This window comes from Liolophura sinensis, chromosome 13, assembly GCF_032854445.1.
Source record: "Liolophura sinensis isolate JHLJ2023 chromosome 13, CUHK_Ljap_v2, whole genome shotgun sequence".
In the NCBI taxonomy this organism is placed as follows: Eukaryota; Metazoa; Mollusca; class Polyplacophora; order Chitonida; family Chitonidae; genus Liolophura; species Liolophura sinensis.
In genome coordinates, this window is record NC_088307.1 from 26,774,947 (window position 1) to 26,847,035 (window position 72,089).

General features: G+C 40.9%; 2 protein-coding genes across 2 annotated transcripts; both read right to left on the reverse strand.

Moving 5' to 3' along the window:
• Positions 1 to 2,311: 2,311 nt before the first annotated feature.
• On the reverse strand, positions 2,312 to 7,259 carry LOC135481087 (uncharacterized). Its single transcript, XM_064761020.1, has 6 exons — positions 7,162 to 7,259; positions 5,865 to 5,900; positions 5,467 to 5,545; positions 4,970 to 5,110; positions 3,821 to 3,971; positions 2,312 to 2,445 (listed from the first exon to the last, which is right to left on the reverse strand). Exons 1-6 carry the CDS (start codon positions 7,198 to 7,200, stop codon positions 2,373 to 2,375), a joined length of 519 nt encoding a protein of 172 aa, XP_064617090.1. The 5' UTR covers positions 7,201 to 7,259; the 3' UTR covers positions 2,312 to 2,372.
• Positions 7,260 to 34,846: 27,587 nt separating this feature from the next.
• On the reverse strand, positions 34,847 to 42,322 carry LOC135480293 (uncharacterized). The gene is made up of 2 exons (XM_064760094.1): positions 36,560 to 42,322; positions 34,847 to 36,464 (listed from the first exon to the last, which is right to left on the reverse strand). The coding sequence occupies exons 1-2, from the start codon at positions 41,844 to 41,846 to the stop codon at positions 36,451 to 36,453; spliced, it is 5,301 nt and encodes a 1,766-aa protein (XP_064616164.1). The 5' UTR covers positions 41,847 to 42,322; the 3' UTR covers positions 34,847 to 36,450.
• Between the last annotated feature and the right edge of the window lie 29,767 nt (positions 42,323 to 72,089).

Genomic DNA, 72,089 nt, shown 5'->3' on the forward strand with positions numbered 1-72,089 from the left:
GGCGGGTTTTGTTCCCTCTGTCTAATTTCCTCCCTCTGCCATGCTGTTCGCTTATAAGTGAAATATTCCTCACCAATCAAATAAATAAATAAGTACATCTTTTCTGACCATCCTCGTGGTTCTCCATGATTACGCTAAAGACATGTCTTTGCAGAATCTACATTATACTGTTTCTGGTTGTACCTGAAAAGGCCTGCCGACACCGTGCGGATTTTTGTGGGCTCAGTTTGGTTTCCCCCCAACAACCATGTTGGCATTTGTCGTATAAGTGAAATATTCTCGAGTGCGGCGTAAAGCACCTGTCTGTGAAATAAAGTACATCTTCTCTGACTATCCTCTTGGTCATGCATACTTGCCATAAAGGGATATCTTTGGAGAATCTATGCCATGTATGTTCAAAGTTTCTGAAGTCTCTGAGGGGCTATGATAACGGTTAGTTTATTTACATGTAACGGCAGATGTCTGCTTTAATGGGGCATTTTCCCCGCCTAAAGTAATGCGGGCACCAGATATGCAGTCTCTTATTAATTCCTGACTTTGCGACAACTTTTCCTGGGAAACCTGGTTACTTCTTAGTTCCATGCATTCACTGCAAGCGAGCAATGGACCAAGCAGCTCCGGAAAAGGTGTCCCATTATTTACATATTGGCCTTGATTGCCATATTGTTTCCTCGCACCATAATGCCGGCCGCCTTCGTATGAGTGAAATATTCTTGAGTATGGCGTAAAACAGCAATTAAATGAATAAACCAATCAATGGAACCCAATATTCAGTAGTATATTCAGTATTTTAAGATAATGAACGATAATCACTTTCACCATCACCCTATAGTGCCGCATTAGTGTTTGTTCAGGCTTCAAACTTCATTTCGGTGATAATATTTAGGTGTCCTCTAGTACTTTCCTTGTTCCATTTCCAACACCTGTCGCAATTCCACACTGCAGTGTCATGCTGCGGACAAGTTCTCGTATCCAGTGACACTGATACTGCACCAGCCATTGCTAAGAAATACGTGAAGTACTAAGTGCAATGCTCTCGCTTGCCATTTATGGTACATCTCTGGTGTAGACTGACTCGAAACATTGAGTCGTCATCACATTCAAAAAACATTTACCCCAAAAACACGGTAAATGTATCCGGAGTAAGGCCTCTGTACCATTAATGCCTAAGGCATGGGCTTTCTCAAATATGCAGAGCATGGCCCGGTTGTTCAAAACTGTTTGAAAAGTTAATACCAGATTTAACTTTAAACCAAGTCCTCAATTTTGTACTTGTACTACCTAAGAATAATTGCATAACAGTGCATCAAATATGAGCTAAGAGTGCTGCTGTTATACTTTACACTTTGGTCAGCTGTATTCCTTGCTGAATTTGTCTAAAAACCTCAATTGTAAAATTGACTTAATAGCAGTTTTAGCAAATACACTTTTGGACAACTGGGCCCAGAGCTTCCAACAGGTTACTTACCGAAGGCTCAAAACCTGACAATTAATATTTCTGCTTGCTTCCTACATGGTTAATTAGGCGGTTAACGTGGACAAGTGTGCTTATTTTCCGGATCTGATTGTTAATTAATGTCATTCTCAAGATTTCTTCACTCATGCGATATGGACGGGCTTCGTGCGTTCAGTAAAACAGATTGTCCGGGGAAGACCATCAGATTTAACGAACGCATGTCGGTAGTATAAGTGGTTTTTAAAGTACTAAGACTGCATAAGTGGCCCTATTTACATCAAGAACCATTTATTGTCTCACAGGACTTACGAAGAAGGCGAGTTGAAATCAGTCCAAATGGAATCCTTACATATGCTACCTGCTATTGCACATATGTTACGCACATATAATGTGTTTATTATTTCTTTGACCTTTAACGTGGCTCACACGGATGTTTCACTTGGACGACGACAGACAGTTTTGGGGTAGAGGGACCGGAGAATCAGAAATGCTTGAGCAAACTCTTCAGAAATGGCGTGTGGTCTTAGTTTGTGGAAATGTATCTTAGCACGGGAATTGATTGCAAATCATTTACGTGGACGTTATCAATCGAATCAGGTTTGATGAACAAAAAAGAGCGGGCCGTGGTTAGAGTGCTGTCAATGGATAGGACATGCTAGATGCAAAATCAAAACATGTTTTCATTTCTCACATATTCTTCAGTGAAACGATTGCTTTTTGGGTTGTTCTGAAACTGAACCTTGCTACTGTCGACTCGTGATGCCCCTTTCATGGACTACGGATAAGATAAGAATATTAGGCTGGACGCTTAAATAAATAGGTGTTCAAGATAAAGTCATGACCAAAGACAAAGTCTAGCTTTGTACTTTATTGTTAACGGCAATTGCCTCTGTGACGTCGTGAACGTACACTGTCTTTATGCTGGTGTATTAATCGCCCCGTACCGGATGTTGTAAACTCCATCTTCTTTCTTCCACAGTATGAAGTCTCTAAAAGAAGAACTATATACGTCAATGGTTTCCATGTAAGGCAGTTCTCAGATTAATTATTTTGATCGCTTAAAGAGTATCTGTGCACCAGGTCATGCCTTAATCGAGTATGAGTCAATAATCTCAAAAGAGATATGTGGACCAGGTAATGCATAAAACGAGTTTGGACCAATAATCTCAACAGATATATGTGGACCAGGCCATGCATGAAACTATTTTGGTCAATGATCCCAACAGAGATATGTGGACCAGGCCATGCATGAAACGAGTTTGGATCAAAAATCTCAACAGATATATGTGGACCAGGCCATGTATGAAACTAGATTGGTCAATGATCCCAACAGAGATATGTGGACCAGGCCATGCATGAAACGAGTTTGGATCAAAAATCTCAACAGATATATGTGGACAAGGCCATGCATGAAACTAGTTTGGTCAATCATCCCAACAGAGATATGTGGATCAGGGCATGTTTGAAACAAATTTGGGTCAATGATCCCAACAGAGATATGTGCACCAGGGCATGCATCAAGCGAGTTTGAATCAATAATCTCAACAGATATATGTGGACCAGGCCATGCATGAATCCAACTTGCACCAATCGTCCCAACAGAGATGGGCCATGAGTGGGATCCCCTAGAGATACGCCTTCCAGGCCACAAAATGGAAGTATTTAAGTGAATGATCTTAACGCAGTGCTATGTATTTTGGGTACATTACTCCAGTCAGGATATGTACAATAAAAAAAATTAAAACATAAATGAAAATAGTTTCACTGGAATTTCCTCGGAAGTTCCTTCAATTATACTTGGAAAAAGGTATTTCCAGATTTACCCTTTTGAGCTTGTCAGACTTAAGTACTCTGGGCCATTAGATTTTTCTAAGTCACAGCTTACGAATGATAATATTAAGTCCTTTCCACCACTAACGTTTGACTGAACTCGAAAGAATACAGTCGCCGGCACATCGTCTCCAGTGAATGCTTCCGGTCAACCAGTTCCCTTGAACAATGAGATCGGGTGAGGCTAAACATTCTCTGCCTAAGAACAGACGTAAACACAGAAACTATGTATTAAATATAGCTAATGTAAACGGACACAATGAAATATCCTCTCTGATATCTGAGGCTGGCGTCGATCGCCTAGTGGTTAGAGCGTCTGTCTCGGAGCCGCAAAACTTGGGTTCAAACCAAATTCGGATCAAACCAAAGACTTTGACAACGGTATTTGCTGTTGTCTTGCTTGACTCTCAGCACAGAGAGGTTAGAGCAAGGAAACAGAGCTGACTGGCCTAGTGTCAGTATAATAAGGCTGTGTGAGGTGTCATACCTAAGCAGCCATACATTCTGAAATCTGAGGCCTAAATCGACACTTACTTGCCAGTTACAGGGTCCCCATTGGTTTGTATTTCGAAGGTGTCAATTGTGAACACCAGTTCGTCTGTAACATAGATTAGGTCTTTTACCGTCCATTCCATCGATGTCCAACCATTAGTGTCAATCAAGCCTTGAACGAATTCAGCAAAACCTTGCACAAAAACAAAGGAGCATTATACAGCGTAATATAAGGAAAGGGCATCTGAAAGAGGTTTCTGGTTGTAATCTCAAATAACTAACAGAGAAGTCCTTACGAAATGAAAGGTTTTCTAGCCTCAGTAGTGTGCTATTTATACCTGTGATTTGTCTGTACTCAGCTTTGTGGTACACTGGGTTAAGGTTGTTGCTCCCTACGAGTACATTTCTGTTGGGGATGTGAGGGGATACCTATATACCTTGGTTTCCGTTGCGGATAGGAACATCGTGTTATATGCCATGGCTTCCGTTCTGGATATGAATTGAGAAGTATACACCTTGACTTGCGTGGTGGATAAGAACTGGGAATGATATACCTGGGTGTGTGTATCGATTATGAACAGGGAGTTACAAGCAAAGACGTACCGCTTAGAGAGTAAAACCAGAGCAGCGATGACAGTGTGATAGCTGGCAAATGGTCATATGTAACCGGTGAAATACGGCTTCTTTTTCAGTTTACCTCATTCAGGGTTTTATTCTAACTGTTCATGTAAATGCATACATAATAGCAATTTACACGCCCTCTAAATCCATTGCTTCAGTGGAATTTGGTAAAAAAAATGCAGTGATGTTAAATCCAATCTATTTAGCTTGGTTTGTGTACCGAATATGAAGAGGAATTTAAATACCTTTGGTTTTGCACCGAATATGAATACAGAATTACAGACTTTGGCTTTCGTTGTGGATACAAACACGGAGTGACTGTGTTCAGCTTGTGTTATGTCACAAGTCTTGGTGGTTTGTCCGAATAGAGAGTTTTATATCTTGGTTTTCCGTTGTGGGTATGAACATGGGAGTATACATTTGTTCCGTTGCGAATATCAAAAGGAAATTATATACCTTGGCTTCCGTTCTGGATACTGATGAACAAAAATTTATGTACCTTGACCACCTTTGTGGATTTGAGTAATATACCTTGACCTCAGTTGCGGATAGGAACAAAAAGTTATATACCTTGGCTTCCGTTACGGAGAGCTGTCCCAGGAGGTACAAACAAACTGTCTGCCGTATAGAACCCTTCGAGCGCCTGGAAGTCTCGGGCAGCCCAGGCCTCTTCCCATTGGTCAAGACGGTCACTAATAATGTCCCGGATGTCTTACAAACAACAATGGCTGAATTAGATAGGCTAAAGAGACGATTTAAATCGTTTATCCTAATAAACTAAAAAGTTCGAAGTTTGTCACAGAAAATTCCAACATTCGTCCGAAAACTTTGATATTATACATGTAAGCAAATGTGAGCAACATCAGCTGATGATGAAGACAACTACACAGCTGCCGTGGAGTCAGATCCATTCGCTATTAATGGGAACATATTGACTGTACTGTGTGAACATCTGTTGTCTTAAAAAACTGACAGCTGTGAACGTTGCCTTTAGGACTGATGTCTTGAAGCGAAAGACATTCAAAGTATAAATGTGACGTGGAGAATTAACTTAGTTAAGTACTAACTTGGGAGACATCTTGCAGACTTGGCTGATTTGAGAACCTTTTCTCTCCGGCACTCGAATCCTGTCGAACAACCATCAGTCTGAAATACAAGTAGACATTTGATTAAGTTAGGAGGATTAATCTTAGCAAATTAGGTTAGGGGGATTAATCTTAGCAAATCGTTCGTGGCGTACACATGCGACATGCTTTTGCCTCGGAGTATAATTTCTGCTTGATCGTCCACGCTTATACAGATTTTAGGCTCGCATCCGCCAGCTCTGGTTAGCTCAACTGCATATTTTAATCAAGAAATTATCAATCGTCATATGGCGTGGTTTACTGGGAAGATAACTTTGGCTGACCTTGCATCTTGAAAATGGCGTTGCAAACTAATTCAAAGAAAAATAAAACATACTTACTTTGCAAGTTGACATGGCACACGTAAAAGCAAGACTCTGTAAAACAGAAGAAAAACACACCAGTAGGAGTAAGTGTTAAAACCCATTTGAATAATTTGTATTCTTCGTGAGAGACATGCTTTACCCGGTCAGATAAGTGAAATACTCTCGAGCACGATGCAAATATCAATCAAAAAAATTAATAAATTTTATAAGCATACCGATTTCCTACCATCATTATGCTAGCAGGCGTCGGATAAGTAAACTATATGGTGTGACCAGGACGCATATATTTGTCATGTCTTGCGACAATGATGTAAGTATTTCCGACATTCTGAGACAATTCACCCAATTTGGAGTTTAAATGTTTGCAAACGCGCAAGAAAACCCGACTATGTTAGGTACATTTTCCAGAGCAATGATGACTTGAGTCCAACCAGGATTGATCATTGTTATAATAGACGAGTCATCGGTTTTTGCATAAATCGTCATTGCGCGCTATGGAAAATCGCCATGTCTAGTGGATTACTGAGCTTACACGCGATTTACTTTAGGCGGGAATGACAGCCATTAATATTTATTGTTTTATTTGATTGATTTTTTTTTACGCAGTACTGAAGAATATTTTACTTATACGACGGTGTCCAGCATTGTGGTGTGAGGAAACCGGAGGGGAAATCCACGACCATCCGCAGGTTGTTAGCAGATCCATTCATTAATGTATACCTTGCCTGAGTAAATTCCCTTTACACAGAAGTGAAAGACAAATTGTCTGACGTATAACTGAAATTTTATGTAAAATTCACAATTTTTTATGGCGCATAGTTGATCTGAACCTCGATCCAGAGATGGGTGTATTTGATTGGAATTTTTATCGGAGCCCCCTCAGTGGGATGAGTATATGAATATGTCAGAGCTTCACGGTAAAACCTCTGTGTTTTATCCAATGTGTTTCAAGGTTTTCAGAATTTTGCATAGTTAGTGATGTTGTTGCTTTACGCGTTGCCTAAAACGCTTAAAATGACATTTTAGAAACAATTAAATACTTTTGAACTATAGAAAAAGTTTCTTACAAGAACTGGAGTACAAATGGAGTAAAGATGTAAACAATAAACTAGAAATAAACAACGATACTTCTGAACGTTTTAATGATGAAAATCACGTAGATCTGTACATGTCAAGAGTGTATATTGAATAAAGATGTAAACAATAAAATAGCAATGAATAACTATACTTTTGAACGTTTTAACCATGATATTTACGTAGATCTGTGCTTGTGAAAAATGCTATAAAGCAAGACAAAAACAAACATACTCACCGAAGCCAATAAAGCCAATTGGGAAAACCTGTTTGACATTATTGCCGTGGGAGAATTTCTTTGGGATCGGGAGAAAACGTTTGCTCAAAGAGAAAGAAGAACATTCACAACAATATCTGCACTGGAAAATGCACAGTGTTTTATCAGGCTTCCACACGGTCACTTCACTTTGATAACCAACGAGACGACAGAGGGCGTGTCGCAGGTTGGGAACGCACTAAAATCATTGGCTGCGTTTTAGGACTAACATGTAACTATTGTCAATCATGTATCTTTACGCACACGTGCCAGACTGCTGGAGAATCGCGTCATAAAAACTGCCCATACCAACAAGATTATCACCATTACATCTAAAAATGAAGTGATTAAAGCAAGAATTTAGAACATTAACAATCCATTATCAAACGTTTCAGATCAAACGTTTACCACCGAAGGCTCTGGACTAATCTGGCTCCGATCCCCAAATGGGCTTAGTTTCTATTCCAGATCTGAAGGATAAAAGAATGTGATAAAATCTGAGAACGTCAGGCTGATACAGCTTTTATGTTGCCTTATGATGCAGTGCAATGTGTTTTGGTGGATTTTATCATTGTTTAGAATTTGTAGCTTAAGTACAACGAAATAAGTCCGTTGAATTTCAAACTATTTATCTGTATGCGGTGTTGTTTTATGCGATGTAACGATACCAGTACGATGATGGAACGGATTTGAATTCAAGCTTCAAACTGGAAATCCGAATAAATACTGTTCGAGTCATTGTTGCAAGGCTCCAACCTCGAATACAAACTTTGCCGTAAACTGCGGGTTCCAATCTAGACGCCGACAATTTGGATGCAGCCATAAATTAGGAAGGTTATCTCACAGACTATTCATCCTGACCGTATTCTCTTCAGCTTAACATGTTGTCTCGTTATTCACAGGACAAGGACTCGAAAAACATGGACTTAACAGGACTTTGAAGGCGTCATGGTTTCTTTTGACTCTAAAAGCATCATTGTTCATCTTAACAGGACTCTAAAGTCGTCATTGTTCCTTTCAACACAACTCTAAAGGCATCTTTGTTCCTTTTAACAGTAGTTTGGAGGCATAATTGTTCCTTTCAACAGGTTACTAAAGACATCATTGTTTAAAAGCATTCTTAAGGCGTCATCATTGGCTTTCTCCACTCTCTATACAATTATTCCTCACAAAGATTTAACTGATAAAATTCTATAACCTATTGTCTCGGTGTTAAATAAAACTGCTCACCGCTACATCACGGTCAAAGGCAACATAGCCTCCTTCAGTTTCACGACATATAAGGGTTGTCATTCATAGGATGTACCGTCGTTCATCGAGTTGCTTGAATTTCTCATTAATAACATCTATGTGAAATTCGAGGAAACCATATGTAAGGTCTGTACAAGAGTTCCGATGAGTACAAGTTGTGCCCCCATTTTCGCTGACCTATGTTTGTTTTCATACACTCTTAGTATTAATGACGCTAAAAAGGATGTAAATCTACTAAAAACACATTTTTTTGTCCAACAACTCACCGCTTTTAGGTTATTCAGTGTGCTAAGCAGGTGTTAGCCTGATATGGAGACAAAATGGGGAGCAAATCTACCCATTGAACATCTTGTGGGATGTAAATGTTTGAACGGGTGTTAGAAAAGTGTGAAGCAAGCTGTGGTTGCTCATATTATATCCTAAGTTATTTTAATCATACTTGGCTACATCAATGTTTCCTTGTAGAATGTGGGTTGGTGGAATATATCTTTCTTAGTTTCTTATCGCTTTCATCATATCTACAATAATTTAGGAATCACTTCAGCCATGTAATCAAATGTGTGATTTTCATATGGCCATATTTTCCACTACGTGACATGTACACTGATGGAGTGAGATAACATTGCACAATGCTGTAAAGTGAGTTATGTATACTGGACAAATATACTTACCTTTATGTCAAACTTATTTTTATCGCCACAAAAGGGTAGTTTTGTGGCTATAAACACTACACACACAAAAGACAACATATCCTTGGAGTTTAAATACTGTGTACCTGTTGTTACCAGGTCATAAACTGACAGGAAACGCCCCTTTTGGCGCCCTGATAAATTTCAAGAACTATCTGCAGTGACATGGCAAGTGTTAGCATCTTCTTTGCATCTTGGAAACAGCCAGTATACACCTTTACAAAATGATATACACCTGGCTGTTAAACACTGAAACACAATGTTCACAACTTGAATCCACGGTAAAGCGTAGACTTGATGTATGTGCCAAACACGAGGTGTTTGATGCAAGATAAACTTTAATAGTTTTATTACAGTAGCCATTTTATGGCCAGGAGTTGAAGGATGAAAACACGAAAGAGCCTACATATTTGAACACTATTAAACTTGTTAATAATACCACGTTATTTTCGGCACAGGCGTCTTTTTTTTAATCCAGTGCTGGGTAACTCTGTAAGTCAACTTTTAATCAGGAATTGTTACGGCGCCAAGGGGTGTGGCCTGTTAGAGCAAACAGAAATACAATGTCACGTCACATGTATTCGCCATATGGTAAAAAGGAAAAAACGTATTCGTAACATCGGCCTATAGAATTAACTGAAAAAAACATTGGTAACATCTATGCATCAAAACAGGCATTCGTTTACCAGCCGTGAACCAACATGGACATTTTGCGTCAATAATCGCAAGGTCAAGTCCCAATGGGGGAGAATTTGCTCACATCTTCTCACACCATAATGTTTCTAACTGAAATATTCCTGAGTACGACGTAAAACATCAATCAAATAAATAAATAAATCAAAAAGGACGAAGCCTCAGTGACTAGCATTACCAGCGCACGATTATGGCTGTGTATCTCACCACCTTACACGCTCGTGCAAATTATCTTCCGATTAAGGTTATTATTTATTGATTTATTTGATTGGTGTTTTACGCCGGACTCAAGAATATTTCACTTATACGACGGCGGCCAGCATTATGGTGGGAGGAAACCCACGACCAACTGCAAGTTGCTGCCAGACCTTCCAACATACGGCCTGAGACGAAGCCAGCATGAGCTGGACTTTAACTCACAGCGACCGCATTGGTGAGAGACTCCTTGGTCATTACGCTGCGCTAGCACGCTAACCAACTGAGCCACGGAGGCCCAGTTAAGGAGTGAGCGCTTGGGTATTAACGTCGTGCCCGATTAAAGATGTGTAGCCCATTACATCCCCACAACTCATACACACAATCACTTTGACTGTGAAGTCTATTTTATCTATCCTGTTTCTCGTTTAAGATATGGATTTCGTGGAAAAGTCTTTCAAAATGTGTATGTAAATATAATCAGACATATCAAAGCGCCTAACACTAACGCATTATTAAGCACATATTTGGCGTAGAAAGGAGATGATGTTATCTGAAAAGAAATGACCATCTGTTACTGTCATAGCAGGTTTATATCTAAATATCTCGCTTGCATACAGTATGATTGGGCACGATATCCAGTTTATCTGGGCCTGCGTAATACACGGTGCATGTAGAGGAACGAAAATTTCCCAATTTGAATTTTTTTCCTCGAACACAGAATTCACTACCTACTAATTATGTTTTTCAGATCATCTTTCTTTTGTTAGCATAGAGTATAGGCCTAGTGACAACATTGGTACTAGCTTTAAGAGTTATAGGAGGCTTCCTGGCGGATTGGTTAGCGTGCCAGCGCAGAACAATAATCATGGAGCCCCTCACCAACGTGGTAGCTGTGAGTTCAAGTTTAGCTCATGCTGGGTTCCTCTCTGTTCGCACGCTGGAAGGTTCGCGAGTAACCGTGTGTTTCGCCGGGCTCTGCTCGGTCGTATGAGTAAAGTATTCTCGAGTTCGGCGTAAAACAACAATTGAATAAAACTGCGACATGGAGACAGAAATGCTCAATACATGTAAAAAAACAATTTGTCAAATCAGTTACATGTTAGATATTGAATGTTTGCTTCTCTTTTGCTCTGTCTCAGTCGCCTCTCTTCTGGTACTTGTAAATTATGTCACAAGTGTGTTGGGGGGGAGGCATGTTTAGGGAGGGGGGACATGTTTGGGGTAGGGGCATGTTGGAGAGGTCACATGTTTGGGGTGGGGGCGTGCATACATGTTATTTCACCGAGCACTGAATGAATGATTTTCCATACACAGCCTTTGGCTGTATGTTTTTTTCTGATCGTGCTCAAAGTAAAAATGAATGTGAATGAGCAATACTTGTAGACGATCCAGAAGTCTTACCAAACGCTTAGATAATCGGCGGTTGCATTGCCGAAGTATGGCGGAAGCGGAGGGCTGCGAGGCAATGAGTAAAGTTCCAAACCCGCGAGAAGACGATCAGAGCGGCCGGGCCCGTCCCAAGTAACCGGTGAAGAAAGAAGGATAGGACAGACATGCAGAAAGCCATGTGGATGCGGATGACGGAATCGAGCAACTGAAGACCAAGTTGACGGGGCTGCAGTTGGCTAAGAAGAAAGAAATGCGGAAACAAATGGAATCGCACATCTTCAAGAGAGAAGAAATTGCTGTTTGAGAAGAGAGCCGAGGCCACTATAGAGATTGAAGAGATGCAAAAGAAAGGTATCGTTGATGTAGTTTTTCCCGTTAAACGTAAAAGGAAAGTTCCAAAACATACGTGGCACTGATAGGAACACAGAATATTCTTCATCTGATAAACAAGCTGAGATCCATGCCTAATTTACACAAAAAAGCTAACAAGCAGATAAGGCGGCTTAGGGTGTTCAGTGACTCAGGCAGTTTACAGGATGAAATCAGTTCCCCCAGTTCTATTGCCTTTAGCTAGAAGGCAGTACGTCGATCTGACGACGAATTTTCTCCAGACACTGACTCTTATGTCCGTTTTGTATCGCGTAGGGATAGGAAAGTAAGCAACGTTTCAGGAATAGAAGTGAACTCCGCTGACGTGGTGAGATACCAACAAGTGTGGGGCCCACTCCGCCCTCCAGTTAGAGTATATTGGCAAGAGCACTAACTTCAGCGATCAAACGTTTCATTCACTTGTGGCATTCAATTATTTCGGGTCCCATATCTCGAGTAGAGGGTGAAGATCAGTTTTGATAAAAAAATTAGTATACTACAGCAATGTATGCGAGAGGCACACCTTACTAAAAGAAGAAGGCCACCTTATCCCCCCCCCCCCCCTTAAGAGATACGGGTGCCTCCGTGGCTCAGTCGGTTAGCGCGCTAGCGCAGCGTAATGGCCCAGAAGCTTCTCACCAATACGGTCGCAGAGAGTTCAAGTCCAGCTCATGCTTGCCTTCTCTCCCGCCTTAAGTGGGAAAGTCTGCCAGTAACCTGCGAATAGTCGTGGGTTTCCCCCGGGCTCTGCCTGATTTCCTGCTGGCCGCTGGCCGCCGTCGTATAAGTGAAATATTCTTGAGTACGGCGTAAAACACCAATCAAATAAATAAATTAATTAATAGAAGAGATAACGTAAAAACCAGAGTCGTGGAAAAGGAAGAAGTCTGGTTCTGCTTGCAGTTTCAAAGTTTCATTGTCATCTTAGTGCTCCCCATACGACCCAGATTAGGGGGAAGACGAAACTGGTACTTCATATCTGCGCTACAAGCTGGTTAAAGGAAAAGTCTACACAGTTTCACCAAGAATGCGATTCGACCTGCCTTAATATAGACCGTAAAGACTTCGGGTAACTAGACTTTTCGTCAGATATAAACCCCATGACAGATTTATTTATACCTAAATATAAAAAAACGTAGGTTTAAATTAGTTAATAAAGATAATAATATTCCCCAACCAGCTCAGACAGTGAACAGCGGATCCCCGACCCCCAAATGTGTCAAAAACGCTTTGCCAGAGTGTACAGGGTAGCAACCTAACTTTCAATCTGTGAAAGGTGATGGCACAGCCGAAAGCCTTGACATCGTCGATGCACATGACACATGTCCGGTAAACACAATTTCCAGGAATACAGTATACCCATTAGCACACGTCTTAATATCCCGTTTTCAAAATCTGCTCTCAGTGGCTTTGTTGATTGTGTTGCTTCTGAGCTGTTGGGATTCGGTTTCCCTATTGGATATATGGGCGAGTGTTTGATGGAAGTTACAGAAGAGACAGACGCGACGGTTAGCCACAGAGGCGCCAGAGGCTCTCCCGAAACTATTGGCAGATACGTTGCGAACGAGTTAGAACATAGCTCTACCTTAAGTCCATTCCTTGAAAACCCATTTAATTCTTTCATAAACATATCTGGGGGTAGACAGTTAACTTAAAATACCCTTGGTGGGATTTTCCTGGAATAAATTGTGGTACTTTGACAGAGACCTGTCCATGGGATTGTCCTCCGCTCATAAATGTCAACGGCCAACATCGGCAATTACATCGTATGTATACTGTTCAGAAGGACGGGTTTGGTCTCTTGAACTACATTGATGATATCGCCAAGAAATCCAGGTGTACACCCGAAGCGGCTCATTAGGCGTGCGTCGTCCCTGGACAACTCCTACAAACGTCAGGTCTCGAAGAATCTGAGAAAAAAAAATGTTACCCCGACACCGCTATCCCATTCTTGGGAATCGTCTTTAACACAATAACCATCTCCCTGCTGATTAGTCTTGGGGGATATAATCCACCTTGTACCAACTTGGCTGAATCTCGGTCGTGTCACTCTCAAACAGTTATAACTCCTGTTGGGTAAACTGCATTTTGCGTTAATGTGCTTTCGACCTGAGCGCATATTTATGTCGAGGTTGTTGAACTCGCTCAGACGCATAAGCGGACTAAACCGACTGGAATTCATACAATTCCCATGTTAGTTAAAGGAATTGATGGCGGTCAGAGTTTTTACCGACAGGAACGGTGTTTCGATGATGTGCATCTAAGAATGGTGTGAACCAGACGCTTTGATCTCGTTTGACGCTTACTTGCACAGATGTGGTGGAGAGAGTGAAACCCTTTATTTCCACAGTGAATTCCCCGAAAGCGAGTCACAGCAGGAGTTATCCATTTCCGAGTTCCAATTACTCGCCGTTGTGGTGTGCTTGAAATTGGGGGCCGATCGTAGAGTGCTCGTTTATTGTGATAATAGCACGTCTGTAATAGCACAGAATTTGAAGTCCGATCCCGTCATCACCTACCAGTTTTTTTTATCACGGTGGTCGTTAGGTGATCACTTGAAATGACAATTTCAAAGCAGCACTCATTGAAAGACTTTCACCGAGATGACGGTTAAACCGGAACTGTTTTCATCTTCTCACACATGATGCTGTTTCTCATAGCCTGGGAGAAGAAATCGGGATTTCCGTTGGTAACACCATCTGAGATGGCACATGGAGAAATTTTAAAACAACGTGAAGGGCATTCTATTCGTCCTGTCGGTGCATGGATCTTTCTTTGCTCAGTACACTCTTTATGTCTTTATGCCCAGTTTCTCAGTCGCTCCTTCCCGTCAGTGAGTTCCATTCGCAAGTACTTGAGTGCCGAGAGTTCTTTGCATGTTCTCACCGGTCATGCCCCTCCGGACGCCCAGGCCGTTTAGCCTAAACTCATCTTGAAAGGATTGGCCCGTCTTAAACCCCATTTTCCTAGAAAAAGCCTAGCAGATCACATCCCATGTCCTCATTTATTTGGTGAAGTTTATTGACCTGAGTAGCCCGTATCCTGCCATTGTACTGTGCCTTTTTCTAACCTCGTACCGGATAGCGCTCGGAAGGTGGATTATAACAGGTTGCTTACTCGGTGTAATGTTAATGTATCAGGCAATTCTATTCTGGTGTTAATGTCAAGGTCAAAAACCATTCAGTTTGGTCAGCGCGAATTACGCTTTCCTTCGTTCTCCGTCCCAGGGCCGGTGCTTTGCCCCGTAACCGCGTACCTCTACATATGCTCCCTCGTTCCCTGCAATAATCCTGATATACCGGCCTTTTTGTTACCCGGCAAGGGTGGGCGCGGGCGGCCTTTCACGTATCCTATTATAATGGCGCCGTTACGTCAGTTATTGCGTTTAACATGTGCATCCCTTTCATTGTGTTTATCACAACATGACGCCAACGCACACCTAAAGCAATTTTATTGATGAGTACAGAATATACATCCGCTCGAGGGCATGGCTGGCAAGGCTTAACGTTAAACAAGCCCACGTGTATCGCTCATGATTCAATGGTCAAGCTTGTTAGAGTGGTGTGCTGTAGAGCGATTGTAGGAATTGCTAAGTAAAACCAGCAAAATACGCCTGTATACGCTCTGTATTCTTGCGCAGTGAGAGCTGTTGCAATAAAGTGATCGAATGGTTAGTTTTGACTATTTAACTGACTTTCGTATCGATTTCCATTGATCTGGGAATCAGAACACCCATTTTGAACCTTATGGAGTGACAGTGAAAATGTGTCTGCATTGAAACAGACATTCGTATACCAGCTAATCAATAAGGACGTCCCAGGTTGATACTCGAAAAGCCAATTTCCAAATCGACGTATCACACAAACCACCAAACAACTGAAAAAATATATGAAGTAAAATAGGACGGAATCATACAAAGATATGCAGGCGGCAGTTTCAAATGATGTTGGAAAGACGCAAGGCTAATTCTAGGCGAATGAGTGAAATCAATATTGAAATAGTGTAGCATGCAAGTATCAAAGGTATCGATAAAATATGTATCTCAGCTGCGCTTTGATTGCAACTATTCATATATCCAACCTGGCGATCCAATTCGACACCCTGAGTACACTGCTCCCAGCCCTGGGTTAAGCGATATGATATGCACCACCCTTTGATATATTGCTGTCAAAGTAAGGATAATGTACACTGTCAACATCGGCCTTCGTTTAAAATAGATGTGGTCATTCAGACTCATAGCACGGGAGCTGGTACAAACTGCCAGAGCAGCAAAGTGTGGTGATGATGTATTTATCAATATAAGCGTCAAGTCCGACATTCATATACCATTCGTATCACACCTATCCTAAAGTTACCAAAAATACGCAGATCTTCCAAGAACTATGTTGACGCACGCCTGTTGCCATGTGGAGAACGGATACGTCAAATGACTTTGTGTCAATTCGAGCACAGCTGACGCAAAACGCGATTCCCCGCCTCACGCTGGAAAACTTTGACAGTAGCTACACCAATGAACAAAACAGGTTTGGTCAGTCCTTAGTTAATTAAATTTTACTTCTGTTCAAGTGATAACGAGCTATCACATTGTTAAAATTTGCGTGAAACATTTCACAGGTGCCCTAGACGGATTACTAAAACAAGAATGTTTTTCAGAAATCTTCTCCCTTTCCGGTACCAAAATATTTACAAAGCTAACAGCCTTACCTAGAATATTAAAACGAAAACTGGTTTATCCAGATTGCATTTATTTCTTACAAATTACAATAGAGCTACAAGTGAGAAGGTAAAAGGTGGATTTCGAAAATGTATTCCAGTGACTATCTTATATTAGTACTTAAAGCAGAAAGCAGAGTATGCTATAATTCGTCGCTGCTATCCTGCGCAACACCGTAGGACCCTCCCATTTTCCCTATTTATGTTCACAAAAACATATACAGTTCACTGTCTCCATCTCTCCAAGACTACATGCAGTGAGGCATTCAAGGTTTAGAGTTGCAGCACATAGGTTTATAAAAAATGAAAGTTCCGCCCAAAGTAGACCATCAGTATTCCGTTGATGTGCTTTGTTCAGATTGGCGCGAATCACAAGTCGCTGTCGGGGCCTCCGTGGCCGGGGTGGTTTGCAAGCCAGCATGGCTCAATGACCCAGGAGCCTCCAAACAATACAGCCGCTGTGAGTTCAAGTTCACCTCATGCTGATTTGCTCTCGGGTCATACCTGGGATGGTCTGCCAACAACTGTTTATTTGGTTATAAACGAAGAAAACAGGTGAATACTTTTGGGATTTGTCCTGTGGTGGAATGGCGGGTGAAGGTCACAATCAAAAGTAGTTGGGTAAGCAAATAGGTACGGAAAGGGGCGTATGCAGGGGTATGCATAGGGGTATGACGAAACAAGATATCAAAATCATTCAGATTTTAACAACAAGTCATTTTACCCCTGTGAATGGCATTTCACACCCCGGAAATTAAAGCTTTTTACCTCTGTGAATGGCGTATCACACCCTGGTGATTACACTCCGGCGACTAAGGCTTTTTACCCCGTGAATAACGCATTACACCCCGGTGATTAAGGCATTTTACCCCTGTGAATGACGTATTACACCCCTGTGATTAAGGCATTTTGCCCCTGTGAATGACGTATTACAGCCCGGTTATTACGGCATTTTACACCCGTAAATGATGTATTACACTCCGGTGATTACACCCAGGTGATTAGGGCATTTTACTCTTGTGAATGACGTATAATAACCCGGTGATTATGACATTTTACTTCTGTGAATGATGCATTGCACACCGCTGATTAAGGCATTTTATATATATATGCATAGGGGTATGACGAAACGAGATATTAAAATCATTCCGATTTTGACAACAAGTCATTTTACCCCTTTGAATGGCGTTTTACACCCCGGAAATTCTAGCGTTTTACTCCTGTAAATGGCGTATCACACCCTGGTGATTACACCCCGGCGACTAAGGTTTTTTACCCCTGTGAATGACGTGTTACACCCCCATTGATTACACCCAGATGGTGATGGTGTCATTTTACGCCTGTGAATGACGTATTACACCCTGGCGATTAAGGCATTTTACTCCTGTTAATGACGTATTACACTCCGGTGATTACACCCACGTGATGATGGAATTTTACATTTGTGAATGATGCATTGCCGCTGGGTGATTAAGGCATTTTACCACTGTTAATGAGGTATTATACCCTGGTATTTCGTGCATTTTACGCCTGTGAATGATGCCTTACACCCAGGCGATTAAGGCATTTTACTCATGTGAATGACGTATTACAGCCCGGTGATTGAGGCATTTTACCCCTGTGAATGACGCCACGGTGATTAAGGTGTTTTAACCCTGGGAATGACGTATTACACCTTGGTGTTTAAGGCATTTTACTCCTGTAAATGACGTATTACACTCCGGTGATTACACCCACGTGATGATTAACTTTTACTTTTGTGAATGATGCATTGCACCCCGGTGACTACAGCATTTTACCCCTGTGAATGACGTATTACAGGCCGTTGATTAAGGCATTTTACTCCTGTAAATGACGTATTACACCCGCGTGATTACACCCAGGTGTTGATGGTGTCATTTTACGCCTGTGAATGAAGCATTACACCCTGGCGATTAAGGCATTTTAGCCCTGTGAATGACGTATTACACTCCGGTGATTAAGGCATTTTGCTCCTGTGAATGACGTATTACACTCTGGTGATTAAGGTATTTTACCTCTCGGAATGACGTATTACACCCTGGTGATTAAGGCATATTACCTTCGTGAATGGCGTTTTACACCCCGGTGATAAAGGCATTTTACCTACGTGAATATTAGTATGTCTATCATACTGTACCCATTTCAATAAAGTATTTTACCCTTGTGAATACAAAATATGCCTGTATGCAAGAAATAAAGGTATATACATATAAACACCGTCCTGCGCCTTTGTCAGGATTGTGTTCTAACAGCCTGTCAAGAGATATGGTAATCCTGTCGATTACTTATTATCCATGTGCCCCTTTGTGTAACGCATTGATTTACCTATTTATTTATTTACTTATTTATTTATTTATTTATTTATTTATTTGATTGCTGTTTCACGCCGTACTGAGGAATATTTCACTTGTACGACGACGGCCAGCATTGCAGTGGGAGAAAACCAGGCAGAGTCAGTGGGAAACCCACAACCATCCGCGGGTTGCTGTCAGACATGCCCACGTGCGACATGAGCTAGACTTGAACCGACAGCGACCACATTGGTGAGAGGCTTTTGACTCATTGCGCCGCGCTGGTACGCTAACCAAGGAAATAATAAATTGTATGCCTGTGTAATAATCCACAAAAAGCCAAAACAAGAAACGGTAAAAGAAAACCTGAACACTTGCTTGTTTTATTGGAGATTAAGTGGAGACTGTTGTCATCTGCGCCATGGAGGTCGCGTTTAAGCGTGGGGGACACTGGATACTTTCGGCGTAATCGACCCCCCTAAGTAACCGCATGACTTAAATCCGCGACGAACCTAAACTGAGGTAAATTCACAAGATATCGTATATAACAGGTTACGTGTGGCCATTTCCCAGCTCTGGTTTTACTCGCTATTCTGTACGTCTTTAATTATATTGTATTCCTGCATGTACCACGATTATGCAGGTGGGCTAAGTATCCCCGAGGTCTAGTCCGTTTGTATTGTTATTATGCAAAATGTGAAGACAATACAAGATTTTGAGTAATACTGGACTAGTGACATGTAATATATTGCAATTGACACTACTGCAACAACAACACTGCCCTGATGCTAGGGGGTTACCCCATATGGTGGAAAGTAAGATGGACAACCGTTGTCTTACAGTGAACATTTCGAATAGACAGCTCGAAAAAATTCCAAAATAGCCAGTTCATAATTCAGGCATCGAAGAGGAATTGAAACAAGGGAGATAACTCTAAAGGCTTACTGCATCTGTAATATATGGTCCGGTTCAGAGTTTGTTATAGACACCGTCCTGATTTAAACTGCAATTCTACAAAGTGCGTAAAACGATAGTGTTCATAATTACTGTAACGCCTAGCACTGAAGGCGTCATCAGCATAAGGCTGTCATTTCGCCAAAGTGAATTTAAACCATAACCAGTCATTCATTCTCTATTTTCATTCATAAATTCCCACTATGCAGATATGTGACATAAAATATTTATTTGAATGTTGTTTAATGTCATATCAATGAATTTTTGTCACTCATACGGTGGCGGTTTTTTATGGGGGGAGGAAATGAAAATATATGGAGTAAACCACTGAACGTTGGCAAGTTGCTGACGAACTTTCCAGCCTGAGACTTACAAATATGCATACTACACCGGTGGGGAACAAGTGGATTTCGACGAACATTAGATTGTGCAAACGGCCAAATGAGCGCCGTCGATCGCTTATTCTCACCCACAAACAGTGAGAGCAGAGTAATCTACACAGCTGCCCATGGTTTTGGTTTGAACATGTGGTTCCTGTGGCCAGGGGCCGCTCCTCACATAAATATTAACTTGCCCGTATATAAATCACTTATTCCATTTATAATACAGCTGAAGTCATTTTTGTAAAGTCGTTTTGAACACCAGAACCTGCCTTTGCCGTCTCGAGAACACAAACTGTTGCATTCTGTAAACGTGAACATAAGACGCTATTAGACTCCTAATTCGAAAGGCTTAATATTCAAAGTCCAAATCCGGTCAACCTGGATTCGAACTTCTGGTCTATTTGTTCGAAAGACCCAGGTGGTATTGAGCATGACACCCGTTATACGGCGCCCTAAAGATATTCATAAAGACTGTCATGACGATAAAGATCTAAACGTACTTATAAAGAAAATAATTTCCTTGATTTTCTCCATAACTATTCAATAACATTCTATTGATACCATACTTGCCTGTATAATGCTGAGGACCCAGTGTAATGTAGTATAGAGTGCTGGAAAGATTGCAAATTGCTTATGTCTATTAGGCAATGATGACTTCCCAAATCGTTCGCATTGTACATGCATTCTTTCCTTTCCAGTAGAGTGAATACTTTACATGCAGTTTGTGTCACGTGGTAGGTAAGAATTATTTACAGCCGCTATATTTAAGAAGAAAAATAAATACAGATTGGCCTATTATTTTATGACACCACGGGTGCATTTGGGCAAAGCGTCATTTCGGGTGTCTTAGGCTTGATGCAACAATGGAGCTGCACTGCAGTAATGTGTCAGTAGATAAGGCATAAATCTTAACCGGAGGAGACATGAAGCCGGTCTAGTATTAAGGTCGACATATCGCGACTGACAGACCATAACTCACTTTAGGACTTGAGGCATGATTCCGCCCGTGTGGGACAGTATTAACGTCCTAATGACAATATCTTATGTTATACGTATACCAGGCTAGTCATATCATACCCAAATATCCACTTTGTCAAATAAATCTTCTAAACGGGTCAACTGACCATAAATACTGTTCCCGTTGGAATTTATATTGGCCATTGTATTGTTGATATGTTACACTTAACCGGCTATTCTTATATACGTGCTGCCGCATTAATGACACATTAAAATGTATTCGTATCATTATTGGTCAAAAATAAACACGGGTGTTCTAATCTATATTTATTCACAGATTTACCGAAATATTGCGTCTAAGCCTTTCCACTGAGGTCGCGTGTTCCAATCTTGATCTTTTTATCGAGCGTGTTTAGTTGCACCCGCTATACGTTAAGTTGCCAAGGACGTTCAAAGTAATCCATTTATATCTGAGATGTTAGCAATTATGCTTCATCAAATCTAGTTCAACAAACCCTGATTCGTCGGACACATAATCCACGCTTTTCCCCCTGGGCTTTGTCCGGTTCCCTCCCGCCATAATGTTGGTCGCCGTCCTATAAGTGAAATACTCTTAAATATGACCTAAAATACCAATCAAATAATAAATAAATAAATTCTCACTTATTTATACCACAGGGGTGTGTCCAGCATATAAACGCATAACACACGACATATACATAACCACGTGTGCATTCACATACATGATGTCTACAACTTCCTGCTTATCTATAACCATAGTTACAGATCGCCATACTTCTTACGAAATCAAAAGTGGACAAGAAGTCTCAAATGTTTGATCTGCCGTTGTCGAGTCAGAATATTACAAAATCAGGACAATCGATACACTGTGGCATTTCAAGGTGACAGCAGTCATCCTTGCATCAGTTTTCATGATGTAACCGATTGGCAGACGACACACTCGTGCCCCGTGTCAAAGAGTAATGTACAAGTTGTCATAGCTACAAAACTGCAGGTGGCAGATTTAGCGAGCAGATTGGTATCGATCGATCTGAATCCGCTTTATGTTTGTACTTGAGCTAGGAAAATCGCCTTGCTGCTAATTAGGTCGTACAGTCAGAGCATGCCCTATGCATAAATAATACCACAGTTTATCTCACACAATCAATCGCATGCATAAAAAATGTGGAACAAATGTATGATAATATGGCTTGTTGAGAAAAAAAGTTGCATCGATAGCTAACAAATAGGTCTACTCATTTGTTTGTCCTTTACTTTCAATGAAGAGATTGCCATCAATCATTCAGAACATACACAAACCCCTGATACACGAGCAGATGTTTGTTGTTTATTTGTTGGATTGGGACATAAGGCCGCTTTTAACATTATCTTTTGTTCACAGCACAACGTCTCCTTGTTGAAGGCCAGACCCAATGCCGATTGCCTCAGTGGAATGTGACGCCAAACACAACGCCCCACTCAGTCACATCATACTGACACTGGGCCGACCAGTCCTCAACGTATTCGCATTTAGCTTAATGCCAGGCGAGGTATCAAGATAACCAACGATAAAGTTTTTAGCTATGACCCGAGTTGGGAATGAAGGCGGGATCGATCTGCTGTTTACGAGGCAGACTGAGTAGACGACAACTCTCTAGCTGGAAACCACATGAAGCAGACAGCCTCCATTGGGTAGTCCCCGGCTTTTGTGGGGAACCCGGTTTACGTTGAATGTCTAATAGCTGTAGGAAGACCTGAAAATACAGACGTTTCTCAGAGGTATATGGACATATCTGTTTAACTGAAAAGACAGCTCTAAAAATTATTTGAATGGTGTTTTACCTTGTACGCGAGAATATTTCACTCATAATACGTAGGCCAACACGCAGAAACCGGGCATAGCCCGTGGAAAGCCCACGTCCACTCGAAGGCAGTCGCAAGACCTTCCCAAGTTAGCCACTTCAGATACTGAAGTCGCATGACCGGGGCTTTCTTTATATTTACCTGCAGGCAAAGTTTTAGTAAAAACTATTCAAGAAGTGTGGTTTTAAGGGTTATTTTCAAACCTATAATGACGTCAGAGTACCAGAGTAACAGAGGTATGTGGTTCATAATATAAAATGCTGTATAGCACACATGTTGAAAGTAAAAGAGCAGTGACGACAGAGTGATAGTTGGCAGAAGATTAATGCTTAAAAAATAGCATTGTGCACGCGCCAAGTTAAGCCAAATTAAGCACCAAATAGGATGCAGCGAAGTTAGTTGCAATCTATTTTATTTCCTAGAAGTCACTGGTCCAGAATTAAACTATCTAAAGGCCACCATACAATTCAGACATTTGAACGCATTTGACACATTGGAAATATTTTTACGCCTATTTTTAGTTGTCCATGTGATGAACCTTGCATCATATATTTCAATTTAGGCTGCCCCATTATTATTTTATTTTGATACGGTGTCGAGATTTTAGACTATTTTTGAAGGATTAGGTCACCTCTATTTTCACATCTTCAAAATGGCATTTTTCCACAGAGGCTGCAAGACAACAAAAACTCCTACACAAATAAATATATAGTTATATTTATAAGAATACATATATAATGTTAATGGGAGGTTAATACATAACTGCCCTGACTAAGCCAACACAAGCTCTGAAATACACGGTCTCACCAATGCCATCACTGTGAGTTCAAGTCCAGCTCATGGCAGATTTCTCTCCGTACATCGTAAAACACCGATCAAATGAAATAAACATACGAAACAGAAGACATAGACGTACGTGAGTAAGAATTTGACAGCTGAAGGACTTATTACTCTCGTTAGTATTACTTTGTTAAAGAACTTCTGAATCGTACGCTCCAGACTGAGGGGTTAACATTGTGCATGAAATACCACAATCGTACGCTTCAAGGACAGCCCCTAAGTACGTACATGTATAACTGAACGCAAGCGAGATAAAATTCGAAAGATTCCTTCCTTTAGTGACATTTATCGTTCCATCGCTAATCCCATGTATAAATTACTTCTGGGCGTTGTGGTTTTTTATGATTGATGTTTTACGACTACTTAAGAATATTTTAATTATGGGACGGCGGCTAGCAATATGGTGGGAGGAAGCAGGGCAGAGCTCGGAGGAAACCCACGACCAGTCGCAGGTTGTTTCCAGACCTTCCCACGTACGGCCGGAGAGGAAGCCAGCATTGGTTGGACTTGAACTCACAGTAACCGCTTTGTGAGAGGCTTTTGGATCATCATGCTGCGCTATCGCGCTAACCAACTGAGCTTCGGAGGCCTGGGCCTTATGTATTAATACACCTGAAAAGTGTGTGCGCTAACAAAGGCTGCAGACGGGTGTCAGATTTGAAGCGATATCACTGTGTAGGTGCGAAGCGACTGCGTGAGATAACACGATAAGCCAGTACAAAGCAAATCTGATACTACATGAGTCAACGGAGCGTCTGAGTACGGTTTTGCCACAAACAGACGTATTTTGCTATAAGGCGTCCTTGTGTGTTTATATATAGTCGGGTTGGATATATTTATCTTGATACAAGACGACGTTATTGTATGTATATATAGAAACAGTTGTGACAACTGCAGGAGGAAACTATTTTAAGTTTGACGTGACAAGAGCTAAGAATGGTAGCATTGTATAATGTGGGTCGTTCTATTTGTAATGTGGATGGAGCCCATCATTACTTACACTCGGTAAAAACGTACAACGCTTGATATTTACGGAGAGGATGCTGGCTATTTACAAAATTAATGAAAGTGTCGAATTTGGACAATTTAAGGTTAGTTCAATATTTGCGCGATTTCTGTTCTGTAAATGCTGGTTTAGTGCGGTATTATACGGCCAGCGAGATGTCAGCTGTGACAACATGTAGTTGCGCAATAGCATGGACAGTAAATGAATAATACTGTCGCAGTGAGTGGATTGTCTCCCTTGACTACAATATCAAAATAGGTACTCTAAAAAGGGAAAGAAATTCCATCCGTTAACTATCTTAGAACGTGCTGGCACAGTTGTTTGAGTGTACAGACAAGTTGCTGGATCAAGCTGACAGCACGGACAAACGTCTTGGTTAATTGGTTACTTGGATTGGGCTGGTGAGGACAACAATAGACGTGGAAGATGTGCTCAGAGTTTATACTTTACGACTACCAACGATTATTTATAAGCAGCAATGAATATAATCTCTTAGCCTTTTTTTCCCGGACAGCATTTAATATTTTAAAAGTTGACACCTACATAATGCTCCACAATATATACCTTTCAATCAGATTTCCTAGAGGATGGGTCAAGGTAAGTACAAAGGTGCACAGGTACATATGACGGTCGCAAAAGGACGTATCTACAAGTTGTTTCTTTACTGAACGATTTACGAGAGATGCGGTTATGTTGTTGTTGTTGTTGTCTCTTTCTTTCCTTTTCCTTTGATTTATCATTTTATTTATCCTCTCTCACCTCCTGAAAAGAAATGAAAGCGATTTGCTTGACAGTTCGGGTTTAGCATTACAGTATATACGTCATATGACAACGATATCATATAACGATGGCCTCTCTCAACACCAGTAAACACTGGAACGCCATTCCGAGTACACGAAGCACTGTTCTGACACAGAGTTTATCAGTCCTTTGCGCATCACCTATTGCTGAGCATCAAATTCTGAATACAGCCCATTCACTATCAAGACTAACAGGCGCTGTTACATATACGTGTCAACATGACCAGAGGGGACAGATGACGCACCAGTTTACCAGGTCATTTGATCTGTCATCTAATCGGCAAAGGTGAACAGCCCAGCCATACATTAATTAGGACAAAACGGTGTACGAAAGAACTAGAATATTCTTGACGGATATTTCCACCACTTCAAGGCTGTCGCTGGCAAGTCGTGACTGTATCTGTACATGATAACATATTTATGAAGCTGTGAAGCAGTCCGACAGCCTATACTTACACTTCTGTGTACACAACAATAGTGAAACGATCTTAGATGAGCCAAATAGGAATTTCTAATTCCGCCAATGTCAGATGTGTATACACCACTCTCACTCAATTCACTCAGTCATTCCCTCATTATTTAAAAGGTAGTGAGTTCGAATCGTGATACCGTAATTTGGGCTGTTTCTTTTTAATCATAAAACTGTGTAATAATTCCATTCAATGGCAGCACCAGTTTCATTCGCGTGAACTGACATCCTTGAACATGACTCTCTTCACTCTCACACCGCAAAACGAGTGAAAGAAATGAACGACGTGATCAGAATCTGCTGGCATCTTCTGTGCATATTATATAAATTTATCAGTATAGTTTCGCCTAGGTAATATCGCCACGATATAGCTGAGATATTGCCGATGTGTCGTTAAACCATAATCATTCATTCCTTCGCCTAGGTCACATGTATTTGCAAAAGACGAAAAACAACAGAAAAAATGAAAACATGTGCTTCGTCTATTGTCTAAAAGCAATACGAATTCATGTGCACAGGGCGCGCAGAAAAATTAGGTGATGCATATAAAGTCACGCCCTTGTCTATTTGGGCCTATGTATATTGATGTCGATATCAGCAATTCATTTGCGGCAGAATAACTTCACAAAGAACGTGTTAAATCTCTATTGGATGTTTCACAGAAGGGGATTTTAACACAGCCTTTAAGATCAACAGCTTGTCAGCGTGAAATGCAATTAAATTTCTGCAATTCTAAACGTCTGCTCTTGCGTGACCCCACAAGAGAGCCATTTTGCCCGGACGCCTTACTGTAAACAGCCATTGATGATAGTCCCTAAGCCACGGTGGTATGTACATGTATATCAAGATGCGAGGCCTAGGGACTGTCGGTATAAGAAAAGGCAATTACAACCCTCTTAACATTGGCATATTTCGTGCTCACTCAAGCGACACGGATGAATACAAATAAGGGCAAGGGATGTTTGTAGTTTAGTTATCTCAGAAGAAACTTGGTGGAGGTGTAAAGTAAACAAACAGTTCGCAACTGCGCAAAATATTTGGGATGAATTTCACTTTTCTGGTTTTCTTAAAAGTTTAATAGATGACGGTGTTATTCAAGGCATTAGAAAAAAGTTATCTTTTCAAATTATTTTCGTTGTTGTTGTTGTATTCTTTATTCAGAGATTTTTAGATATTGCAATAATGGACAAATGCTGGGAAGTGTGACATAGCATACCTTTTTACTCGAAACAAAAATATTATTTGTGCGAATCCAGGATTCGCCGTTTCATAATAGTGACATTTTGAAATCGGCCTCAGGTTAAACCTCCATCTTGCGTGGTGATCTATTCCCGAAACCATTCCTTAACATCCGACTATCACCCCATGGTGACCAGGCATCACACTGCTAGTGAGAAGTAAAAATTACCTGGAAAGCGATACTGTGAATAGAAAGAAATGGCCTTGTGGTATCAGTTCTCGATAACACAGGGAAATAGGTAACAGTATCTCTGAAAACACGCTAATTAAGCCTCAAGCAAGCTAACATAAAAAAAAACATAACACAGCATGCCTTTGATGGCTTACAGTAAAAACACCAGACTCCTCGCTGATATTGTTATTGTTCATATCTCTTTGTTTTCATGTGTATCTCCTGATACGATATTTTCTGAAGACACTGGGTTTACTCGTGAAAGACTCTCTCACGCTCTTATCGTCCCGCCCACGCTCGAAATAGCCAAAGAGAGTTGACCTGAGGCTAAGCGATTCTGACAAGTGCTTAGACAAAACCGGGTTTGCCAACCTGACAGAGAGCGATTAATTCATCACGAAATGCGTTTTAGCGCTGAGTAAAAATATAGGCATGGTATCACACTTGAATGGCATGCATCATATAAAAACAAAAGTATATTAGGGTATATCAGAGTTCATTGCTTTTTGTGAAAGAAAGCTTAAACACATCAAGATTTTCCAAAGCACTAATGATCGAATCTTGATACAAAGAGGAGAAATAGATCCATTAAGTTCAATCACAAATCAATTAGTTTGTTTAACTGCTGAACTCCCCGGGCAGCCATCGATCTTCTAAGAAAGCTAATGTCGTATGGAATAATTGAAACAGTCCCGTCTTGGAGCCATTGAGAATGTGCTGGTTAAGTTGCCATGACATGAGAGGCAGTGTGATAAATAAATAAATAAATAAATTATAGCGTGTTGCGCAATGACGAAGAATAGTAAGATATGCGAGGAGAGCGCGTCGTACAGTGGGATAAATACATTCTCGTGAATACAGTGACACTAGCAATGTCGGTAAGGGTGACGCAACACTTAGCCTACAGCTAGAGAATAACGATCAGGAATTTTAAAACATGATCGAGAATAGCTCGTTGATCCATGCCTTTATGGAACAATGATTTGATTTTATTACTTCAGTTTGCTTTGTTATTAAAATCATACACAAAACCATTTGGCCATGTAGAACGACTTTAATTTCACCGTGTTGTTCTTTTAGTTGACGTCCTGAGCAGTCATTTTGACTGTGTGTATGTATCCTCGGGGTTTAACGTCGTACGTAACAATTTTTCAGTCATATGTGTGTGTACATATATTGTATCTTCTTCCGGCAGGGCGAGTATTGTAAAAGTAAAATATTCTTGAGTGCGGCGTAAAGCACCCGTCACATAAATAAAACCAAACCATATAAAGCGAAGAAAGCATGGAATGTTTTATACTTGTTAGAGTTCGTCAGTAACTCGCCAAACGTCGGTGGTTCATTTCCCGTGTACTCCGATTTCCTCTTCCTATAATACTAGCAGCTATTGTAAGAATATGTATAGTGGAAAATTCTTCAGTATTGCGTTCAGAAATAAAGAGATAAACAAATCAAAACAAATACTACATGGAGACCATTCCGTTCCAGGCCAGGATTGAACTCTGAACCACGCTTATAACAGAATCTCTGCCTGTAGTTTCCACAGGCCCCGTTGCATCTCAGTCTAACCCATCTGTGACTGTGAGTTGACTGATTAGCCGAACCGCAGAGAAAAATCAATATTTATTCTCTCTCTTTTGTCTTGCACATGTATGTCTGTGTGACTACAGTACTCCAACACAGCGGCTTGCACTATTAAAGGGTGCGCTTTAAATCCCCATGTCTGATCCACACAGACGACCCTTTTAACGCCAATCTAAAATAAGCTCCTATTGTAGGCCTACAGGGAAACGTCAACTTAACACATTAAACACAAAACGTGTGTCTCCAAGGCGGAATATGTTCTCATGAATATCCATGAGGTGCTATTTTGTCGCAAATCAATCATGCACTGACCAAATTTAGTTTTTCTCATTTATTAGCGATATAATAAACTGACATTTAGTGAGATGTACGTTGGTTCATGTCGCATAATTGCGTAGATTATTAAACAACATGGCTTCGAATTGTGCACGAGGCCTGTCTGGCCCGTAGGAGAGTAGAAAACTGGAACTGTGCCCTGACAAACAAATGCTGTCACAGTGAGGAAATAAAGCACGAACAGGGTCCTTTAAAAATCGTCCATTTCAATCTCACAACAAACTGGGAAACTATGTGAGGGTAACATTAGATTCTTTTCAGAGGCCAGCGGGAGAGGGAAAAAAACAAGCATGTACAGGAATGTCGCAAACTGACAATAGAGTCTCTGTGTGTAGGTAACCATGATGTATGTCTGTGTTAGAGCTGTGTACGTGATATGAAGGCAAAGTTATGAGTGACATCTGTTGAGCTGTCAATACCTAACAATCGTTCGATGTTTACATAACACACACAAGCTGTATGTGGATTTGTATGTGTGCGAGATCCCGACACTTGTACGTTGCTGTGGGGTTCGGTTTGAAGATCGCCATTCCAGCTTCGAGACTCGTGCACAGGTGGACAAGATCAATTGCATAGTATCTCTCTGATTGTAATTTTGCTTATACAAGATATGAGATAGGTAACCAGATATTAAGCTCGCTGTTCAGGTCAAACACGAACAATTTCGAGCATTTTTAGGTAATATATCTCCCTCACTACATGTACATATGCTTGTGAACTTTCGGCTTAGTATCAGGTGTAAACAGGATTTAAAGACGATTGCGCAATACGCCATGGCGGCTTCACAATGTCACCCTCCCGCAGTACAAACGGAAAATGGCGTCCCCGCTGAACATCTGAGTTAATTAAATAGCGACTACTTCAAGGCCCACAAAAAAATTCTTGCATACGGCCCTAAACAACTATCGCTCATTAATACATCTTTGCTTGGTGACATTTGAAATAATTATTCGTCTCTCACCATATCATCTCCGGCTTTATGTCAGTGCCTTATGTCAAAGATTTGACCAGATGGGGAAGTGTTCACGGGTTTCCTCCAAGTGTAAAGCTAACAGTCTGCGTGCAGATTTTAGACGAAAGAATTGAGCACATTTAGGTCCGAAAGAATGTCAGACAGCTGACCAAGCGTGGTGTTTTACTCCAGGCACGCCGCAACTCTCTCAACTTATAAACGATGCTTCCCAAATCAAGTAAGCAAACACACAATTATAAAATACAATGGTAATTAGATGTATCTAAAGATAACAAACTGTTTGCTAAGTTTCGGGCTCTTGTAAAAAATAGTGCTTAATTTAACTGTTAAACTTAAATCAATTATCTAAATGCATGGCTGATTAGTGACCCGAACAATTGAATACAGGATCTAATTGGGTAGACAATATTTATAAAATTTTCAGACTACTTCCAAGAACAACCATTTAAGATGTTAGTCAAAAGCGCTATGGCCGTCTATGTGATGGGTGAAAATGCGAAAATGGATCGTAAATCTAGGGTGGGTACGATAAGGCAGGAAACCGAACTTGACCGGCTAATCTGACCAATCCATGTCCACCTTATAGATAACTTAGCGCAGAATGTCCCAGAGTACAACAGCGTGGGGAATAAATCGATGGATCTGATTGGAGGGCTAGGCACACATTGCTCCAGACGGTTTATAACTTCCAACGGATATATGCTTGGCATAATCCCTTTCGATTTTATTGCAATTGCGGTAATTGATAGCAAGTCCTCGACTTTGCTAGCAAGACGTTTCCGTTTGTCGCTAGGAAGACGATCAATTTTTTGTTGTAAAAACCCTTACTTCAGTTGTAAACGGGAAGTCTTCGTTTCCCTGTCCGATAATAGATATCGCAAAAGATTGTGAAATTATCAGATCGTTATTAACTTATACAATTGTAAAAGCTCATATTGTTGTATTTTTAATGTTTGTAGGTACGATAGAGATGATTATAGAGATGGCATCAGATTTCGATTATCTTTTGCAAAAGGAGTATCTAATATGTAGAACATATGAAAATGTATGTCACACAGAACAGTAGCGCGGGCACTCAATGTGGTAATGTAGGTTAACCTTGTCGTGTACAAAGATTTGTCAAATTTGAAACTGAAAGTAAAAACAGCTATTAACTGCAAACTGTTTGTATGCGATTGAGATTAAGCGTCAGGTCATTCGCATACCACTTCTAAACCCCGAAGAAGAGTTCCAAGGCGATAATCGCGCTACCCATTTCAAACACCGGCTTCCATAGAAATATGTAAGAAATATTAGTCCTCATAAATATCAGATAAAGCGGATAACATGGTAACATGATAATAAATATCATTTTTCAATGATACGTTGAGGACAGTCAATTTTCTCAGCATGAAATCGAACTGAAATTTCACACTCGTAGATCGAGAACAACTTATAGGTATATAAGGTATCTCGCTCTTTGACTGGAACCCATAATGAAAGTGTCCTGCTCATGTACTAAGCATGAATGCTTATCCAGCACACATAGTCCCGGGTTTAGCGGAAGTAGGTACATCTATGACACAGATCGTCTGATACCCTGAAAGCTTTGTTCATATTTAACAAGAGTGTTATGCTTACTATAACATTTTAGAACCTTAAAGTGAAGGCGTTTGATGGGAATCCGACGGAGGAGACCAGCTTTCTGACCAACAGACAGATACTATTTGTCATTTTCTTATAGATCGGATTAATTGATTACGCCTTCAGATCAAACAGTAAGCTAGAGTAAGCTATATCGATCCACCAGAGAGACTCAAGGCACAAGAGTCCGTCTGATGCCTAGTCGATTTGGTCTGATTGGCGTTTGATGCTGCACGCAATAGTTTTTCAGACAGTGGAAAGCGGACAGGTTTGTGAGTGAAGGAAACCGAAGTACCAGGCATAAACCACTGACCTTCGGCCTGCTACCTGAAAATCTCGGTGACTGCATGCAAGCCGACGTCGAATAATAGCGACTGTTTGAGTCGAAGATTTGGTTTATAGGGTCGGCATGACACTCCGGTCATCTAGTTATAATACTAGTGCAAGAAACTACTAACTGTAATGTTAGTAACCGAGTTTTTCAACATATCATCTATCATGATTAACAAGGAGCGCCACTTGACCACGGCAAGTGTTTGGCGTCAAAAGGAAAGCTGTTTCATTTTTTACACTCTGAACGAATGGCTGAAAGTGTGTATTAGACTACAGTTACCAATGACTAACACACACAGTTTAACAGGAAGGTGTGTGTTGTTTCTCTCGGTGTCGTATACAGCATGCAACGCTGAAATCATGAAAGACTAGCAGCCTTGGGTGTAAAGCCATAAAAGCAGAGCAGTGATGACAATGTGAAAGTTCGCACAAGGTCACACGTAACCTCGTCGATTTACCTCAGTTAAGGTTCTATTCAAACTGTTCATGCAAATGCTTAAATAGCAGCAAATCACACTCCTCCAGTACCATAGATCAAGTCAAATTAGTTTTTAAAAAAATGATGTGATGTTAATTGCAATTCATTACACGTCATGGATCTAGAATTACTCAAAATGCAAGCTTGCCATCACATTTAACATGTGACATTTAACTAATATTAAAGCAAGAAGTCAAGGTGTTACGTCCATGTTTATATAAGCACCTATCAAAGATTTGTAACATTCAGAAAATCGTTGGCTAATCAGGGAGTTAATTTCTCCGTGTTCTTTCATTAAATTTAGCCCCTTTGGCGTCATACACTGAAACTGTGCACTGAAGCTGTACGCTTTACCAAGTAATCTGAAAAGTTTCACTGCTTTATAGAAAAGTTGATCGTCTGAAATTCCAGACGTTCAAGTGCTGTCCAACCAAATAGTATGTATGAATGTATGCTAGAGATTTAACGTCTCACTTAATAATTTGTCTCTTATATGACGATGTCACATAACATCACCATCATAATCGTCGTCAACATCGTAATCATCATCATCGTCATCGTAACCGTAGTCGTCGTCGTGGCCATCATCGTCATCATCTTCATCATTATTGTCATCGTGGAATCAACATTGGCACAAGTGCCTCTTGATCGAGAAGCTGCCTAAAACCTATGTCAGCCTTCGTCTGAATCGAAAAGTTTTTGATTTTGAGCTAAAGTTTGTTTCAATATATGAACATTAATTTTAATACACACATACAAAAAAGTTAGCCCTTAATTTCAAGTCTAAGTCCATGATTAGTACGATTAGTTATGATTAGTTCTGATTTAATCTAAAACGGCTTTGTTATCTCGGGACGTTGACGCCAGTACACATGCTTCGGGTTGATAAAAGCAGTTATTATTTGTGTACGGTAGTACGGCGTTGATGACTAATCAATCAATCGATACATATGTACAACTGATATACACCGCCCTGTCTACACATTCCATGTCAGTCACATGAAACACATACATTTATATTGCTGTATTGCCGACATATATCCATACTACTTTGATATCAGTGATCTGTATCTGCCACGTATCCACAATCCACTCCATCGACTGTTGGTATCATTGGACTGATATTTTGCACTGATATCAAAAAAATCTCGTGGCGATTTTAATGTCAAATGGCTGTATATCTCTACAGCTCGAACATATTGACGCCTTTCTCAAATAACGTGTAACACACGTGCCACAACCTTACACAAAGTCCAAACATTATCAACACCACTCACTTGAAGTTACAACTTTACCTATGGTTTAACAAACGCTATGAGTGTAAGATTACCTAATGTTAGTTGTGGAAACTAGTATATTATACTTTTACTTGTTTGACATATTTCATTTCTTGGACGGAATATTAAAACTTATTCATGGAGGATATGGCCGCCTGATTCAATGCTGTTTAATCCGTGGTGAAGAATTTTTTGTTACTTGTATGATGTTCACTACGTGTATGGGAGAAAGAAACTGGAGAGGCCGAAACAAATCATATTGGTGGAGAAAGCCGAGCAACTCAAAAGCGGATGTCCTAACCAGACCCTCGCACAATTCTAGAAAGATTCCACAACACCCTTATACGCTTTTGTCGACCATATGCCCCATAAGAAAAAATTACAAACGCACAAAAAAAGAAAATTATCTATGTCTGAAATTCTGAAAGCCTTATATTGAAATTTTGATTATTACTAGTAAAAAATTGCTCTGCGGGATCACCATCAGCTCGCATCAGACAAATATTTAATAACGTGCTCAACAATTTCTCTCTAACGCAGCGGTGGTCAGATTTATGGGTTGAGAAAACCTTAGTGCAAGCAGTAAACAGCCATCACTGGGAAAGTACCTGACACGAAGTCGTAGCTGCACTGGAGAGAGCTGGATTCGAACCTGGCACCTCACTGGCCATATGCATGAGTAGACCGATAGTTTAGACATGGGTACATGGATAAATCATCGTGAGTGACAACAAACAGCTTTATCTTTAATAACTTGATACCGGTATACTCGACAACGTAATATTTATTTGAACACAAAGGAATTATGACAACGGGGAGTTTACCCATTATACACATAGTAAACGGACAAATTGTGCAATATATTACTTTTAAACCAAATAACAATCAATCGTTTGTGTGTTTGGATAGAATTCCGTAAACATGCCATAAATCTACACGAAAATATAAACACAACATACTGGTGATATCATGATATTGTCTTGCATCTCTAGCCCCGTTATGATGTAAATGTATAAATGAAACATAAGAAACGATCTATTGCGAATATCACATGGTTCCGGCTTCCAGAAAAGGGGGGTAATAAGTGATCAGACAGTTCATGTTCAAAACGAAGTTCTGCTTGAGAATATTGACAAATAAATGTCCCAATTCTTGAGTAAACACACGTGACTGGGTATAAAGGAAAAATGATATATTTTCATTTTCCTCATAACAAAACGGGGGAAACAATGTCAGAAACAAAGATCTACACCAAATTAACACCATGGCCATAATTAACATTTGTATAAGCACAATTTGATATCGTGTATTCACACACAAGGTAAATAATTTTTAACTTTGTTCTTTCTTCGAGCTCAGCTCACAAAAAAACGAACATTTTCGTCCGGTCAAAAATCCAAGAATAAACCTCTTGTAACCACTATATGGAAAAATAGACAGCATGTGTTCTGACACTTAAAACTTCATTTGTGTCCGGGTAATTCGAATTGTCAACAACCAGGCTTTTGTCCAACACTGTGAAGTATATAGCCCAGGATCTGTTCATGCAATACAAATCACATGACGAAACACCCCCGTAAGGACAAAAAACATGGCATCACACTGGCGTCATCTTTTACGCATTAAGCATACTAAGCTGGAAAACGTGGAAGCACAAGTAGATGTCAGGATCACCAGTTTTGTTGGCAAGCAACGACAAACTACACCTAAACTCGTCTTCCATGCGACCACTCGCAAACATGTCACACTAGAACATTGCATATTACAACGCTGATGTATCAACGACAACAACAACAACATCATGTGGCGTAACATCCTGGAATATTTTGTTTGTCCAAGGCTTGCATAGATAAACATTCACACAGCTTTGATATGAATGTTCACGTTCATGCTTGAATGGTTAACACTGCCATGCACACAGTCATGGACAGATCTAGCGGTGAACATATACATAGATATCATCCGATCAGCTCTATCACAAAACATGCAGACTGTCCTGTAGAAAGATTTATCATGCAAGCTTAGTCAGACTCTACTGAACTGTTTAAAGCTGAAACAGAGTTCCCTTCACCATGCGTTGATGCTACTTTAGGCGAGCCCAGTGCAAGCAAACTACCCAACACTTCATCAAGGCTAACATTAGAGCAGTGGTTAGTCTGAGATAATGTTGTTGTCGTTGACAATGGTTTAGAAGGTAAGACCGTGTTAGTTGGACTTGCATGCAACGTTTCGAAGCAATGGATATTGTCTGAGGACGAAATCTTTTCGAAATTATCCATTGGTTGGGTGGGAAGGAGAAGAGGACCGGAAATGGCGTCACCCCCCTTCTTCACGTGCTGCCGATCACTGTCACCAACGGATGCGGGGTACTCAGACCGTAGTTTCTGGAAGAATTCAAATAAAGGATGTCCTTCAGAATCGTCATCATTGGTAATAGTCTCCCCCAACCCCGATAAGTCAATGGAAGTTTCATCCTTACCTTTGAAGCGCCTGATGAGGTTTGCAATTCTGCTAGACTTCTCGCTCGCTGATGGTTTCGATGTGGGTTTCTCTGGTTTCTCCGGCTTTTGCGGTTTCTCCGGTTTCTCCGGCTTCTCCGGTTTCGTTACAACTTTCTCCGATTTCAGTTGCACTTCGTCATTACCAGGTGAAGAGGGTTTCCACTTCAGTAGTTTTTTGGCTGGTTTCGGCGGAAGAATTGGCTTTTTGCCAGCTGCTCCTCCATTAGCAGGGTAATAGTCCTCTTCTGGTGACGGTGGTAGCACGTCGGGACCTGACGACAAGTCCATTCTGTTCAATATGGGAGAAAACCTAACACTTTTTTCGAACGCACTAGGGCTAGTCTTGTCCTTAGGTGAAATATTTTTCTCAGATGTGATGGTAATTTTGGGAGGTAGGGGTCGAGCTTGAACATTTGGGGGACTCTGGTTGACCTTATTTCTATCTATTACCGCAGGTTCCATATCCAAAGAATTGACGACTACAGGACCTGGCTGAGATTGCTTAAGAATACCGGGAGGGGGATTTTTCATAGGTTCAACTATAATTTTTGTTTCTGGCTCTTTCCGCTCTTGGGCTACAGAATAGTTATTACCGTTTTTCTCAAATTTAGCTCTAAGTTGTTCAAAAGGCACAATGGGTATTGGCATGAGACCACTTGGTTTCTCTCGCTCTCTGAATTTGGCGCTAGGTAACTTTACTTGTCTAGTTTCGTAGTTAGATTTTGAGGAGCTACCTATTGACGGAGAACCTATTAACCTTCCTGGGCTAGATGGCTGCACCCTTGTTCTGATCACAACAGGTGATGGTTGACTTAGTGTCACACAAGAACTAGCCCTAGAAGAGTCTCTCGTAGTCGCCAAGGGCCCGTAACTCTTGGACGACCATTGTGAAATTGTTGAAGCATTGGAGTCCCTCCGCAAAATAAAATGGCTGCCTGTTCTAAACACAGTAGAACGCCTGAGCCAGTCGGGCACGTTGAGTTTTGACAGAGACTTAGTTACTCTTAGTTCGTGTTCAGATGGTATTCTCGTCACACCAGACCCGTCAGGGAAGGGAGCGTCTATATCAGTCTCTAAAGAACCTATGTTAGTCCCAAGTTGTTGTAAGCTTTTGGACTTCTTTTTCTCCTCGGCTGCCTTCTTTCTGGCAGCAAATCGGGATCGACCCGAGCGTAAATCCATCATGCTAACCGTCTTCTCAACCGGCGTCTGTAATCGAAAAGGAACATCTAAATCAGTCTCAGTAAATTGTGGTGTTTCTGATGTTTCACCAGTGTCAATATCAGTTTCAACCAAGGACGACACAGACGGTTGTCGCGAGACACGACGCGGGCCAATGCTTTCGGTGGAAAACGCTCTACTTCGCAATAATGCCAATCGTTCGGGAGATAATATACAGTTCTCGTGTAACTGATCTATGCATGGTCTGGGCTTTCGAGGACTTGACATGGTCGAGGCATACAGTCGACTGATATCGGCTACGCTATATGACTGTCGGTTTGTCGGTGATGTCGGCGAAATGGAGCGACGTGCTTGAGGGTGGAACCGCTCGGCTGAGCTGTAGTCGGAAAACGCGTCTTCAAAGCTGTCGTTGGGAGAGCACAGATTGTCCTCACTCAAAAACCGCTGTCTAGAAGCCAGAATTTTCTTTCTAATTTTCGGAACGGGCCTGTCCGGCAGGCTGTAGTTCATCTGAAGTTTTTCGGTAGAAATAGGCCTTTGTAGCACTGAGGTGTAGCGTCTAGGCGTAGTCGGCTTCAACAATTTCCTGTAGTCAGCTGACGGAGTGTAACGGCGGGGCAGCGTAACGCGGGTCCCACGATCCAACGTCGTTCTAGAATCAAGACTACTCGGGGAGCCGGGACTGGCAGGAGATTCGGGGTTGTAGCGTCGCGGTAGAGTAAATCTACTTCCACGATCTAACATCGCTGGATTCTCAACGTCATTTCTCGAATGCGGGCTATTCGGTGACGTTGGCGACTGATTAGTAGGCAATGTCTCTTTCGAGCCAGTTTCTAATACAACTGTACTCTGCGAGTTACTGGTAGTCGACAGACCTGAATCTGGTGTATGGCTTGACGGTAAAGTTACATTTATGCCGCTTTCGAGAATAGTTGCATTGTCCCAGTCACTAGTAGACCTTTGATTTTGGGTGGTGTTTTCGAAGACATTTTCATCACCCGTTTTTGGAGTCATGCATATCACTGGAGACTCCTCTAGGATAATACTGTCCCTGTTATTTCGTTCGCTTGGCTCCAGTACTTCTATCTCGCTTTCCTGACCACTGTCCTTGATAGTATCACAGGTTGAGTCACCTGGTTCCATAACGCTGTCGACACCTGCCTGAGCAGTGATGGATTTGGGCGTTGTCTTTCCATCTAATGCGATCCCATACCCATTAACACTTCTGTCGCTAAGTACTTCTACACGATTATCTGCGGCCTCGTCCGTCGATACAGAAATGCAGTCGATATCTGTCTGTTTTCTTCCAAATCTAGGCGATGTGTTTTCCGTATTAGGAAAATGCTCCCATGGCAACGGATCAACGCCGGATTCTCGCTCAATACGGGTATAATACGGACGCACGGCTGCCGGGTTAGCATGCTGACACGATGTATTTATGTACTTATGATCACTAGAGAGTTCACTGTCAGGGGCGATAACCTGGTCCAGCAATACAGCTTCATCATGAATTCGACGTTGTCTTTCGTTATAATAAGCCTGGGAGGACACGGGAGATTTTGATCGCACTATCTCCTTGTACTCGAGTTTTATCTGTGAGGATCTGTCCACGGGAACACTTTCCGCGTCTACACCTTTACCACTGTAACCACGGTCTGATTCTACGTCTACACAGCTCTGGGGTAACAGCTCGGTATGTGACGACCAGCACGTTATCTCCGTTTGCTCAAGGCTACGGAGTTGACAAGAGTTTGGCAATGTTTGCTGACTGTCTTCTGGCCTCGCGATATCATCGACACACGATTCTTGCTGGAATGAAAACGCCGCATCAATAACGTTATCTGGACCAGGCGCAGTGCTCTCGAGTTCATCCGTAAGATCTGATGGCGTATCGGACACAGTTCTGGGCAAAGACTCGCCGTATATTTTTGCACTGGTAATTTCGTCATCATTTTTGCAAGTTAAGAGCGTTTCCGCCTCTAGAGTGACAATGTCATATTTACTTGTCATGTCAAGTGATGGGTATTCAACTTCATTATCTGTCACCGAGGGCGATTTGTCGACAACATATTTTGCCTCCTCAAACTTATATTGATCCCCACTGGGTTTAGATAAATCAATATCGAGGGCAGAATCATTCAAAGCATGCCCACAGTCTGTATCATTAACTCGCTGACGATCCGTGCTGCTTGTGGCGGCACGAACAGGACGATTTAATTCATCCCCTTTCTCAGTTTGACTCTCATTTTCTGTGGATTTCCCTACACTATTGGTCACGGTAAACTCCTCACTGTCAGTAAATATTCCTGAATCGGATTTAGGATCAAAATGTTCTTTGTCACGAACGTAATTCCTTAAAGAAAATTCGGTAAAAGAATCCTTCACCTCCACAAAGGTAAAGCCTACAGGTGATTCCTCCGCGGCGTTCGAAAATGGAGCGTCGTCGTATCCTTTTGGAGTGTTTTGGTTAAAATCGAAATCATCGTAGGGTTTAAACGCATTTCGGTCGTTTTTAGGGAAAGATTTCCACGTGAATGAATCATCGTGATAGGAAAACAGTTCGTCGCTGTCGCTTTGTTTTTCAAAGTTTTCCATGCCGAATCCACCATATCCGTTCCATCTTGGAATAGAGCAACGGAAGTTATCGTCCGGATCACTCCAGCTTCCTCTCTCGTAGTCATCGTAATCTCTCCTGAGATTTTCACCGTCGTCATCACCGATTAAGGTCAAATTATTTCTGATTTGATCGTAATGTTTACTTGGCGGAATGATCACATCATCATCACTGTCCACTTCTTCGAACTTCTCTGTCATAAACATATCTCTGTAGCGTTCTTGGTTCAAATAAACAATTTCATTCTGAGACTGCTTATTGCCGTCCTCTTCACCGTTTCGGATATTTGAGAATACCATGATGACAGTGTCGTCACTTTCTTCAGAGACACTGTCGTCGGTGATTTCCGTATCGTCTGCGGATGATTCCGGCAGTTTGCGATCCGGTGACGTTTGGTAAGCATCAAACACACGAGATTCACTGAAACCAACGTCAGAAGCCGACACTGCCTTGACGTCATTAGTTAGCATTTTAAATGAATTATCACACAGAACTTGGACTTCCTGTTCCACGCCTACATCACAGCTTGCCTCGCCAAATAGATCAGATTGTTTTGGAGCACTTTGAGTGGAACCCTGCGACGTGGGCGTGTCACACCATAACTCCTGTCCGTCCCCAGGGGACACGGTCTCTCCGCACTCCTCCCACTCCTCGCTGCTAGAGCCCCGGTCTTCCCCGGACAACTCCTCCTGAATTGGCTCCAGAAATGTACGGTAATAAGTCTCCTCATCAGAATCGAGCACTCGCGGATTAATATTCTCGTCAAAATAGTCCTGGAAATCATCTTCCTCGTCACTGTCCTCTGGTGTTGTTGTTGTTGCGATGCCTACAGAGTCCGTCACGGTGTCTGAGCTGGCCTGCAGTGGTAAGTCACTCATGCGGAGACATGGGGAAGACTGTGTATCGTTCACCTGTGAAACACATTCATTACCTGAGGGATACCGGTCAGGTAATTCGTTACCTGCGCTAACGCCTTCAGCCGGTGAATTAGACCTTTGTGTTTGAGCGCTGTCCCCGGAACTGCCAGCGTCAAGACTGGATTTTAGCAAATCCTCAAGAAACAGTTTGTCCTCAGCGCTAAGTTCTTGTGACAGTTCATTCGGGGGTCTACCGGTGGCCCCAACAGGATCTTCAGGGTCGACCTTATGTACATTTGTATCCACACAACTGCCATCGCCGGCGCTCTGCGAGTCAGCCTTTAATTTCTCAACGCGATCTTTGGCGAAGGCTTCGGCAACCTCCCTTAATTTTTCGTCGGAGATGCCTAGCTGACTGGAGGTGTATTGACCGCTGGCCCGGGCCGCGGCGTGCCGTCGTACTGCTGCTTCTCGATCGGACTCGCTGACTTCGCCGAGTAGTCTCCAGGAAAATACCAGTGTGATAATGGCAGCCAGGGCCGCTGTCAGAAAGCGTTCAAACGCCCCGTCCCCTGGTACAGCACCGGCTGTGTTTGTTAACCAGTCGTCCATACTGGCTGGCCGTGCCGTTCCCTGTGTGTTTATACAGGCAGGCTTTCAACAGAGAGCCTGAAAGCCCTGCTACTGTCACTGATCAGTCTATAACACGAGCGGCCACCTTAGGCTGTTTTCTGAGCCAGCCATTGCGATAACGTTTCTGTGCTGTCCCATTCCTTACAGATTAGCAGATTGTAACGGTCTCTTACAGACTTACGTCAAGCCCATGTCCTTCCCTATCGCACCGGAGCGGACAGCCCGTCCCGCGGTCACAATTAGGTGTACACGTCTCTGGCAGTATTTGTCAACTGTGGCCTGATCGCAGTGAGTGTTTTCACTCCCAGCTACCTGTATCTATACGCGTAGTTCGGCTTGGCCTATATTTAACAGCATGTAGAGCTGAGCCAATCGTGTGTCTTGTCTTACAGGTTCTGCGGAGCCGAGCTATTCAAACCATATCAATAATTCAAGCCGTCGATGAAATGGGTCACATTCTTGCCAGTGTTAGAGCGTGTTGTTATATAGTACTGTTAGCGCAGACCAAGTTATGTCTGTCTCTTTAACACACAGGGCTAAACCGTTAAACTGTTCCCTCTCAGACAGGGGGATGGACACGGTTTGTACACTTCTGCTCAGGTAAATTAAAGTCGTGCCCTAAGGGCAGATGTCCTGCATATACATGGCCCAGGTAATTGCTATGCTAATCTGGTATGAAGCAAGTTCTGTGTTGACGGTATAGACAACAGCTGTTTTGTGTGTCCTTCAGGTAGATACTGCCTTAATAGGACGTCACCCTGCCGGTGGTCACAGACCGTCGCTATTGGCTAATCCACTCTAAGCCGATATGTTTGTGACTTAAGCCTCCATCGGTTTACTCTCTTTCGCTCCAGCTTTTCAACAATGACTGTATGTTAACCCTTGAATTCCTCTTAGCAGCGAGACAATGGGAAAGTCATTCCGGATGAAATATTTCGACAATATTACGTCGTTTGTCTTCCTTTGAGACGGCTGTCGCGTGCACGAAGCATTAAGAAGCCAGGATTCATGGAGCGAATACCGACGCTATATCGCAAGATTTACCGGCTATGCAATGACAAGAATCGTCATTTTGTTAATGTAGGGCTACCTTTAAGATTAGACTGAGGATCGACGCGGTTCTTAATGCGCGTTATGTAACCCCTCTATCATCGGGTGTAGCATGTAAAAACGTCACGCTCCACTACTCCTAGTCACATGAAACGCCACAATTATTGTGGCGTTTTATGACCAGCCTTCCATCGACCCATTTAAGCTCGATAATACTGTAAAAGCTCTCCCGTTGACTAAAACCGCGTACAAAATTTAGAATTGATTACGTTCAATACAAACATCAACTTCCTGATCGGTTTGACGAAGACCTCAGCATCGTATTGACGCCTTTGGCCATGAATTTAATTCAAAGTCAGATTTGGACAAAAGTTTCAAAAAGCAGAAAAAATTTGATCATAATTTGATGAAGACTGATAGAAAAGCCTAATACTGTGTTTAAAAAATCAGTTACCTCAAAGGCACCAATAATGGAAAACGCGACCTCGTCTTTTTCACAAAAACCGAACATTAGTAAGGCCGTAGCAACACCAAATGATGCAAAAATAATGCACAAATAATGAGCACTCCATCAAAGATCAAAAGAGCGTTTTCTGGAACAATCTACTCTCATGGTAACGATTTCTTAAATTTCATTACGACTCTGTGATCGTAAGGTTGACGTTTAAGGAGAAAAAATGTAATAAAATCAGCCTATCGGAAAACGAAATACATGTATAATCGAGAAAGCTTCATCCGCAAACGAAACTTTTTTCCAACATCACAAAAGAATTTTTTTTTGCACAAAACAATCTTAAGAGAGTATTTGCCTTATATTTTTATGGACGCTCAAGCCTGCAAAACCGCTGCAGCGAGGTGCAGACGTTGTTGCATGTGTGTGCCCTCTAGTTTGCAGCTGGTCCAATTATACGATCGGTATCGATTTCTGCGCGGAGAGTAAGATAACGCCTGCGATCCGGTCGTTCTGAGGGTTGCGTCGCCCTGAGTTGAAACCTGCAACATGTGTTGCTATGTATACCGCGCTGGTGCTAGCGCAGTCGGCATATATACATATTCATTAGAAGAAACTTGAAATTATTTTGCATATGCAACGTAGATACAAGTCATACAGTCGTTTGAGGGTGGCTACCGTATTATGCATCATAACACTGATATAACATTTCTCGTTCACTGGATTGGTTTACAGCCCTGGTAATAAATACTACACGAAAACAAACATCTATTTGATCCCACTGCTGCTAACACTGCTTGCAAAATGAATAAAAATACTTATTGAAATCAGCATTTATGATTAATACAACTTTTTTTTTATTGGTCTTTTACGCCGCACTCAAAAATATTTCACTTATACGACGGCGGCCAGCATTATGGTGGGTGGAAACCGGGCACAGCCCGGGGGAAACCCACGACCATCCGCAGGTTGATGTCGGACCTTCCGACTTACGGCCGGAAAGGAAGCCAGCATGAGCTGGACTTGAACTCACAGCGACCGCATTGGTGAGAGGCTCCTGGGTCATTACGCTGCGCTAGCTCGCTAACCGACTGAACCACGGAGGCCCCTGATTAATACATAATTTGTATTTGAATAAAATATAAATAAATACTATATATAAACATTTGAAATGAATGCTTTAAAGAAAATCACACAGACCACGATAGCGCTGTTTTCTCGGAAATCATGAAACATGAGCCTTTCAGCGATATACGTATATCGATGACATATAATACAGTATATGTACTTTCAATGCAGGAAGATAAAAATCATAAGATATATTTATTTAATTGATGGATGGTTAGAGCCGTCCTCAAATGATTTGACACTCGTCAGGTTTATTTGTGGAGGACACTATAGTGCTAGGGTAAAACAGCTGATCTTCGCCATGTACATGACTAACATATTGATTTTTAGCCCAAAGCTGAATTCGAAGACGCGACGTCATGGGCTGAAGGGTCTGACAGTCGCAGTAAGCCAGCGCCCGCGTCAAATGAGCCAGCAAGAGTCCTGTATATAACTGCTTTGTCTATTGTAAACAGACTAGTTTCCTCATCGTCATTTCACACTGTAACAGAATCTGGTCACGGCACCCGCGATCTAACCACGTATCACCTGGGTCGCAGCGGTTTAATACATGTACATCAAGCACAAAAGCGAGATTTATCTGATGTCGAAAAGATCGTTTCTCTCTCTGGCTGTGCATTGGGGTTGTTCAGCAAGCAACCAAGACACAGCAAGGCAGGCTTTCCTTTCTATCAATTAATTCAACTCTTTTTTTTTATCATAATTTTCAATTATCCGTGGTTATTGTGGGAAGTGAGGGTAAACATCGTCCATTCAGTGTAAATCATTAATTATTATTAATTGTACTTAGTTGCCCCCCACCTCCAAGTCAACAGAAGCTGAATATCATCTCTCTACAAGCAAATGCTCTGACTTGACGCCACAACACTGGATACTGGTCTTATAGTATGGCGTGCACAAACAACAATATTCAAATCGTTTTGTCATCTGACAGGAATCACAAATTACATTGATAGTCTTACTGCAAAATTAACCTGTCACATTCCACTCATCTATTTTCCATTTCTTACTTTCGTAATTGTACCTTAATTGGAACGACCAGTCAGGCGACCAACTGATTTGGAATGCATCCAATGTTCGTGTAAGATATATAGCCAGTTTATTACGGACGGTGTAGTCAGTACAGATATTCATACGATTTGTCTATATTCTCATTCAAGTCTATTTCAAGCCATTAAGACGTGACTATTTATCGGGCAAGCCAGCAGGGTCTGCATATATGTATTTTTTTCACACACCGAGCCTCTTACGGCAAACTAGGGACGTCACCGACTCGGACGGTTAAAGCGGTGTGACATTGGGCCTTCGACCAATGAGGTCGCATGTTCGAACCAAGCTGGTTTTCGGCTCTCCTCCACTTTGTATCACACTCAGTGAGGTCTTGTCTTAAAACAAAATTCTGGATTTATAATGACGTCCAGGCATCCCTATTATCAATAAACTCACATGCAAGTACGACAATGAAGTTCAGAATTGTTCGGATTAAACTATAAGTGGAGTGACTTTGTCGAGACACGCTAGTTTTTGAAACGGCTCAATTTTATATATAAGGCAAAAATGAAACTTGCCTGAGAAATGAGAAATGGCATATAGTAAGTAATTTTACACACAGGTTGTCTCTTAAACACAAGCTCCATTAATGAAGGTAATTAAAAAAAACATTTAATAACAACGTAAACGACAGGCATTCGTGACCAAGGTGATCAGGCTGCCAGTGAGGCGCCTCACACCAATGCGGTCGCTGTGAGTTCAAATCCAGCTTATGCTGGTTTCCTCTCCGGTCGTACGCGAGAATGTCTGGTAGCAAACTGCGGATGATCGTGGCTTTCCCCCGCGCTCTGCCCGGTTTCCTCCCACAATAATGCTGGCTGCCGTAGTACAAGTGAGATATTCGTGGGTACGGCGTAGAATTCCAATCAAATAAATAAATATTGTTGATGCCCAAAATTGCGCATTTTTGCCAGAACACTGTGTACCACTCGTACAGAGTATTGATACAGAGTACTGAAGATGTGTAAATTTAATCTATACCTATGCCATTCATCTGCAAAGAAATCATTATTTGTATACAGCAAATACATTACATCATAAAAACAGTGTGAATAAAACAAAAACAGATACCAGATACGATTTCATTAATGTATACATATGTGCCATCGCATAGAGTATGATCCTTGAATGTGTTATTTTTCATGGCGCAATACTTTTCAAAACAGGTACCAATTTAACTATTAATGTTTTTTGCTATTATACTGTTCAATTTAAATTAACACAGATTATTGGTCGTTAAGGAGTAAATAAGTTGGCAGATGTTAAGAATTAATTTACTCAACGTATTTAAATATTATAGCAGCTGTTGAAATATTGTCAATTTCAAAAGACTACAGCAATCATAATAAGGTGAAAACTCTTACCTGCTAGTAAAATACGTTACTTGCAAACCCTGCTAACATGAACGTCAATGGCATGGTACAATCTGTAAATACACAGACAAGAATTTTCTTTTTATTTATATTCATATTTAAAAAATATATATATATTCGCAAATCCTACATTTTTCTCTGTTTTGACTGTGCTGTGGTTTACACAACCATTAGAATGAATTAAGAGCACAAAAGTTGGCCTTTCACAGAAATCAGTTCAGTCAATGAATCTATTGCAAGTTACAAAATAAATAAATAAATAAAATCTTAGTTTTATTTTCACGTCTTGGGTCCGTGACGCATCATGTGATGACAGTGCATTCACAAAAAGTCATATTGACTATAACCTTAACTCATTTTCCGTGTGAAATGGCAGTGGTTTTGTTTGAGGCATGATGGCGATTTACCATCATTTTAGAGTTTTGAATAAGTCACCTATTTTGCATAACGTGACCTTTCTGCAAAACAACAAACTGAACGAGTCATAATTAACCCCTTGAATTGCAGGCAACCGTCGACATTTTCATTGCTATATAAAGAGCCTGTAATTGGAAAACCTTAAAATATGTTTTATTTCACGGTGTTTTAAGCACAGGAAATTTACAAGATCGTGTATGCACCTGCAGAAAACACGTATGAATGCATATACATGTTTATGGATTGCAATATCGGACATTAGCACCGCGATGGAAATATACATACATCATTGCCGGTTTACCATCACACGGTCGACGCTGCTCTGGTTTTACCCACAATGTTTTACTCCTTTCATATTACATGAACGTTGTTCCGCAAAAAGTTGAAGTGATTTATTGTAAGTTGGTAGTCGTAAATACATTCACTCCACCTTTCATGGCGGCGACTTTACCGGCATATACACTATTATATTTATTCATCTGTTTGTTGCTAAACGTCATTTTTGCACTTACACGATGATGGCCATGTATCATAAGAGAATGAAACCGGAAAGGCCAGTGTAAACCACTGATCTTGGGCAAGTTACTGACAGGCTTTATTATGACATTTTTCCAAACCAAACTGACAGAAAACACTTCGTCTTAAACTAACGTTAGTAGAGCAAACATCTACATGAGCGTCGTCACCTTAAAACCACGGAGATGGAGCGAGGAGGAATCCAGTAAGAAATTCCATGTTCAAGGCAGGAAGTAAGTAGTGTGTCCTAGCAGTTGAAAAGATATGCATCTTAACCATACAATGGGTTACAACCCGCTCGGTAACAGATAAAAAGTCAGTCGAAAAAAAAATAATCACAAATGTTACATCAAAATACACAACTTAGAAATATATTTGGAATTTTGAAGTCCACACTTTACAGATTAAAATCTACGGAGTCTTTCAGATACTCAGGTAGTTGCCGCCTGTTCGTGTCTGCGCTTTCTCCGTGCCAAAATAAAAACTCTAACAGTATCAAAAAAACTCCTCTGCGGCAGATATTTCTAGAAATCTACAAAAATACTGCTTTTCATACTACCAAATTTGGTCCAGGGAAAATACGGCTTTTTCTGGGAATTTCAACCTGTCAGCTATACCATACATGCTGAAAACGTCCATATCTGGAAACAAAAACCGCAAACGCCAATAAAATAGGTATGCCCTCATTTGACACTGTCTATATACCATTGTTTTCCTTCCTCAACTCCATGACTAGATTACTATTGAAAGGCACGGCCTCATAGAAAGACAGATTTAGCGACAAATATAATAGATGGAAAACAATTCCAGGGCGTGTAATGACAAAATACCACAAATCTCATTGTCATGGATGTTTTATTTTAACCCACTTAACTAAACGTTTTTGTACGGTACAATAACACATAACTCATCGCTATACAGTGTACAGGGTACATTACTAATGAATGAGTAATGCAATGATGTGGGATGGGTATAGGGAAGGAATATGAAGGCACGAGACCCATATATCACGACAGTTAACACCCTCTCCTTTATCGAACCTCTAGAGCATCTGGTTTCTTTATTTCGCTTTTTTCAATCCATACATATGAAACTTATTAGGTAGCTTGCCTATCCTTATTGCATACATTCCAATATTTATTAAAGCAATGGAATTAAGTCTGAGCGATATTGTCTTTCATGGTTACCCATGGCCATACATTCGTCTAGATAATATATGCATTTTAAATCCGTACACATGCGCATCAGAAAGTTGATGAATAGACACCATAACTGTGGAGACTATTTTGCTGGCCATTGAAATGTCCTACTGATTACAATAGTAGCTGATCTACAAGAAGTTTCAGGTCAAAAGCTTTTCAAAATAGTCTCATGTTTCACAAACCTGTAAAACAGGAGTATAGAAGGTCTATTCATGCTTACGATACGCACCAAATTAACTTTCACTTTCTATTTAAAAGCACATGTATACATGTACTCGCACATGGATTCGTTAAAACAGTCTACAGTCTGTTCGACAAATACCTTCACCTCACAGTATGTTTACACATTAAAGGTCTTATCTTTTACACATAGAGGAAAGATACCATGAAACTGTGCACTAAGCCAATAGTGTACCTTTACACATATAGGATAAGCTTCTTCAGCTATCCTATCATATGACCCAGATCACTCCCAAAGAATGCGTCGTTTATGAATATGATAATAAGTACAACGCCGTATGTAGCCATCGTATAATAAGACCACAACAATGCGAGCAAAAACAGAACTGTGACGACAATATACATGTTGTTTGCCTGAATGGCCACACACAATCGGTGAAATCCTCCAGTGTACTTTGAACAAATATCTTAAGATTGTATGTATTTGAATACATAAAGCTATTTATTTCCTCTACCGTACAAAGGTCCAAAAAGGATCAAATTTAGAAACAGACAACAGGTCATAAAATATTACCTGTGGTACTGAAGCTTACATTTGTTCAGTAGGACCTTCCAAATATGCATTCCTTAAAAATGTTTTTCTAAGATGAATAAAACATTGAGAAAAAGGCAAAATGGGTAATGTAGTTATGGACGAAATTTTAGGTCATATACGGTAGTTAGAGGTATTTGCATGCATACCTAACACCTGACAACAGTCTTATTACACTGTGTGGTACACGGTTTGCAGGATAGCCTACAGCACCAGAACTAATGCACCTATTTTCTCACGAAAATATCACATTTTTCTATAGGATACACTAAGGCGTAAAAACCAAACCGTCACATATTAATATGGTCCCGCTGCCATTTAATATATCACTTTATACAGTTGAATCTACCATCGTTGTTCAGCGCATTCAAGCGTGTTATGTACTGATAGACCCACACTCCTTCTAGCCTGTAGATGTTATATTCAGTATTATAGTCAATGCATGTCTAAGCAGTGTCAGAGTAAAAATGAATACGTTAGATGTGAGATCTGTTTCATACTTCTCAGCTTAGCTTTCATACATACAATGTTAACGTGGAAGTCAAACCGCGAGCATGGCCAACCGAGCTCAGGGCTAATGTTTATGCGTACCATTTGGCTTAATGTACACACCGTAACATTATACACAGAGGTAATATCATAACCTGAGTTGCCAACGTGGGCGATATGAACACGTCTTATGATAAATACGTCATGGTTTAGTACAGGACACTGATGTGTTATGTAAGGTTACATCATACGGGATAAAACCCGAACTGCTTAAACAGTAGAAATTATATACGTCCTTAGCAAGACCATATAAACGCTGTGAAATCATGTAATTAAAGACGCATAGCATAGAGAGTAAAGCCAGACCAGCAACGACAGTGTGATAGAAGTACGGCGTACAGAGTAAGACCAGAACAGTCACGACAGTGTGATAGACGTACAGCATAGAGAGTAAAACCAGAGCAGCGACGACAGTGTCATAGACGTACAGCATACATAGTAAGACCAGAGCAATGACGACAGTGTGATAGACGTACAGCATAGAGAGTAAAACCAGAGCAGCGACGACAGTGTCATAGACGTACAGCATAGAGAGTAAAACAAGAGTAGTGACGACAGTATTATAGATTTACAGGACAGAGAGTACAAAACCAGAGCAGCGACGACAGTGTGATAGACGTACAACATAGAGAGTAAAACCAGAGCAGTGACGACAGTGTGATAGACGTACAACATAGAGAGTAAAACCAGAGCAGTGACGACAGTGTGATAGACGTACGGCATACAGAGTAAGACCAGAGCAATGACGACAGTGTGATAGACGTACAGCATAGAGAGTAAAACCAGAGCAGCGACGACAGTGTCATAGACGTACAGCATACATAGTAAGATTAGAACAGTGACGACAGTGTGATAGACGTACAGTATAGAGAGTAAAACCAGAGCAGCGACGACAGTGTCATAGACGTACAACATAGAGAGTAAAACCAGAGCAGTGACGACAGTGTCATAGACGTCCAGCATACATAGTAAGACCAGAACAGTGACGACAGTGTGATAGACGTACAGCATAGAGAGTAAAACAAGAGTAGTGACAACAGTATTATAGAAATACAGGATAGAGAGTACAAAACCAGAGCAGCGACGACAGTGTGACAGACGTACAACATAGAGAGTAAAACCAGAGCAGTGACGACAGTGTGGTAGACGTACGGCATACAGAGTAAGACCAGAGCAGTCACGACAGTGTGATAGACGTACAGCATAGACAGTAAAACCGGAGCAGCGACGACAGTGTGATAGACGTACAGCATACATAGTAAGACCAGAACAGTGACGACAGTGTGATAGACGTACAGCATAGAGAGTAAAACAAGAGTAGTGACGACAGTGTCATAGACGTACAGCATACATAGTAAGACCAGAACAGTGACGACAGTATGATAGACATACAGGATAGAGAGCAAAAAGCCAGAGCAGCGACGACAGTGTGATAGACGTACAACATAGAGAGTAAAACCAGAGCTGTGACGACAGTGTCATAGACGTACAGCATACATAGTAAGACCAGAACAGTGACGACAGTGTGATAGACGTACAGCATAGAGAGTAATACCAGAGCAGTGACGACAGTGTGATAGACGTACAGCATAGACAGTAAAACAAGAGTAGTGACGACAGTGTCATCGACGTACAGCAGAGAGAGTAAAACCAGAGTAGCGACGACAGTGTGATAGACGTGCAGCTTAGAGAGTAAAACCAGATTAGTGACGACAGTGTGATAACTGGCAAAGGGTCACAGGTAACCGGTGAAATACGGGCTCTTGTGAGTTTACCTTAGTCAGGGTTTATTTTACAGTTCATGTAAATGCATAAATAGTATGCATTGAAGTATACTGTAAGCCATATTAGGTTATAGGCGTTAACATACATATACATCGATAAGGATACGTTACGTGAATTCTTCAGTATGAAGATCTACCGCTTCAAATACAATAGAGAACCCGTCATTGTGAATCTCGGTATCCAGTTTTAGGGTTGTATTTTCGGCATTTCAACAGTGCAATATTTATGATAATCAAGGTTTAATGGCAAACATTATGTTTACTATGTCATAATAAAAGTTTCACCGAGCAATACGAAAGCGTGAGCTACACGTATTGAACAGTCAGTAGACTAACACGAGCGGAAATAAAAAGTGTTGTGAAAAAAGTCTGATTTATCAATGTCAAACATCACCTCTAACTGACATGTGAATAGGGTACTGACAAACCAACACTGTGTACTACTAAATATATATTGTAACGCTTTACAATGTATTGAATAATCTGACAATACACGCGGGTCCACGCCACTAGAGCATCCACTTCCTCCGTCAGTCATGACACGTTTTCTTTATTTCTAAGGTATGGCGTTGGGGTTATCTCGTAAATTTTGCTGGAAAACCATCAAAGCTCGAAGGCCATCAAAAAAAAAATAAAACAAATGTACAGTCTAATTAGAAAGAAATGGATTCGAACACGCAACCTTACTGCTAATGTGCAAGCAATTTGTGGTAAATGTCCCTCATTAGGCGCCATGTCCCAAGTCGTCAGAAGTGATCTAGTAACAAGTCTGCATGCTACACACTACATCACTGTAAATAAACGAATCACCGACCACCGGTGACGATTAACGAGCAAGCGCTTAACCAAATGTGATTTGCTCATCTTCTTTAATCACGTTAGACTTGCCTTGCCCACAATAAAAGAAAAAAAATACAATTCAAGTCGATTTTTCGAACAAGAAGCAAGGTAGTTTTGTCAGAAAAAGTGTAATGCGTGCACAAAGTGATTTAGCAAGACGTCACGTGGTGGGCTTGTTCTACAGGCTTAAGCCAAGTGAGGAGGCGAAAATATCCTATCAGATAATGAAAGAAGAATGTTCAAGTACATGTAATTAATTTTAATGGTTTCCTGAATGCAGAAGGAACTTTGTTATCCTATGTATGTATTTATTTTATACGTTATTCTTTAACTTTCAGTCATAGGTAACCCGTCTTCAGTCGTCTAAAGCGTTTTCTTGCCGCAATGTGAAGCCGTGGGTTCGAATCGCACTCGCACGTGGCTTTAAGTCAGTAGATTTACCAGGTAACTGGTCGGGGGGAGGTGGTTTATACTTGCCACTCCAGTTTCTTCCTCCAATACACCTGACGTTAGTCATATGTTTGAGAAATTATTTTATATTCCGTTAGACACAAATCAGATACAAATATATAAAAGCATTGCAATGAGATATGCGAAGTGGCGGTGTGTCACGGGTGGAGAAAAGTCTGAGTTTTTTTAACTTTGCCGACCCTTCTGTGACGGTCCCACTTTGACCACCTGTGGTATGGAATAATGTAAATACGACAACGGAGATCTTGAATCTACTCGACACAGTAATGCCCCTTGGCTCTTCAAATATTTATGACGGGAATTATCTGGATTTCTGGGTTGTCTAAATTTGCGCACAGAACAAAAAATTTCAAACCATGTTTTAATGATTGCTTACTTGACTAATATATCAGGCGGCCTGCTCAGCTAGTCGGCCTGAAATTTCAGTTAATCTGTTACACCAGTGAAAGCTGTCAGGTGAACCCTATACTCTCTGAAAGAAAGTGCCACGGAAAAGTACTGCCACCTGGGTTCCAACCCAATGGTTAAGGGCTCTGCAGTCATATGGCTGTACATCACAAAGAACAACACGTACTACGTATTCCTCTGACTACTGGGTACACAGATGGGTATAATGACACAATATTTAATCACATTATAAAAGTTAAAAGCAAGGATATCACGAGTGAGCAAAAAATACCAAAGCATATGGCAGTGTTTTTTTTTTTTTGGTTTTTTTTCTTTTGGATCAAGTTAATACAGTCATGTCACAAAAATGTAATTAAAACCGAAATATGTAACTAAAACTGTCCACGTGACTTGCCAATGCCCTCGAGTTAAATCCGTGCATAACTCATGCGGAGTCCATAAATAAAGCACTGCTGAATATTAGCTCCATTCTTGTCAAACGACACGCGCAACAGTCACCTGACTTGACAGTAGTGCCACAATGTCAGAGAGGAAAGAAACATGGGTTAAAAGATTAAAGTGATATTAGGTGTCGCATTAAGTGCATTTATTTATAACAGCCTTTTTATCTGACATGCTTCTGTTAAGACATTAGGCAGTGCTTTCAACGTAACAGTTCAGGCGTCGCCGTGAACAGTGCTATGTAATGAGTTCCGTGGGAAATGGAATTGGGTTTTTCACTGAAGAATTGCGTTAAGAAAGAGCAAATTTTATTTAGAATTAAATGAACTTAAAGTTTTGACTTTAAAATTCGCTCCGTGGAATTGGATTCATTTTTCATAACTATATGTGAACATTTAAGTTTGGCTTCTGGCGTTTGGTAAAATGAGGCACGGTTCTAACAGAATATTTCTTTGTTTATTAATTCTTTTAATTTATTTATTTCATTAGTGTTTCACGCCATACTCAAGAGCTCACAGGAACCGCACTGGCGAGAGGCTCCTGGGTCATTGCCCTACGGAAGCCTCTTATAACGCTGTAAACCGGTGTCTAGAATGTGTAGCTACTTTGAAACGCGTTCGTCATTCGACCAAAACAAGGCCGAATATTTGAGGCTAATAACTTGTCGACAAAAAAAAGACTAGAAAATATAAATAAAATATATAATAAAAAACACCGGGTCCCAAAATCTGCAACTCGGAAGTTCTGCATTATCTAGAAGCACAAGGAAGCAGACATGGATGAGGCTTTAACGTATACTCAACAAAAATAATAAACGCACGAAGCATTTTATATTGTTTTCTCTCACCATTTTCATAGTATTAATCGAGAAGCTATGGCAGTATGAAACCGGAGTGGTCGGTAAACACAGTTCACGCTCTTCGTGATGCTAACTGTGATCACACTCGGCACTGTACGCTTAAAACTGTGATTACCGACCACTGTCTTTTCGTGCTGACATCCTGGAGTATTGCCCTAAATTGGACTAGTTAGACTATGGCTCGCTGAACGTATACTAGAATCGAGCTTCTATACAATCTGTATTCTGTATGCTGGTTGCATTACTTACCTTAGTTCACATCTTAGTGTGAACTTGACTTGCCTAGGTGGCCTTTTCCTATGTATACGTAGAAAAATCTAGCTGAATGGAGTTTTCTGAGGACCAAGCTGGTGAGAGTTACCTCCCTTTAATTAGAACCAACTCGCGATCTGACTCGAAAGTATCAGCGTCGAAAGTCCGGGCAGTATAGAAACAGTCTCCAAGAAGTCTAGACAAACAGTCTTCGATCGACAGGGCGTGCACCAAGGTTATTTCGATCTAATGCATTCACTTTTAAGCGTTTTCTACTTTCACAATGAATACAATTCTCCTTTAAGTAAATATAGAGAGAACATCCCGAATCTCTGTAACATATAGGGAATATAATCTTAGCCGAGATGGCAGAAATTGGCCATTGACCAAAGGTCATAGGTCAAAGGTCAAGGATTCTTCCAGTTGAATGAATCAGAGTGGTGTATCCTTGCAATGAAATACAATGAACTAGAACTGAAGGACACACCACAGGAATTAAGGTTACGCGCATGGTCCTACGTTTCCCTCGGGTTTAAGTAATAAAGTAAACCATATCGCAATATTATTTCACTCAAACAGTTGAAAAGGAAGTTTGATTCCGATCTACAGGTTTGATTCACATCTCCCAGTAAGACTGGCTTCATTTCATTTATTCCACCAAAATATATAATTTACATGGTTTACATGCGTACCAAATATTTAAATATTTGTACAAATTCAGTGTAACATAATTACTCGCTGTTTCCATGAACTCTTACCAAATTGCGATGAAAGTCGAGTCTCCCACGGAGCGGCCCTTTATCCTGTTGTGGAATGTGTGCATAGGATACGTATTTCACTGAATAGTGTTTCAGATGAACTGTGAAATTGGGTGTTCTAATACTCCCCGTCTGTACTCTTGAAGGCCAAATGAACACAAATAATGTAAGTGACCTCTAGGTCTGCTGTTATGCCGGGCAAGTATACATAATAGCTCTTCTACAGAAAAACAAAAAAAAATCAATACAGTACATGTTCACCAATCTCTATGATGTAGTTTTCAGATGTAGACCTTTGCAGTGTCATTTTTCAATGTTTTCGTTGTTTCCATGGCAATAAACGCAACCCTGTGTAAACATTACCAGTTGCAATCACTGGAGATGTGTAGAGAAACGGAGATTCGACCAAGCACAACTTTCATGACAAAAACATTTAACAGTTGTGTGTCTTTTTTCGTTCGTGTGGATCCATCAGATTTTATTGACTCATTTTAAACTCTATACAATCATATCCTAGCCTATTACGACTGTGATTAATGATCGAGTCATCCGCTTTTCCGCACGATTCCGGAAGTTAAACTAACCCTTCAAGAAAACAATATTGTTAAGTCCAACCGGGCCGAAACAAAAAACCGTACATGAATCAGAGATGGAACATATTGTATAACCAAAAGCAAACAAGATAATTGGTGTGGTCTGCAACGTCGACAAACCAGTAGTTTAGGACGTTTAATTTATCGCATTACAAGGCACGTTCTTAAGGGATGTTCCAACATTTAGTTTATGCTTTACATGCATCTTATATTATCTCATTCGTGGAATAACACTGGCGAAAAAAACTTAATGTCATGTTACACAAATAGAAAAAGAGACAAAATATGCAGTGTTATACTATAATTCCGTACAATATTAACTGATGCTATCAGCGACGATGTATACGTACTTTTATGGACGATATTTAACGGGCAACCCTCCCTCTTAACGTGCAATCGTATATCAGATTATCGTTTTCCGACATCACCATGCTTATATCGACCAGAACCGTTCTTCCTATATAGTCTGCAACACTGATCCATCAAGGTCTAACACAGAGCAGTTTATAATGCCACGTATCTTCTTATATCTCCACACGAGTTATCGCAATTGATCCAGACAAGAACGCTTTATTTGACAGGCGCGCATAGAGTGGCCGGCGAAATTGATTTTCCTCCCGTCAGATGGAAGGAGGTCACTTTTCCAGACAATTTCAGGACAGGAGCCACTATGTAAACCACCCTTGGTGACTGTATGTTGGCCAGAGTTTCATGGTTGACCCATATCTGTGGCCTGAACAGGTTCGCGAGGTCTGTGGTCAGATCACAGCATTGACGGATAAGATATCGAGCAGACATCTTTACGCCGCTTCACCGATCTCGATCAAGTCGGGTTCTTAAGAAGCGGAAGTGTCGTTGGAAGGAGAATGGCTAGACGACGAAGACAGCAAGAATTAACACGTTAATGGAAAGACATTTGTTATTTCTCGGCTGTAGTGCTGACACACTAGAGGTGTGGAACACTTGCTTCTTAAAAGGGAATTCAGTTAATGACTGGGTTTGATTAATGTAGAAAGTACAGCGTAGAGAGTAAGGACAACAAGGCCTAGGACAACAATAAGGTTATTGACAAATAGTAACACGTAGGCGTTCAAATGTTCTTCACAGATTCATGCTTCCCCGGGAACGAAACATACATAATAAAACATTTGTCTTTGTAAAAAGAAACATCTGATCGCCTTTCTTAAAGGAAAAAAGTGAAACTACAGGACAAAGGACGCACTCAAAGGACGCACTCACGTGATTATGATTTATTTATTTATTTATTTATTTGATGGGTGTTTTACGCTGTACTCAAGAATATTTCACTTATACGGTGCGAGGAAACCGGGCACAGTCCAGGGGAAACCCACGACCATCCGCGGGTTGCTCTCAGACCTTCCCACATACGGCCGGAGAGGAAGCCAGCATGAGCTGGACTTGAACTCAAAACAACCGCATTGGTGAGGGGCTCCTGGGTCATTATGCTGCGCTAGCGCGCTAACCGACTGAGCCACGGAGGCCCCCACGTGATTATGAAGGAAAATGACGAGACACTACGAGAACTTGTCTCTTCTACAATTCCGTACATGATTATTTGTAAATAATGTTACAGAAAAAGGTTGAAATGGAAATATCTTCTCCGATATAGTTGTTGCGACAATTAGAGGTATGTCAAAACACAGTGATAATTAGCAAAATGTGGTTAACTAAGGAGCACGCGGTTAATTAAGTCATATATGCTTCCATGAGTTTCACAAGCGGAGTAACCCTTTGATTCTGTAAAACAATGTGTAAAAGTACCCATTATGGCGGCATGCCAGGTGTTAAGGAAAGATGTATTTCACTTTTAAGAAGTGTCAGCTCCGAACGTTTATATACAACTCGTAAACCGTCAAGGGACATTCCAAGTTGACAATCGTAAGACCTATTTCCAAAACACCCAGGCTACCCGTTTCTAACATATATTTGTAAGAAATATACAATATAAACAGGAAGGTAAAGATGGTATACGTCTGAGAGAGAAGGAATTATCAGATTTCAGTGACGCAAGAAAAACAGCCGATATTCTTGACATGACTACCAAGTCAATTCTCACAAACTTACAGGAGCAAGCATGCGGCGTATCTCTTTTGTCGGTTGTGTTAGAAGAAACCTAGTGAGCACGACAATTTCCATGTTAGTCCCATTTTAACTCGTCACGATACGACTGAGAAATTGAGAAAGTGGCGTTCAGCCATAACCATTCATTTATTTATCCCACTTTAAATGATTCCAGAAAGCATTGCGTTTCTGTTTTGCATTTACAGTCTTGCAATCTAGCTCGACACGCACACACTACATGTTTAAATCTGTTTGACCAGGGGTAAATAACAAAAGCCACCTGGCACTTTGTTTAAAACAGCGCCGCTCCCCAAGTGACTCTGAAAAGGGTCAGCCAATTCGCCTATAACGGCTGGAATCACTTGCGCTTTTTCTATTCAAGAATGCTGATCAGCCGAAAGTTCAACAAGAGGCAGATGACATGTTTTGCAAGTTGAATGTTGTGGACAATGTAAGTTTACAATAAAAAAACATGCTCACTTAAGACAATCTGAAGAATACTCAGTGTACTGCCCTTCGGAGAAGTAATATGTAATATTATTTTGTGGCATTGCATGCAACATTGATTAATGAATATTTATATCAATAACTAAATGTGCCAAAAAATGTGTAAATTCAGTATTCTAATCGTCATTTGAAAAACATTTCCTTTCTACTTCACCACACAAGCAATTAAGATGGCTAATTTATATGAACAAAAAGAGTTTATCCGCCTTGGGGACAATTACAGCATGAAACCATACGCCGCCTGTCCAGAAGTGTCCATCTGGAAACAATGTGGTCTTTTCACACATAACGCAAATACATATTAGTAAGTCTGACCCCATCATTTGAGAGTGACACCTTATCACGTACAGCAGCAGTGTTTCCAACAAGCTAATGCATATACCTCACACCCAAACCATAACAACTTGTACTCTGAAAGAGATATTTGACAGTGAAGATAAAACAGATGGTAGGGATATATACGCTACAAAGAGTATACTGTTAGTAAATGAATACATTGCACCTCCAGGCTATGCGAAGTTCCATCCCGAAACAATAAAATCAGATGTTGTGGAAGTATGTACCTCGCTAGAGTTAAACTGTGCAATTTAACAAAAATGATTTGGAGCTTGTTGTTTAGTATCAAATATTATGTATAATTCCCTGCCGCAGACTAAGTCAGTACCAATGTGCTTTATCACTCATCGAACTGTGCAGTTACAAGGAATGCTTATGTATAACACACCATCGTTACAACACTAAAAATGCTAAAAAAATAAATTATAGGTAATAACAAAAGCAGAGACCGAATATATGCTCAAGTCCTGAACAAATCATCAGAATATAATATAACTAAGACGTAAATCATAGAGAGTAATCCAGAGCAGTGACTACCGTGTGATAATGTTAAATGGTCACCCGCAAGTGGTGAAATAATGAGACATCTAGCATACGAGATTAGTTGTAGTTGATGAAAATATTTGTATCGATCTACAAAAACAGAGGCGTAGTTCGTAGTTCAGTCGAATTGCCTATGGTATCTTTGGTCTCTAATTAAGTTAAACATATTCTAACTTTTCACCTGTGACAAACGAACAGGTGTTATAGCCTCAACACCAGGTGGCATTACTTCCAGCAATTGCCGAAGAAATAAGAGAGCAAAACCATTGGAGATGACCAAGAGGAAAACTACAAACCTTCGGCAAACGGATTTCTAGAGCTACTCAACTCATCAAGCCACATGAGTGCTGGAACGGTCAACCAACTCATATAAAAACTTGATCTGAAGCAGATGCGAAGGCCATTTGCGACCCATTGTTCACATTTCAACTCCAGACACATGCACTATTCAATATGCTTACAAGAACATGTGAGACAGACTTTCATTTCGTTTTAATGTGATATATATTTTTCTAAGCCTAGGTGGCGTTTCTGTTTATTCAGATATCCTTGCATTAATGTTGCTGAAACTTTCCCCCCCTGTAGCGAGCAAAGCTCTATATGGTATTCACAACTATCGAATCATATAAATCCTTTTTTCATGTAAAACATGGTTGGGTACTGAGCGTACATTGTTTACGTCATTTGGCCTTGGAAGTCATTGAGATTAAGAAAAACAACCACCACCTCCGCTGTGAGCAAGTTAGGCCTATCATATAATGAGTACACATAATTTGGTTGCAATAAAATGACGACGAGGGTTTATTCAGTGACTTGGTCAATTCACTCAGTTTAACTCTCTGGAAGAGTGGGAACAGTAAAGTTACAACGCCAGTCTGTTACTTTCTGCCACAGCCACACAGGATTGTGTATATCAGCGGTAAACAGTGCCACAGGTTACATCAGTGAGAGATCTGGGTACTGTTTACAAGAAAATGTTTCGGTTTACTTATGTACCCTTTCCGATATTCGCCAGGATACAAAGACTGATATCTCTTATTGGATAGATGCTCCTTGTCACTGAATAATAGAGACGTGGCGAGCATTGTTTCACTGACCCTTTTAGGTCTGACCTTGTGATTCCCGCAATAACATAACTGTTACAATTGAACTGGGCAAACAGCACAAGTTATGAGATAGCCAGACCGCAAATGCCATCTGTTGCAATACAACCTCCATCACGACAAACGCAATGCACGATCCGTATATAGTGATAGTGGTAATTACACTAAAGAAATATATAAATGCATGAAGCAATTTTATATTGTTTTATCTCAATATTAAATTTAGGGCAATAATCCAGGAGCTATGTCAGCTTGAAAACAGAGTTGTCGGTAATCACAGTTCACAGCACTCAGTGCCTAGTGTCTCCACAGTTCGAAGAGGGTGAAATTTATTTTATTACGAACAACTCTGTTTTCACGCTGCCATACCTACTGGATTATTGCCCTAAAATGTGAACATCTGGTTGAAAAAGCCACAACTGATAAGGAACACTTACCCTAATTGTTTAGTTAACACGTTATTTAATACCAAGAGAAGACAATACAATATTGCTTCATGCACTTTTTATATTTTTGTTGAGTATATATTGGAAAGAAACTTTGTGCGTTACCCGCTCTCGCTGTTCACGAAGCATTGATGACAATGAGCAGTCGACTAAGCTGACATCACTGTTTTGGGAGACTTAGGCTCCCTACAGACCACTTATATTCCACCCACATGGCTGGTAAGTTTGTTCGTTACACAGTCTTTTGCCAAAGGTCGGTGGTTTATTAATTGACCGTTATCGCATAGGTGAAAAAATATGATGATAAAAAGCATTCAACTAATTAAATAATAGTGTACGATAGCCAGTTGGCTGACCACTTTCAAATCACTGCCTTGTGGGTACACATATCTTCCTCTGGGATGAAACCTTGTGGTGGTTACTTGACTGCAAATGTTACTTCCCCATTTGGAACATTGAACTTTGAATAATACTTGCTAGACCATTGCCACACAACGAAATATGTGAGGAGAGCAAAACTCAATTCTATAGGGACAAGCTAGACTGGCTAATATTGAGCAGCCTGTTCGTTTTCAGCGTTCCACTGAGTATTCCACGCAGACAAATTACTAATTAGTACCAAAATATGTCGTCTAGGCCTGAATGACATATACATGAATATTGATTCCAAAACCAAAGAAACGTGCTCTTGCATGGTTATACACAATATAATGACTGCAAATAAGCTTATACCCATGTCAGGTGAATTTTGTTTTCTTCTCGCTTCGCAAAGATTAGGTTACTATTGCTTACTATTCATTTCAGGTAAATTAACAAAATGTAATTAAAGACTTACAAGCATCCCGTTACAAGCATGAGTGACAAACTGGTAGCAAATGTAAACGAATATATCTCCATAAATTCCGTGAGCTTACAATATTTTTCATACAGGCATGTTCCTCACATTTCAAAGATTCGGCGAATGTACAGATTTTCTGTGTAAAGGTAAAATTAACACTTTGGACAAAAATAAATTTTCAGTTTCTCCACGTAAACGTATTACTCAATCATTGTCTTAGTCATAGGAACCAATACTTCCTGGTCGCTCGACAGCATATTCTTAGTTCGAAACAGACCTTTGTTTTGTTGGAATAAAATCATTTTTATGTTAGGACCACCTCAGCGGCCGTACGTGAGAAGGTCTGTCAGCAACCTGCGGATGGCCGTGGGTATCCCCCGGGCTCTGCCCGGTTTCCACCCACCGTCGTATAAGTGAAACATTCTTAAGTACAGAGTAAACACCAATCAAATAAATGAATCAATGTTAGGACCACAACACTTCTCGGTGTAAGATCGAACATCCTGGCTAGGGAGAAATTATTTTCTTTGCAAACCACCAAGTTATGAAATCAGTTGGACGAAATCATCTTCACCTCTTGACCTATGCAGTTTTGCGCGATTTCAAGAATCACTTACCCATGCCGCCATTTAACAGCCGCAAATATACTAAAAACAAGCAGTATACATGCACGAAGAAGGCATCAACATACTATGAACTATAGGGCTCGTTACTTCCATTCTGAAATGTCAAATTACAAAAGCCATATAATCGTACATTCCCGTGTCTCTGAAGTGTAGGGACTCAACCGAACGATATAGGTGTTGCACGTGACCATGGCAGATTGATGACCAGTCAGACATATTGGAGTACTGTATTAACATAGGGGGGTGTAGCTGCAGTACTCCAATATGGCTGCCAGAAGTAGCTCATGCAATTCCTCTATAACTTATCACTGCTGCAGTCTTCACATATAGCCTTCTCACGATGAATTAATCCGATTTTAGGACGGTTTGTGCTTGGTCGGTCGATCATAACGTCTATTCCGTGACCTCACATACGTTTCGCTGTATTGCTACATGTAAAACAATAATCGTGTTAACACTAACTTCAAACCAGTTATCGCGGACACACAAGTTTGATGGGGTATTATAATGAGTGACAACTTTCGGTCAGGCTCAGATTACATAAAGCTACAAGGTCATTCACGAATGACAAATAACTCTAAACATCAGTGACATATTAGCACCAGTTAGGTGATACTGCGCTCAATTATTGAAAGTTAATCGACACACTTACGCTCTGTCATGAGCGATGGTAATATAACTCTTACTAATAGCTCCTAACCAAACGACTACATATGCTCCTACATAAAAACCACTGCCATACATGTAGCAAAGATGCCCATTAGGATTACACATGGCGTGTGACATACAGTCTAGTGTTTTACAGAATCCTCTGGTCCTCTATTTAGAGGGAATTTTAATGAGTATTTAACGCCTTATTCAATAACGTTGTACTTACTCAACAGATGGATACGATATCTACAAAATGAGAAACCAAAGCAGTACGTAGAGCATACCATATGATGTTTTTGTTCGATCTAAGAGAACGCTGGTAGGTCTTGCAATTACTAATAGTTGATCTTTGAGAACAGAGTGTAACTACGGCCAGTTGATCTGTGGGCACAGATCGTAACCACAGCTAGTTATCTGTGAGATAAGAGTGTAACCACTGCTAGCTGATATGTGAGACTGGTCAGGTGTGTTCTAACCACAGCTATTTGGTGTTTGAGAACAGTGTAACCACAGCTAGTCGGTCTGTAAGAACAGAGTGTAACCACAGCCATTTGATCTGTGAGAACATAGTGTAACCACATCTGTTTGATCTGTGAGAACATAGTGTAACCACATCTGTTTGATCTGTGAAAATGGCCCCACGTCTTCCAACCACACCTGGTTGAAACAGCAGTCTGTAATGCACATGACCGGTTCCGGCTTTTGAGCACTTCTCCAAGGGGACTATGGCTTTACTATATTTTTTTTAATCATTCTTTACCGCCTTACTCAAGAATGTTCAGTTTATACGAATGCCGTTTCTAGATGTTGTAGAGAAAGCAACCGATACTGAATTAATAAAAAGGTACACAAGAACAAAGCTATACCAATCTGACTAACAAGGCAGGGCTTATTATTGTGGTTTAAAACGATTTCTTGGGCATGAAAATCTCAGTTAGCAAGTCATGAGCCAGCCGGGCTATAAAGGTTTCTACGGTCCAATACAGCTCAATGCTGATAGGAAGTATTTACCAGTAGTGTGGCAAAGTCCGCGGCAAAACTTGTTTTGGTTTCAAAGAGACGTTTTACACTACATCACAGCCGAGACAAAAATAAATCTGTTGGGTTGGCAACAAAACTGATTTATGTATCATGGATGTATTTTTGATGTATTTATCTTGATTTATGTTTTACGCCGTACTCTAAATTTTTCACTTTTACGACGTTGGACCAGCATCATGGTGGGATGAAACTGGAGGTTGCTCACAGACCTTCCCACGTGCAGAAAATGAATGTAATACTTTGTTTCGAAATTGTTTACAGTGTTATCTCTTGCTTTTACGGATGCGTTATTTAGCGGGTGGTATTATGCCAAATATCTGCGACACTAGATCTGCGATAAAACCGTGGCTTCCACTACACGATAAAGCTCATTAGCAGTCAAGTTTAAGCTGTAGGTACTAATGTTACGTTATACCGATCTGACAGACATCTACGTGATTTAGATTTCCGTGATAACACTGGTACACAACTCTAGGTCATTCCCACGATCTCCAGAAAATGCAGCGTATCAAATACCACCACGCATAAAAATAGAGGACCAACTGTTCACATAAAACACCCTTCCGTGCAATTTGAAGGGCATTGACTATAAAAGCGCAACTAAGCTAATCTATTTTATTGGTGTTTAACGCAGTATTCAAGAACATTTCACTTATACGACGACGTCCAGCGTCATGGGGGAAATCCACGACAATCCCCAGGTTACCCCAGCCTTTCCCAAGTACGGAAACTAGAATAATAAACTGTAGTACTCACTTATACAAGAGCAGGAAATAGTCAATTACGGATATAGGAGCAGTGCTTAACCGCAGATAGTTTTAGAGAAAACGCAATGAATTGAAAACAACGTGCATAGCTTGTGCCAAACAATAATTATCAAATCCATCCGTGCATAAATTTACAAATCTCCGAGGTCCTGACATCAATATTTGTAAATGAATATAATTTCAGATATCTGCCCTGTAATAAACGCATATATTATGACCACCAGAAAACGATTGACTTTTGCTTTCTACACTGTGGAAAGTTTATTGAAAGCATATTTAAAAATTAGGACTTAAAGCTCAGACATGTTTATACTCACTGGTAACAAACAACCGGATACATAAAGGAATCGCCAGTTTGTTTGATTGGTTGTGGACACTAAAGAGATTTTCTGGGAGGTTGTGGTAACAAAATTATCTCTCTAATTCACATTTAGCCAAGGCTAATAAAGCCCCGAATGAAATATTGCACTTGCTTAATCTCCACAACACGGCATCTTTCTTCTACGGAGAATATCTGCGTGCAGACCGGAAACACACATCCGGTGAACCACACCGGAAATCAGTGCATGCCAAATTAACTCATTCAGACCAGAAATGGCTGTCCAATTAAGTAAATGAGCTTTTTGTGTTCGGTTTGCGTTTCTGCGGCTGAATGACAAAAACATAGAATCGACTGTAGTAATCGAAATGAATATTTATGTGTGCCACTTTAATAAAAGAGGAGACAAAAACACAGATCGCTGACATAAGCTCATCAGACTTGCCATTGGACGATCCTTTAATTTGTGTGAGACTTTTGTGGTTTCGACAGTGCTAGAGATACCAATATTATCTTTTTAAATAAATTCCAGTGTGGTCTGGGTGTCCTTAAACCGCTCAGTAATGAATTGAACGCTTGGCATGGGAAAGTGTTTGGAACTAAATAACCTCTACCCGTAACATAGTATGGTGTAAGGTGCAGTTAACTGTGAAGAGGGCACTGAGCAGTGATCTTTGAATAAAAAAAAAAATATTATAAGACCCAGAAAGGTGAAGAAGTGAGATTTGTTACAGAAAAGTGACCTAAAAGACTACAGCATAGACAACAAAAACAGAACAGCGACGACAACGTGAAAGCTGGACACAGACCCCCATTACAACTTCCGTTTTTCGGTAGGGACGATTGTAGTTCTGTGAATTTTAGGGTATAAAGTCTTTTTTTGCTCCCAGGCGTCCATTTTTGGTGCACAGGTGCATGCTTGGTATTAAAATGCTGGAAACTGTCTAAACTTTGAGGAGGTATGAGCTTTATTGATGAAAGTTTGAAATTCTGGGCGAGAGGACACAAGGTGTGAGGTAGTGATGAGGCTGCGAGTGACGTCCCCTTGGCGTTGCTAGGCACGCCTCCCAGCTGCCGGCATGGAAAGGTCCAGATTTTGACGGTCAACCTATGTCAAGATTTTTATGGCTTCTTTCTCACAGGCTGGGCCAGGTATGCACCAAAGCTTAATGGCCACGGAATGTTTGGGACTGAGCTACAGCGCTAGACGTTAACATTGTCGCTTATGGAAAATTAATGGGGGTCCGAGGCCAGCTGGCAAACGGTTGCACATAACCGGTGAAAAATGGCCTCTTGTCAATTTACCCCAGCAAGGGCGTCATTCTAAATGTTCATGTAAAGGCTAAAATGGCATGTAGCAAGTCACATGTCCCCACCTCCCCGCCCCATAAACATGGCTTAAGTTTAAGAACTAGGTCAAATATAAACAATTAATTGCAATATATTTCACGCTACTGGTCTAGAATTGACATGCGCCAACTGTGGACGCGCGGGGTCCTTCTAGGCAAAATGTCGGTCATCGTGTGAGTTTGCTTTAGGTTTAACGTTGTGTTCGACATTGCCACCATGATAACAGCGCTGTCACAAAGGAAAACTGTTCCGGTGAGACCAGGAGACCAGATATTTGGCACCCAATTTAGTCACAAAATGTTGACATCACGTCGGTGGTTCGATAGTGTGCATCAAGCGGGGAAATCTCTATTGTTTTCGGCTACATCAACCGACTCGGTAAAACCCCAAGCCCCTTTGCACGATGCCGTCCTAATTACTTTCTTAGTTATTTGGCGCTTTGAGTTTACGTCGTTTTGGGAACTCTCCTTGGGACAATTGACCCGGGTGGGGGAGCGGGGGGGGGGGGCATTTTGGTTGACGGCTACTATACTAATGTCTGTTTAAATGGATGGATTCGTGCCTAAGTGTAGATTATTCTAATTTAACCTAACGCAATATCTCTACAAATTAAATCCTGGAAATTGTTGAGAGTCTTTGCCAAGACCACAATATGACAGAAGATTTCCCCTTTGTTGTAGAACAGATTTCAAAATAATGAATGGGGTCGCTGGAATAACAAGTGGACTGAAATTAAACTTAGAGGACAGCAAATGTCACCTCAACGAAAAACACTATAAAAAATCCAATAATGCTGAATACATTTCAAGAGAACTGAATTTAAGTACACTGCCCATTGGATGCGAGAAGAAACTGACATTTTCCAGAATCACAAAAGGTTCTAATCAGCAACATGTATCTTAGGAATACTTAAGAACAGTTTAAGATGATGTTAGGGCTATACAAAGGTTATATATGATTTCCCCGGCATAGTGCTTCTGTTGAGTACCTTCTCATACATGCAGTTAGACGTTCAGCAAATACCCTTGGATAATGCATGAAGTGTTCCCCGCTATAATGGGCAATACAACTCAATAAATGCTAGAAACTGTCAAGTACTCACAGTCACCTGGCTTGTTCTGAATGATTTCCTATTGTGCAGTATCTAATCAAGGTGTAATCCTTTTACCAGACGCTTTCCAAAAGCAGGCCTGGGGACAAGCTCCTGTAAATCGCAATGCACTGCACGAAATGAGATAGAAATGAGATAGTAAGGCTGATTACGGCGCCCATGTGTGGTGAGCGTTCAGAGTCTTATCTTATTCAACACTACGTCTTGGCTTAGCTAATCTGTCACCAGACAGGTGATTTCACAGTTTACAGGTGTCGCCAGGTAGACGTAATTCCCCTCCCTTCCAACAAAATCAGTGCCCCCCACCCCCCACCCCTCAACCCACGTCACCTATTCCGTCCTTTGTCTTCTTTATGACCTTCTTCAGTCAGAAATCATACCGTTATGACAATAAACCATCTAACAGTTTCAGTATTTTTTTTATATTTGACGACATAAAGAGGGTCAGAGCCAAGTTTTAAAGATAATATATTTTTTAATATTATTCCGGTCTTCACAGCTAGCGCAAAACTCAATTTATTAAACCACGTGACTGCTGTGTATATACTCGTCATTCTAAAACAAAGAGGCCTTTCCCAATAACTTCTGCTTTAATTCACAAATCTCTTATATCGTGAATTGTGAAAATTGTTGACTACATCACAAATCGATGAAGCAGCCAGTTTAGCTTGATATTCCACCCTAGCTTATATTATACTTTCTGTACTGAAATTCTGCATGGCCCAACACCACCCACTTCCACTGCACATAGGCAGCTTTCTACGGGCATCCATCTCTGTCGCTTACAGTAGCGATACAGTGATATTTTCTCCCAATCCCAAATTAAACTTCGTTTTCAGAGGAAATACGTCAGAAGAGTATACCTAAGGTATTTCCACACATGGCAGAACAAATCTATAAATTCAGATGAAAAGAATCTTTTGTAAACTAACACCAGTCACCTAACCGATTTACACATATTCATTGATTTATTACATGTGTAACATAAAATCTGTGTCCATTCATTTTTTTGTCCCTGAGCCGACAGGTGTGTATGAGCGTCCTTATATACCTCCATGGTATGAGCAAAGTAAATGTCCCAGTAACACCAATGAAAAGTGTGTTTGAGCCCACTGACACCAGGAAGCCTCCACCACATGACATAGTGACATCAGCGCGCTCCCCTCCCCCAAATCCCCAGGGGTCTGACCCCTAATCACACAACATCTATTGACACGAGATTCCACCCCCACTGGCTACCGTGCTAACCCCATTAACGTAATTATTCTATGTCTGTCACTTCAGTTTTTAAGTGTCAGTCATAGCCAATTAAGGATCTGCCCTAATCTTTGTTTTCTTTTTTAATTCTGTGTCTATAAATATCAATCATTTAAAAGGACTTACAGTACACACATAGCTTAACCACTTCCTATAAGATGTCAGGTACAATATTTTGCGGAAAGATGAAAACGCATATTAATATTAGCGTTAAAATATTGCATAAATTGTTGAAGTGGAAATGCTAACTGCTGTTTTTGTCATTACCTGAATATATTATCACTATCGGCTTAACAGTCACACACTCTTTTACCGACAAAAAACTTGCATTGTGTATGAATACAATATTTGTACTCGTTTGGGTTTCAGTGGTGAAGTTAAAATATTTTGGGTATGCAGTGCGTACTAATTAGGCAAATTCCCATGTACGCACACTGAAAGAAAATGGAACATCCGGAATTTGCATAAAAATTGAGCGCACAAGCAAATGTTCATGCGTACTTCTGCCAAGGAATTGTTCTCTAGAATGTTTGGAGCAGGTGTTCTTTCGACAGTTTACACCGAAAGCTGAGGAGTTTAGCGTTTTCCCTGATAGCCTGGCCCTTGCCGCACAACATGGGTGAAATATGTCTACATAACTAAATATATGCCAGGCCACCCTAAAATACAGGGTGGCCTAAAATACAGATGTGCATGCAGAGGTAACAAGGCCTAACAGGTTTTACCAAACACACTATATGGCTGTAGAATAAGGTAAAGAGAGACTAGAGAGTTGTGGACGAAGAACTAAGGAGTGAGTCGAGCGAGCCATCGATGTTCTTTACGGTAGCATGGTCAGAAAACTCGCTTTTCACGTGTAACGAAAGTTAGTTATTCATGCACGAAGCTTTAACGTGTCACTAGCGTTAAAGCTCGACTGAGATACACTTTCACAAAACTTCGGATATCAGACTTTTCGTAAATGGCGCTGTGTGCATATTATATCACATCATAAAATGACGATATTTTCGAGGAAAATCAAGTGAATTTTCAACAAAGTTGAGTGAAAGTTGTCCGTGGATTGGTATATGGTAAGACAAGTTAAACATTTCTCTCTCTCTCTCTTTGCATTTCGCTGCCTCAGTGGTAACTAGACGCCATGGCAAATTATTGCATAGGCTTACTATGTCATAAATTCAGGGGCAGTCTAAAAATGCTTGCAACGATCCCGCTTCACTATGTCTTTGAGACTGGATTGTAACCTCGAAGCGTAAATATTAGCAACCAGCCTCCGATAGAGGCGGGAACTAGCGCGGAGTGAGGGAGAGAATCGGCCAACACTATCTATATCAACAAACCCATCCGTCCCCATGAATTACACGCGCGAGTTGACACAGTTTCCAAATTCTTCGATGTCATGCCGACACACCTCGCAGCTGAATGAAGATCCCCAGGCGGGACAATGCGCCCAGTGTCGTCACGGAATTGCGGGATTTATAAGACGCGGGGGAAAAATCAATATCCGGAAACCAAGATAAACCATGGCAGCATCCCGGCACTTGAAAGGGGTGTCGATAATTATGACATCCCCTTCGGAAGTTGAAAAGGGTGATTCTGTCTGACGGAAGCCTTCATAGAGTAAAGGCAACTCGGTGTATGTCACACTGTGGAAACTGGAGCAAGTGCATTGTACATCGTACATTTTGGTTGACGACTGCCTGACGAACGTCTGTTTTGATGCCTGGATTACTTTTTTTCCGGTGACGTTTTCTTAACACATTCAAGCACTAGCACATAACGGTAAAGAACTAGCATTTCCAGTCTGACGAGATTTCACATAGGTTGCAAGGGTCAGTCTTCCACCTCATCTTAGTGCATACTGACTTCATTCATCTAATGGCAACTCCGCTAATGACACGGCTTATCGTGATAGTTGACATTATGATTACATCGTGGATGGAGTCATCACTCAGGCTATAAAGCGATCCCACGTTAGACAAGGAAAACATTTACGCATTTGCTACGGGTACAAACAAATGTACAACGGACTCCCCTCACCTTTCCTAGTTTAGGAAGTCTGGGATCACTTTGTTGTGTGGCTACCGTCACAATATTACATCACAACAAACGCATGTCACTGTAGAGGGGGTATGGTAGAGAGGATGTTCTGAGGAGGAAGTTAAGAGAGCCACGATCACCCGGTTATATATATATATGCTGCCAGGGGAAAACAAATTACAGCAAATTGGGAAGAACCGTTCTCCATAGGGATTACACAGCTGGTTAATGTTAGTAAAAAGGTCTCTCCTCTCTTGGGATTCCATCAAGCTTCCGCTCGTCTCACTGCATGGC

Coding starts and splice junctions, on each gene's coding strand:
- LOC135481087 (XM_064761020.1), bottom strand. CDS start 7,200: ATGTCAAACAGGTTTTCCCAATTGGCTTTATTGGCTTCG. Junction 5,111..5,466: donor GTCTGCAAGATGTCTCCCAA/GTTAGTACTTAA, acceptor GTTGTTTGTAAG/ACATCCGGGACATTATTAGT. Junction 3,972..4,969: donor TCTCCGTAACGGAAGCCAAG/GTATATAACTTT, acceptor TTTTTGTGCAAG/GTTTTGCTGAATTCGTTCAA.
- LOC135480293 (XM_064760094.1), bottom strand. CDS start 41,846: ATGGACGACTGGTTAACAAACACAGCCGGTGCTGTACCAGGGGACGGG.